General features: G+C 31.0%; 7 protein-coding genes across 10 annotated transcripts; 3 read left to right on the top strand and 4 right to left on the bottom strand.

Annotated features, from left to right (window-relative positions):
* Nucleotides 1-22,327: 22,327 nt before the first annotated feature.
* Nucleotides 22,328-24,971, bottom strand: LOC121118626 (putative gamma-glutamylcyclotransferase CG2811). The gene is made up of 3 exons (XM_040713214.2): nucleotides 24,656-24,971; nucleotides 22,617-22,858; nucleotides 22,328-22,548 (listed from the first exon to the last, which is right to left on the bottom strand). The coding sequence occupies exons 1-3, from the start codon at nucleotides 24,863-24,865 to the stop codon at nucleotides 22,503-22,505; spliced, it is 498 nt and encodes a 165-aa protein (XP_040569148.1). The 5' UTR covers nucleotides 24,866-24,971; the 3' UTR covers nucleotides 22,328-22,502.
* Nucleotides 24,972-25,646: 675 nt separating this feature from the next.
* LOC121117833 (ubiquitin-conjugating enzyme E2 G1) lies at nucleotides 25,647-28,946 on the bottom strand. Its single transcript, XM_040712344.2, has 4 exons — nucleotides 28,750-28,946; nucleotides 26,472-26,733; nucleotides 26,220-26,394; nucleotides 25,647-26,156 (listed from the first exon to the last, which is right to left on the bottom strand). The coding sequence occupies exons 2-4, from the start codon at nucleotides 26,601-26,603 to the stop codon at nucleotides 25,942-25,944; spliced, it is 522 nt and encodes a 173-aa protein (XP_040568278.1). The 5' UTR covers nucleotides 26,604-26,733; nucleotides 28,750-28,946; the 3' UTR covers nucleotides 25,647-25,941.
* Nucleotides 28,947-30,410: 1,464 nt separating this feature from the next.
* Nucleotides 30,411-35,658, top strand: LOC121118513 (sepiapterin reductase). 3 transcript variants are annotated; one of them, XM_071888319.1, is made up of 7 exons: nucleotides 31,711-31,807; nucleotides 32,214-32,400; nucleotides 32,465-32,806; nucleotides 32,872-33,004; nucleotides 33,063-33,954; nucleotides 34,081-34,694; nucleotides 34,761-35,658. In XM_071888319.1, the coding sequence occupies exons 2-5, from the start codon at nucleotides 32,307-32,309 to the stop codon at nucleotides 33,259-33,261; spliced, it is 768 nt and encodes a 255-aa protein (XP_071744420.1). In that variant the 5' UTR covers nucleotides 31,711-31,807; nucleotides 32,214-32,306; the 3' UTR covers nucleotides 33,262-33,954; nucleotides 34,081-34,694; nucleotides 34,761-35,658. The 3 variants fall into 3 exon arrangements, with proteins under 3 accessions (XP_071744421.1, XP_071744420.1, XP_040569030.1); XM_071888320.1 differs by lacking the exon at nucleotides 31,711-31,807 and adding an exon at nucleotides 30,411-30,528 and having other exon boundaries at nucleotides 32,232-32,400; nucleotides 33,063-34,694; XM_040713096.2 differs by having other exon boundaries at nucleotides 33,063-34,694.
* A 1,058-nt stretch (nucleotides 35,659-36,716) lies between these two features.
* On the top strand, nucleotides 36,717-37,878 carry LOC121118814 (sepiapterin reductase). Its single transcript, XM_040713403.2, has 4 exons — nucleotides 36,717-36,919; nucleotides 36,984-37,325; nucleotides 37,391-37,523; nucleotides 37,582-37,878. Exons 1-4 carry the CDS (start codon nucleotides 36,826-36,828, stop codon nucleotides 37,778-37,780), a joined length of 768 nt encoding a protein of 255 aa, XP_040569337.1. The 5' UTR covers nucleotides 36,717-36,825; the 3' UTR covers nucleotides 37,781-37,878.
* Nucleotides 37,805-40,963, bottom strand: LOC121118811 (transposable element P transposase). Of its 2 annotated transcripts, none has more exons than XM_040713400.2 (3): nucleotides 40,816-40,963; nucleotides 40,208-40,544; nucleotides 37,805-40,124 (listed from the first exon to the last, which is right to left on the bottom strand). In XM_040713400.2, exons 1-3 carry the CDS (start codon nucleotides 40,826-40,828, stop codon nucleotides 38,297-38,299), a joined length of 2,178 nt encoding a protein of 725 aa, XP_040569334.1. In that variant the 5' UTR covers nucleotides 40,829-40,963; the 3' UTR covers nucleotides 37,805-38,296. The 2 variants fall into 2 exon arrangements, with proteins under 2 accessions (XP_040569334.1, XP_071744418.1); XM_071888317.1 differs by having other exon boundaries at nucleotides 40,753-40,841.
* Nucleotides 40,964-41,637: 674 nt separating this feature from the next.
* Nucleotides 41,638-43,667, top strand: LOC121118812 (CWF19-like protein 1). The gene is made up of 3 exons (XM_040713401.2): nucleotides 41,638-42,089; nucleotides 42,168-43,133; nucleotides 43,186-43,667. The coding sequence occupies exons 1-3, from the start codon at nucleotides 41,839-41,841 to the stop codon at nucleotides 43,574-43,576; spliced, it is 1,608 nt and encodes a 535-aa protein (XP_040569335.1). The 5' UTR covers nucleotides 41,638-41,838; the 3' UTR covers nucleotides 43,577-43,667.
* LOC121118813 (esterase OVCA2) lies at nucleotides 43,594-45,218 on the bottom strand. Its single transcript, XM_071888318.1, has 3 exons — nucleotides 44,971-45,218; nucleotides 44,206-44,782; nucleotides 43,594-44,147 (listed from the first exon to the last, which is right to left on the bottom strand). The coding sequence occupies exons 1-3, from the start codon at nucleotides 45,096-45,098 to the stop codon at nucleotides 43,677-43,679; spliced, it is 1,176 nt and encodes a 391-aa protein (XP_071744419.1). The 5' UTR covers nucleotides 45,099-45,218; the 3' UTR covers nucleotides 43,594-43,676.
* Nucleotides 45,219-71,478: the final 26,260 nt, after the last annotated feature.

The raw sequence follows: 71,478 nt of genomic DNA, 5'->3' as shown, positions 1-71,478 counted from the left end.
AACAATGATCATGATTATACCTGCATACATTTTTACATAGATATTCAGAGAAAATTATTACTTTTTTTTTCTTTCAACATTCTTTATTTGGTTTATATACTATATAGAACATACATATATAAATAAACCGAGGCAATTTCGTAAAAAGTACATAAGTAAACATTATGGTTTATACTTAATGCTCCGGAGTAGAATTTCAACTAATATTCTATAAATAAATCTTTAAAAAAAATAGGCAGTAAACATATAAATTAACAATTATGATAAATATTTGTTAAAATTTCTTAAAACTCTTTTTTAAAATACTTTGATTATTCTGTGAAGCTCATGGAAGGTACCGTATTTCTTCCCCTGCAAAATTCCATGACTCACGTCCTGACTTAGGAATTTTCATTGTGAGAGAGACATAGTGGGGTGAAGCTGCCAAGATGATACTTCTCAACTCATCCTCCCGAATAGGCTGATAGTTAGTTAGTCGGCTGGCGATGAGGGCTTTAAAGTTAAGAATTGCAAAGTCCAGAGCCCTGTTTACCTCAGAAGTTCACCCCCTTCTTCTTTGAAATTCCAAAAAGAACAAGACCTTTAACATATTTTTCTTCCCCCTTCGTCAGCCCTTTCAGATTTATAGATACAAAATATTTAAGGATATAGATGGTAGGGCAGTCAACAAGCGCATGAAGTGTGTTATTATATAGTTTCCCACAGTCGTTGTCTTTGATTTCTCCTACCTTGACTCATATGGCAAAAAAAGTATTTAGTAAACCTGAACCTTCCTCTGATCATAAATTGATTTGCTTGGAATTACACAGACCTGACAAAACTTCTCAATTAAGGATACCAACATAGTTGGTTGAAGACGATAAATAAAAAACGAAATAAAAAAAAAGAATTACCAGGAGGTTTTAATGACTCTTTTTCATCCAACCAAGCGACTCAAAGGCTCATAAACATAAATCATTCAAGGACTTCACTTTTTCTTTTGGAAAATAGGAAGGAAACGAGGTTATACGCCAGTCAAGTAGATAATGTTCTCAATAATTGGTCAATTTTTGGACGCACGTATTTTGCAGATTCTCTCAATTTTTTTAGAACTGCAGAAATTGCTGATGCCGAAATGAAAGAAAAAGTTGATTTAGAAGGTTCTTGGTGAAGAAGACTTAAGAATTTTTTTTAAGAAAGACAGATTTTCTGCCCCCGGTGTTAAAAAAACTATTTATGAAGGAAAAGTTATAACTAAACCGGTAGATGTGTTAGACTACTTGCATTCCCATTTCCAAAAAGGCCACTTTCCGAAAAGAGAAGTAATTCCACTGTTCAATGGAATTATATCTTCTCCAAAGATATTACATCTAACTTTATAGAAAAGTATTATAAGGATGATAAAGCCTGTGGTCCAGATGGAGTCTCGGGTAAAGTATATTCGAATTTTAGCGATGAAGTCGTTCCGTATCTTTTAAAAATTGGATGTTATATGGAAAAGTTTGGACGACTACCCTTATCAAAAACAAAAGGAAGAATTGCATTGATTCCGAAGAAAGGAGAATGGACAAACTATAGCCATCGGAGACCAATTACGGTTCTCAATTAATCATATAGGATTCTCTCTGGAATATTGACTAAACAGATCCAACCAATTCTCAACAAAAAAATTGGGAATGAACAAAAAGGATTTTTAAAGAATAGGAAAATTTCCAATGTTTTATGCAATATTCAAACTGCAATTGACACAGCGGAAAGTAGGAAGAAGTTCGGAGAAAATTTAATCTCTTAGAAAAAAAATTTAAAAATTGTATTTCAAATACAAAAATTTTTTGGAAAAAAATTTCAAAAATCCAAAGCTATAGACAAAAAATTATTTTTTTTGGAAAACAAATTATAGTAAAAAGCAAACAGTTCTTACTTGGGGGGGGGGGTCTACAGCCTACTCCTTGTGGACGCCCCCTGTATATGTTATATCATTTGAAAGCTGATGGACTAATAAATGCAGTGGTACCAACGGCTTTCTATAACTTTTCATAAATATGAGTTAATTTCAACTTTAATAAAGGGGGAATAAATATGTGCCACACTCTATTAGTATTATTTTACCATCACTTATCAATCGCATTATACTTATTTAATCTGACTTTCCCAACCGTTCTTGACACCGTCTACAAACAATCTTACCCTCTTTCTTGATTGCTTCTTCAATCTATTTAGAAGGTATTAGAAATAGAAGAATTCGTTACAAAACAAAAAACAATTAGCTTAGAAACTCGATGTAAGTGCTCTTACTTGATGATATATTTAAAGGTGGCTTTCCCAAAGAAATACCTTGTTCCAATTTTTTTAGCTCAGACAGCTGGTAAAAATGTAACTTTTCAGCAAGAGAGGAAATTGCAGAAAAAAATATTTTATGAAAATTTAAAAAAACTAAACAAACTGCTAAGTGAAATTGATATATAATTATCTGTAGTTCTGTATTTCTAGAGAGCAATCATGGTTAGCTTTGGTCTTGACCCTCCAAAGATTTGATCTCGTATAGAAGAAAAAAGCTCTGAGTTTTCATTTTCTACAAATGTTTCAATTATAATCTCAACTCCAGGGGCGGTTTTTAGACTTAACCATTCCTCCCAGAATCTTTTAAAGCAATCCGAAGAATTTTAAAGGAAGAAAATTCTTAGACATTATACCTAATTTGTTTTATAACTAAAAAACATCCAGGTTAATATCAAATTCTCAGAAAAATCCAAGTTCCGGTTTACCTACATAATCAACAAATATGGTTGTTTTTGTTAAAATATTAGAATTTGTAAACAAAAATAAATTCGAAATTACAGTTGAAGCTATGACCTTATCAGTCATTCCTGTTGAAAAGAATCCAACTTTCCAGGCTTTTCTACCTCTAACGTTAAGAGAAATAATTATACTGATTCCCAGTTTTTCCTTAAACTCTTCACTCATTTTTAATAGTTGCCGATTACTGATTTATTGTTATTGCCACCACTACAATATTCCTAATTAGGTTTAAAGGGGCTAATAATATTCTAACCAATATTTTAGCAAAATATCTTTGATACTATTTGATTGAGTTGTACCATGTTCCCTTTCCTTCCTTATTGCATGAATTCACCATTTTAATTGAATTAATGGGTACGCCATATTTTCTCTTTCTATCTCAAAATTGGAGACAGCGACAACAGATAGTGAAAATTCAAATATCACAACATTTAATAATAAGGAAATAACTTTGCAAACCGAAGAATAGAATATTACTGAGGAATGAAGCCGAGGAGATCATTTCTCATTAAGTAAAGCACAACGACTTTTTATTGTACATATCTACCAAGAACCCTTACAGTATAATTACAGGATGAATGTAATAGGTATCACAGAGAGGAGCTTCCATGCCATCAAATCCATTAACTCCTGAAAAAGAAAATTACTATTAACATAATATATAAACAGAAATATACCGTACACACTCCAATGATTGTCTGATTCTAAGTGGAAACTTATCAAGGAAATCCTCCTACTCAAACAATATATTCTTAGCTTTGTGAAGATATTTCCTTATTATTAAAAAGTTGCAATGATTGAATTTCAACTATCCGTTGTCGCTTTCTCCAATTTCGAGATAGACGAAGAAAGTATGACGTACGAGCAAACTTTTAAAATGTAGAATAATTAATTAGAAAAAGGGAAGAATAAATTGTATTAATCACGAGGGAATATGGAAAAGTAACGTACGTCGTCTGTGTTATCTCAAAAGAGACACCTTTTGGGAGAAAAAGTTTTCACAAAGCCAAAAAAATCTTCTCAAGCTAACAGGCTCGTTTCGTCACTGGTTTTCTTTTAGTGCCATAGAAATAGTTAAAAATAAAGAGCTTGAATGGTTTGAAGGTTTCATCGTTTGTAAGTTGTTTTTTTTTTTTTCATGGCCTTTCTCTTCTTTTGAATACACCCACGTAGGAATAAATACATGTACATTGTACATTTGCGTCATCGACTTATACCTATATACTTGTGTTGCTTTCTGATTCCATTATGTTGTAATGTACAAGACATAATTTTATATGGTAATTTAAAAAAAATCATGATACGTAAATATACTTAAAAAAAGATCTCCCATCTTTTATAATTATATTTCTGAAAAAAGAAAAAGCATAAAACCATTATTTTTTGGGAGTTTGTATTTATTTTATTTAAGGTGAAGATGGTTTTATCATTCTCTTAATGAAAGAGAAGAATCTACTCTAGTTTTCTGACTTAATTCAGGTTCCTTACGGGATATACTTTACAAATTTCCTAATTAATATATTTCATTTTAAATTTTACTTATCGTTGAAAAGAACACAATGTAAAAAGATTTGATAATTGTAACCTCCCACTCAAATTGAGAATTCGGTTAGTTTGGGTAGATACTAAATTATTGAACGTGTTTCTTCAGAAATCTTATTCTATAATTAATTATAGGGGAGAGGTGAATAAGTTGTCATTTTATTTGCTTTATGTGAGATCAAAGATAGTCCATAACTATAACTATCATTTTAACTTAATATTATGTTTGTATTTATAAAGGTCAAAAGCTCACAGATATACAAACATTATATTTTAATCAAGCTAAGTTTTTCTATACGTATGTCTGAATTGATGAAAAACAGTCACACACATATACATATATATACAATATATAGTGCCCATTGACGTATATCATAAACAAATTGTGGTCTAAGAACTAACAATGCAGTCGTATTAGTGAAATATTCCGTAGGGGTGTGCTCATAGCATAGTGTGTGTATACAGGGTGCATTTTATATAGTGATCCCTGATGTGTATCATATACATATTTCATAATCTCAGAAAACAGCAATGTATTCCTATTAATGAAATATTTTATGTATGTGCATTTAGTATAGAATATGTAGCACTGTTTTTGTTTGCGTTTGTACGCTGGTAAGAATTAATTCTCGAAGGTGTTTTGTATTTTTTTTTCTAAAAACTCTTATTATTATCTATCATTATTTACAAGAGGACACATGGGAATGGATATCATTATTGAGTAGTTACGTTTAAGTGTGCCAATGTAAAACGGAGGGTAAAGCTAATGATTTTTTGCGGAATTATCTTCTATATTATTAGAGTAAAATTTGTCTTTTAGCCAAAATCTAATTACTCCAAGCAATGCCAGATACTACAACCAGTATATATACATATATATTAGGGTTTTACCTATAGCGTCTTCAAGTCACTCAACTAATAATTCACTTGTAAACATAATTAAATATATATAGTAATAATAACCTCTTCACTCGTTCAGTACAGCAACACAACTGGTAAACTCCAGAAAGTTATAGATAAAATAATAATAATTAATAATGATTAAGATGCACCCCATACCAAAATCACAACAGTTGATAATTTGGTATCGCCGGATATTTCTTATTTTGCATTTTGTTCCTTAAAATAACCATTAAACGTCCAAAAAAAATGATAACGTAGAACGAGCATTTATGTCGACATTTATCTTAATTTTTACTTCTCAAATCTCGTTTTTTGATATCAAGGGTCTAATATATTATTACTAAATATACTTTTGTTGTTCATTTATCCCCCTATCGTACCAATTTATAATTTTGGACTACAAAAACTGTTACTTAAACTTTTTAAAATAGGACCTTTTATTTAGTATTCCTTCATTTCTAGTGTTGATTTTATTTTCTTTATGTATATTTTAATATTTATATCTATAAGTTTGATTTTTTTATTCATTATGAATATTTAATTTCTTTCTTTTTTCCTTTAAAACTGATCAGTTGACTTTAAGGAATGACTTCTGTGATAAAAGGCTCAGTGGCGTTGTTCAAATCCTTAATATTAATAATTGAATTATCATCGTGTTTGAGGTTGAGTGAACAGTATGGATTTATACTGATATCTCCGAAATCACTTCCATTTCTCTATGTCTCTTATTTTTGATATCCCGAAAAGTGTATCTTCTTGCTTAGAACTTGATAGTAAATATAGTAGAACATGCTCAGAGTGCAACTAATTGAGAAACTTTTGATTCATAGACTTATTGGAATAGTTTGTGAGCTATACAACAATAAATTACCGCCATGTCACATAAAAACTGAGCTCGGTGGTCCTAAAAATGGATTATCCTCGTTTTCAGGTGTCTTAGATTATATAAATAACATATATCAACTTTATTATGCTTTTATTTATCATAAATATGGAAACTTGGGGGGGGGGGAAATTCTGGTAACATTCACAACTTTGAATTTAATTATAAATTAAGAAAAATAAGCATAAGTTTCCCACTGCATGAAATGTCTGAAAGTGTAGTTGATGATTTGTGTCATGATCAATTTTATACTCATCGCATTACAAAAATGATTATGTTAGGAATTGTAGATGAATAAATTCTTCAAATGAAAATCGTCATTGCTTCACATTCATATGGATCATATCAGCAAGTTGTTTCGTATGACTCTACAACATCTCAAGGGTTGGCTTGGCTAGAGATAAAACAGAAAAGTTATGCATTATAGTTGAGTTCATTGTGAATTTATATTTCAATATTGTGTGATTATACGATCCCCCCCCCTAAAAATAAACCAAGGACAGTTTTACATTCATTGTTTATTGCTTTACAGTTTATATTAGAGAAATATTTCAATTATAATACTATACGACCCGATATTTAAGGTTAATTATTATGAAAATATCCCAATAAATAAAAATCAAGCTATGGTAATTTGTACTCCCTCATTTATAAGAAGGCAATTATTTAAGTGCAAAGAATAAAAAAACTTTAGAAATATTGGCATGAGAAAAACTCAATAACATAAATATAACCATATACTTTTATAATGGGTTCTTATCCATAACCAATTATTGTGAATGCAGGAAAACAAAATACTCTCAAACAAGAATAATCTTCAAAATCCTTATATAGATTATGACTCATATTTTGTAAAAACAAATTTATTGAACTATTTTTGTAATGTTTTTTTATGCAATGTGTGCAATATTTACATTTTTTGATCTTTTTCAAATGTTTAGAGTGCAAATTACATCCACCACATGAAAAGGACTTCCTTTTTATTCATCGTGATTTAAACACATCCTTTTCTGATTCATCTGGAAGTTCTCGATACGGATCAAAGGATGTAGATAAATCCGTATTTGTGCTATCAAAGTTACATGATGTGCCTTATTATAGAAAATAAGTAGATTAGAATCTTAACAATGAGCCAACAGAAAATGATAAGTTATACCTTCTAATAAATGCATAACGTTCAGTTTGGTGATGGCGCAAGTGCTCCTTACTACTTTGATTGATATTTAATGCCCAATCAACCAAAGGATTAGTTTGTAGAGATTCTCTGAACAACAAGCCCAATTCTTGAGAATGATTATCGCTCTGCCTTCCCATTATATCCGATTCGGGACACAGAGATTTCCAATGATGAATGAAAGTTGGTGTACTGCAATATTTATCGTATCCTTGATCCAAACATGATTATTAATATATTTTATATACAACTTCCCTATTCAAATGACTTGGGAAACGTATGCCTTTGAGATCATCATGAGATGCAACTCTTCCCATTCCAAAAATACCATGATCCTTCATTAGGTTTTAATACCTTCTTTTCTTTCATTTTTATTTTTATTGTACAGGTTATTAGATGGATTTCTATCTAAACAGTAGATCTCTCCATAGCCAAAAGGAAAAATAAAGTTGTCAGACAAACTCTCCACCTACTAATTTAGAATCTAATATGTTGATCTTCCTTATCCAGGGCAGTAAAATCTCCTAGCTTCATTACTCAATGGAGAAATAAGACATTTGTGTGCATTGATCTCGTGGATAAAAAACGTCTTCGTGGATAAACCAATTAAAACAAGGATTTTTATTTCCAAAAGTATGGAAAGCTGCCAGAAAACAAGATGAACCATTTTCGAGGAACCTTTTACTTCCTTGTCCTTCTTCCATATCCACATCGCGAAATGCTACATTTCCATGTGTTGAAGGTCGGATCTCAGAGATATCCCTAACATATGAAGATGAAATTGGGGAACTCAAGATAACATTAATATAACTAATCAACAGAATGATTGCGTCAAAGAATTGAACAATATTATAAAGTAAGAACTTCTTTTCAGATAAGCTCGTTAAGAACCTAATCATACCAACACAATAATTATTCTTTCCTATTATACAATTTCATCCTTTGTCATCTTTGAGAGTATACATCGGCTTCATCAATGCATTAACCTTTGTTAAATACCTATTTAAATTCAACTAAAGATTATAAGCAATAATAACATGTCCTTTTTTTGTTAATTTTTTGAGAAAAAGTAGTAAAACTTATGGTTACAAGAATTTCATTTTCTTTCTTGTAAAACAAAAATATCTAGAAAAATAAAAATCTACTCAAAAAATCCTTTCCATCTATTTCTTTTGCATTCTCATTTCTTGTAATCGTTACACATATGTGATCGGAACTCAAAGTAGATACACTTTCAAAAAAAGTAAAAAGTATATTCATGAAAGGTGTGTGGCATTCTCACTCTGAGCATGTTCTACAATCTTTACTATCAATTTCTAAGCAAGAAAATAGACAGCTCATGATATAAAAAATAAAAGACATTATATGAAAGGGATTTGGGAGATATCAGTGTACGGACATACTGTTCACCTAACCTCAATTGAGATGCTACTTCAATTATTAATATCCAGGATTGGAACAACGCAATTATTATTATTGCTTCTAATAATTATAGATTCACAGTTTTTTTTTGAAAGGTTATCGAAAAAAAGGAATTAAATATTTATAATAAATGAATAATATCAAACTTATGTAATATAAAAATAAAAATATGCTTGAATAAAAACAAATCATCAACTAAAAGTTAAGAATTAATAAATAAATTGTCGTATTTTTAAGAGTTTAATTGATAGCCCAAAATTATGAATAGGTAAAATAGGATGTTTTATTTAGCATAAATGAACAACAAAAGTATATTTAGGAATAATATATTAGACACTTGATATAACAAAACGAGGTTTGAGTAGTAAAAATGAAGATAAATGTCTACATAAATACTCGTTATAAGCGGTACCAAAGGATAATATTTATTTATTGGCAGCATGCTTGGAACTAAAATACTCATCCTTTGAGGCAAGTTAGGGAAAGATTGTCGAAATATTGTTACCAAAATATATCTTTCATTTATAATACTTAATAAAATAAAAAACCTGGAACTGGATTGAAATTGATAATTTTAAAGAAATATAATCGGAACCAAATTCCCAACTTTTGTCATTTGGTACACCCTAATATATATATATATAAATATATCTCGTTGTTAACTTTATTTTCTCACGTAAAACCTTCCATTAAAAAACAGAAAAAATGCCCAAAACAGTTTGTAGTAGGCCAATTCCTTTCCGCTATGGAATTAGCCGTCGATAATTGTTGGGAATTCATCTTAGAAGGAGATTATTCTAATTCAACCAATCAGCTTTCATAACACTGATTAGAAAAGAAAGAATTAGAAACAGCTAGCAGAGACAGAATTCTAATTTGAATAATATGGTAGTTGTGTGCTACAATAAAGGTAACAGCGTGATGTATTCCAGGAAATATATCAAAACTTTATGTAATTTAGAAAGATTACCTCTTAGTAAGAAAATAATATAAATCATAGTACAATGAATACTAATATGAATTCTCTATGAACAACAATATATATGTATATATATTTAACAGTAAAGATTGAGATCCAGTAGAATCGTTGATTCTCCTTGGAGAGATCATGATCTTAATCTGTCCTAGGGGATATGCGGCCCTGGGCAAACCTTTCCTCTAGCACATTTACCCTTAAAGTACAATTTCACAAAATAAATGAAAATAACTTATTTATTAAGGGCATAAACAAAGTAACACATCCAATTCAAATAAATACCAATAATAATCAAAACAAAATGTATAATATAATAACATAAATAAAAAAACAGAATCAAATTGAACTGAATTGCAAAAATCATTCATTACACAAATACCATCAAAATACAATCCATTAAATAACATGCAAAGTACTTGATTTTCGTATCGTTCTTGTGAAATAATTGACCGGATATAAGTTTTGATGATCCTTAGCTTTCGTTTTGAGTAACATTGTCCATTGACTGAAATTGAATCGACGTAGCTCATGAAGAACCCGCTCGGAATAAATTATTCTCATGAATCTCAATGTGCATGGCTCGAGTACAGGTGATTCCTAGGGAAAGATATATACTTTATGTTTTTGGACATTACAAAAGGTTTGTAGGTTAGATGGAGTAAATCCAATACTATAATGTTTACTTATACTTAATCAGTGCAACTCCATCTAAACAATTAAAGGAACATTAAAAAAAAAACATTAACTGGAAGAGTAGGACCTATTCTGTAAGCAGTTTATTTATTCTGAAAATATTTGAGAAGCCACCTTTCTTGCACTAATGTCAGCAGCTCAAGCATGGGCATTCTCTTTGAAAGCAAGTCGGACCAGTTCTTCAGCTCCTGTGTAAGGTATCTTCCATCCATATCTGAGTTTCGCTTAAAGTGCAGTGCAGTACTAAGGCTTGCTCTAACTCCTCCTCATCTGTGAAACGTTCAGAAAGTGAAACATAGCATTAGTCTAGGAAAAATATTGTCCAATTATATTAAAATATAGATATTATTATGTTTTATGTCCTTCAACAAAAATTACACCAAAAATAGGCGGGAGTTCATCATTAAGAGAGAGATATTAACACCACGATTATCTATTAAAGAATGAACGAGGAAGAAAAAAGGACAATAGCACTTACCATTTATCTTTTTCTAATCACTAAACTGTATTTTCTCTACTTCTTGCCCGACTCAAAATCTCTTCTTGCGTGTACTCATGGAATACGTAAATTAGGACAGAGTATTTGCTGCAGAGTTATGCGTGTAAGTACTTATTTGACTCAAAGTAAAATTGAGGATGGGTATCGTAATCATTCCTACCTATGTCCTTGCTATATACAGAGTAAGGTTTGTGTTTATTTTCAGGGCATACGTAGGTTAATATTTTATTTTTATTTTTCAGGGGGGGTTTTGTATTTGGAATTTTTTTGAAAAAAAAATCCAAAAAATTATAATTTAAAAGAAAAGTTTCAAAACTTAATTTTCAAATATTAAATTTTTGAAATTTTTTTTTCCAAAAGTAATTGTTTTCGAAACAAATTTCAAAAAGTAATTGTTTTGTAAATTTCAAAAGTAATTGTTTTCGAAACAAATTTCAAAAAGTAATTGTTTTGTAGAAAAAAATTCAAAAAGTAATTGTTTTGGAAAAAAAAATTCAAAAGTTCATACCTATTCTCAAAAAATTAAATTTTATCGAAAATTTTCTCCAAAATCCAAAGTTGTTCACAAAAAATTTAAGATTTTTTAAAAAAAATTCGAATATTAATTTTTTCTTCCAAAATTAACAGTTTTTCACAAAAAATCAAACTTTAAAAAAATCAAAATTAAATTTTTTAGTAAAAAGGAAAAATTCCTTTATTTGGGGGGTCTACATTGTGGACACCCCTGAATTATGTCCTCTCACGGGTGTTTACTATTTATCTAATATAAGCGACATGACAGCTAATCAGCTGTCTCTCCCACACTCTTCAAATTGTCAGGATAATCACGTTAATTTTCGTTTTATTCCATTTTTACATACGGGTAGGTAATATTTTATACAACTCTATCTATAATGTGGTTAAATATATATTTTTTCTAATATTTGCTCGACACATTGTTTTAAATACATGCTGAAAACAATCAAAATGTATCTAATCAACCCTTTTATCTCCTATGGCACTGCTCTTTCCCAAGGCTTTAAGCTCTGATAAAGTTCTATGTATACAAATGGACAACATCTTTAAATAATATGTGAGTTTCCTTTACTTTTGTAATTGATATTTTGCTCTACCTACCCATGTGACTGGAGGCCATGACTCAAATAAATCATATGATTAAATCCCCTAGCAATTATATAACAATAATGGAAAACATTTTTAATGTTCATACGAGTATGAGTATTCCGATATGAAAAATGGTTGTTAATATCCGATTTGTTGAGTAAAAACTCTTTGAAGAGTACCTATTTATATAAGGCATAGTAAAAATAAATCCATTATTTTTTATAGATTTATTAATTATATATTTTTCCATTATTTTATGAACATTTTCGACAATTGGCCTTCCAGACTGTGATACATCTTTGAAAACACAATTACTGGAACGAAATCGACGTTAAAAAATGGCGCGTGTTTGGGAGTTGCAATATTTACTACTAACATTTTTAGCCGCCTGGCTTGTGTTTTCGCTTTCATCGAAGAAGAACTTTAGAATAAGGCATATTTTCTCCTTGTTTGTGTCCATCGGTTCCGGTTCTTGAACCGCTAGAACTGAAACCGACAAAGTCGAACTGAGACTGCGATATATTGCTTATCGGTCCTGGTTTATAAAAAATAAATTTGCTTTAATCAATCAGCCAATTTTCTGAGTTTTTTTTTTTTTGTGCAATTGCAGCATTTTCTAATGATTTTTTTACATCGTCAAGATGATACAGTTGTATCTGAGTGCCAAATTGATAAGGGTTTCTTATGGATCTAGAAAAGAGGTTTTAGCCACCAAGAACGCTGTAAATAAAAGAGGAAAGTGGCAGGGTAGATTATGGATCCAGGTCCGCTTCTATGCTTGTTTGGGCCCTTTATATTGATAATTACAATATTTCTAAGCCAAGATTTTCCAAATTTTACTATGCTAAGGCCCCTACACTAATCAATTTTTAGCTGAGGCCCCCTTTATACGAAACATGTGTACTATGCATCTGTAGACTGAAAGCCATTCTCCATCTTCCAGCAAGCCTCTCCTCACGGCCGCCCCCAGTTTGAAAACCATTGTCTTATAAAATTTTATTTTTCAAGGTCACTCCTGGAACTTGGGGCACTACGCAATCTGCGTATAAGGTAGCTAAGGTCATGTTTGTATCTAATTCCATTTCTTGGGCTCGAATTTTCTAGCGACGCCCCCTGTTTTAAATGCCTGTTTATAAACTTAGCCAGTATTAAAAAGAACTGAGACCGAGGACTGGAATCAATAAATCTAAACCGAAACCGACGCAATGAAATAACAAAGATTTGAATTCATTTAAATACAAAAAGATAAAAGAAAATTGAATAAGGCGGTTAATGTAAATCTAAATTCAATGATCCTAGTGAATCAGAGAAAGAATATATTGAATTATAATTGTAGCAAGAACTATATAACTTTATGCAATATGACAAAGAATATTGCTTAGGGAAGGTTTCATATAGTGCTTTAGTTAATTCATAGAGAAAAGAAAAATATAATAATATTTGTTCTAACTATGTAAAGTAATATAATATCACTTATTAATGATATTGCAAAATATAATTATGTATCCTAATAAATTAAGGATTTAGTTGGAAGTTATTTGCAAATTGAAATATTCAATTTTGAGGAATTCATCATTAATGTGGTTAGATATGGTTAAATGCGTGTAATGTCTAGCAATCGGTTCGATGATTCCTAATAAGCTATATTTTTCACTTTTTAATGCTATGCTAAGGATCTCAATAACGTCACCAGAAAGAGAATGAGTTACATAATAAATCTGTTGTGTTGATTTCGATTTTTTTGTTGCCTAACTTTGCTCTAATAACATTGGTTACCATATTTTTTGCAACATTTTCTCAGGCGTTGGTTTCACACTCACCTCAATTTAGACAATATTACCATCCTTCATAATAATATTCTAGAAGTTTGGAGAAGATACAAAGGGATCCTAGAAATTTTTATTTTTACAAATAAAAATAAATGTTATTGAAGCTGTTTGAGATTCAAAGAAAGACTCGTCGAAGAAAAACTTGGATTTGGGATACTGGAAAGTCTATTAAAAAATATTTTAAGAATATCTCAAGATATTTATTTTTAGTTTTTAATCATGGGCCCTACTACAGCCTGCACAAGTGTTAATGAAACCACAAATATGATTAATTTGAATTACGAATATTCATTTGAGCTTGAATAGCAATTACTTATTTATATATCCTTGGCTTAAAGTCATTATTATTTAGTTAGTATTCAAAAAGAAATAATTTGTTCGTAATTATAATTATCTAGAGGAAAATTGATAGCAGTCGATATCGACATAATCATTTTTTGGACTCAAATGTAACCTTTTTGTCGACATTGGTATATTAATTTACTCATTATAGTATTGACGTAAAAATTAATTATAGCATTTACAAATATACAGGGTAAGGCAGCAAAACGTGGACTCTAGAGATGGATTTAGAAATACATCAATAATTTTAATATTTTCAATAATAGGAAAACAAACAATTTTAACAAAACATGTAGACAAGGTTTTTGCAAAACTTTTTTCACTCAATATGGGCCCTTCATTATCAATCACAGACTTTACACTTCGCCTGAAGACCATGTAGGAGTTGATGACAAACTCCTCTGACATTCCCATGCACACACTATGGAGGACTTCAGTGAGTCTACATTTGGATGTGAGGTCCTGCTGATTCCCCTCTCCAAAGTGTATCTTATAGAAAAGTCAAGTGGTTCCAAATCTGGTGAGGAAGCGGCCCATGTCTCTTTGGACCAGAATTGAGCCATACTATCTGCGCATAACTTTTGGCACTTGTCGGACGTGTGACAGGTGACACCTTACTGAGCTCACACGTAGTTACCCTCCGAGTAGTTGGTCATCAGCCATGGCAAGATTGTGTATCTAAGCACCTTATAGTAGGTCTCATAACCGATTTTCTGTCCAGCCTTGAAAAAGAACAGATACATCTTCTCTCCATCTGAGGCAACAACGACGAGGAACATTGTTTGAAACTGATATTTGGTGTCGTAAACCCCTTTTACCTCTTCCTTTTTTTCTGCAAGCCAGCGGTCGTTCCGGTAGTTGTGGAATTGATCAACTGGGAAATCTTATTGCGCGAGAAATTTTTCACAATTAACCCATTTGCCTTGATCCATGTGAGGATTTTCTTGCACCTCTCGAGACTCCTGTTTTTCATACCTTCTGTGAGATGGTGGGTGGGGTCTTTCTGAAATAAACTAATGCCAAGTTGTGCTTTATAGCCCTCCTGATTGTCCTAAGGACCACAGAGAAGTCGTTGGCGAGGCAATTCATCGACTTAGTGGGATCCTTCTTCATATTATTATCCAAGCTTAACAAGAACTTCGTATCCCTCTTTAAATTATGTCTCCACTTCCTAACATCGTGGAAAAGTCTTTTTCATTTTTTCCATTTGGGCCAACTTAAAAACCAGGGTCAACTCCAGCATCTAGAGGATCTGAGATGCGCTGCCTTTTTCCTTGTTGCTCACTCATGATGATGAAAAGACTAAATGATTAGTATACTTTGTTTATGTAAAAAGGACGGTGGAAACAGAATATCAAAAAATAATCACTAGCCTTTTCATACTAATGAGAAAATAAACATTTATTAACAGTCCACGTTTTGCTACCCTACCCTGTACAAAAAATAATACTCAAAACTTGGATTTTTGAACTTGAGAACCATTTTTTCAGTGTTAATTAACTGATTCCACCTAATACATGATTCAATAAAACTGACATGATTCAGCCCCCCTTTGTCTTCCCTAATAATCATTTTAGAACCTTAAAGATACATTTTTTGAATAGAAAATGCTCCTATTCTTTATTTACGATTAGCAATGACATTACTTTGGTAAAAGATGGGAATACAACATTGATTACTGAAATTACGTGGCAAGAAATCGCAATACTCATGTGCATAATTTAGAACTGCAGGGGGATGCATCGGAACCAAACTATAATCTCTTTTTTCTAGAAATGCATTGAATACTTTCTTTCGAACATATTTTCAAGGAAACTGAGGGAAATAATAGAAGTCTCAGTGATACACTGACACAAATAATATTTATAGGATTGTGGGATATTGCTTACGAGTTAACTGAGTTTGGGGGATTTCCCTTTATCACAGGATTATCCAGTGGAATAGTGAATACAATATTATATTTCTAATTGATATATTGCCTTTAAAAAAGTTCAAAAGTATGGACCAGTGGTTCTCAATCTTTTTTCATTGACGTACTCCCTTCGAAGTATGTTTTCTGGCACGTATTCCCTGCCCAACAGAATAGTTTTTTTGTTTTTTTTTGGTAGAGTTGCATAAAGTATGACCTTTCGCTATGCAAAATAAAAGAACCCGAAAAATGACGAGATAACCCTGATAATTTCAATTAAATTTGGGGTAAGAGCAACTTAGTTGTCAGGACGTTTTCTTTAATTATAAAATATTAAAACTATAAAAATAATAAATTTATGTAGACAGCTTAACTTGGTTTTACCTATTTTAATAAACTCCAACAATAAATATGAGTGTCGTTTGAAAAATCCGTCTAAAGTCTAAGAGATGGTACCACTGGCGCGTATCGAGGTTATTTTCAGTTAGTAGCATCTTTTGGAAGAACAAAAACCAACTTTCAGCCAGATCGATCTATTTCCTTCTGCTTGGCATTCGTTTGAAACAAGGAAGAGGAGTGATATTGTTTGGCACAGAATGCCCCTTGATAACCCCATGTTTAGATTGTTTTGTTTTTTTTTGGTTTCAGGAGTGTAATGATGTATCCATGTTTCATCCACAGTGACGAAACGACGCTTAAAATCCTGCGGATTCTTCTGGAACAGCTGCAATCCGTCCTTATAACACTCCACAAGATTTCGTTTTTGGTCAAGCGTGAACAATCGCAGCACCCATCTTGGGTATAACGTTGTCATGTCCAAATGTTATAATATATAGTCGTTCTTTTGAGGTGGCCACAACCCAAGCAATCTCAAACACCTTTACTCTTCTGCTGTCGTCCATTATCATATCTTGGATTTTATTGCTGATTTCTGGAGTGGTAATCTGAATAGGGCGTCCAGGACGTTAAGCGTCACTTGTGCCCAAATGCCCACTCTTAAAATTTTGAAATTACTTATAAACTGTTATAATCAAGTTGCAGAGTCCCCATAATGTTTATCAAGCTTCTTTTTTGTATCCTGAAGCGTTTTGCTTTTCATAAAGTAATGTTTAAACAACAAACGGATTTTTTTTTTTTTTTTGAAAATCACTCCACTTCCTCGATTCAAACGAATACCAAACAGAAATAAATTGACCGATCTGGTAGAAAGTTGGTCTGTGTTCTTCCATAAGATGTTACTAACTAAACATAACCTCGATACGCGACAGTAGTACCATCTCTCAGACTTTGCACGGATTTTTCAAACGACCCTCGTAAGGTGGGAAAAAGTATAGTGAAATGAGATAATTCTGACTTAACTAGTTCATTCTTTTTTATGTTGTTTTTAAACCCTTTGGATATAGTATTTATATATTTCTTCAAGTATACCCAGCTTGAACAAAGTCTTGTGAATATATTCAAAGCGAAAAAAGAAAGTATAATAAATAAATAATTAAATTTATTATGCTATATCCGAAGGGCGTGTTTTGGATGATATTGCTTTTATAAATCCAGGAAATATCAATCATGCAAGATAGTTAACTACCACCAATCGATTCTACGCCTGTATGTTTCTGAGGAAAACACAAATGATAATTTCCTTTGTCTGGTGAATTTTGTAATATTTATCTCTATCCCTGTGCGGTACATCATAAAGAAGAATTCATATGTAAAAGATGAGGCAAGGCATATATTCCAAGCTTAAATTAATTAAGGAGTAAAAAAAAAGAGATAGAAATTTATATTACCAGTCATACAAGAAAATGTCTATTTTTCGTATCCTAAAAAATGTTCCTCTCAGGATTATTTTTGATGATAGACTTGAGATTCGAAAAACTACATCAGAGATCATTCTTTTGTCTAAGTGACCCTCACTTACACAAATGAACTATTGTTATTCTTCATTTTGGCAAAAAAGTACGAATAATAAGTTTACTTGGATTGATTCTCATGAAAAGGGCTGTCTTCATAGCTGGTTTTACCGTGAGTGGGATATTAATATATAAAAATATATAATGCAGGGCACTATTTTTTAAATAAAACCGCAAAGCCAAAAGCAAATGCCACGGTAAGCCCCTCCCCTAAAACCAGTATTGGCTGTAGTAATTGTTGTTGAAAAAGTACTAACCTGCTGCTTGTCAAAACAAACACGGGTATTACAATATGAAGTCAGAAAAAGATTCATTTTCGGATTAATTCGTACTTAAATCCGATTCTATTTGATATTTACAAAAATAAATAAAAAAAAAATTATCTAGGAATCTACTTATGAATATGATTAGTAATAACTTATAAAAAGATAACTAATCTTTTGTATCGAATATTTTCTAATATAACATAAGTCAGCATTTAAGTAAAATTGAAACATAGGAAAATTCTTCTGTTTTTTTTTTTCAAAACTGAAATTGTACATACTGCTTTTCAATGCTCCTTATCAACTTTTTATTACTAGTCAAAATCAATTTCCAGAAGAAGAAAAAAACTACCCTCCTTAATATACATAGAGATATACATTTTATTTAATAATTTTTTGAAATGGGTAAGATGTGAGCTGTTAAAGGTTCAATGTACTGCTTTTTTTCTTTTCTTTTTTTTGCACTCCTGTCATCCACAAAAAAAGAGCGCGTTCCATAATCATTTGAGTGTTTCCTGGACAAATTATTATTAGTAAGGAATAACTTGTTACTTCGTTTATTTTTCAAAAAGAATAAATTATGAAATAGCCATGGCATATCAAGTAAGATGAGCGAATCGACAGTTGACGATAATATTCATACATTTTTTTGTTAGTCGAAACAGCCATAAACTCAATAGCCTGATTTTTTCCCTTAGGAATTTAATATTTTAATATTATGTCAATAGTACACACCAGCTGCATCAAACTTCTCAAGATCAGAATATTTATTCGCTATCTCCAAACAAAGCCATGTGGCCGAGTAAAAACCCCTTGTCACCTCTTTATTTATTTTTCTCTGTGGTCTCTTCTTGTTTACGTTCTAAAGCCGGATTACCTTGATGTTAACTACAGATATTATTTTTAATAAATAAAATATATCCTTTATTCTGAGATCGTTATTAATTTGTCATAGTAGTATAAAGAAAGCCCAAATCCAGTATTAAATTGTGAGATCAAGTCGAGTCACAGGTCTTCAAATATTGAATAAAACCCAAGTAGAGTCGAAAGTCTTGAGTCCCAAGTCCACATCTCAGTTTCATACACAAAAAATACCCTCAAAATAAATGTCTGTTAAAAAATCGAGGCTGTCTTGCTCCAGGTCTATAACAAACCAACTCTATCCTTCAAATCTTGAAAACTACATTAGATTCTAAGAGCTTATGTATAAAAGAAGATAAATATAGTATGAAACTCAAATCTAATAGTTAATTCATAATCACATATAAGATTTATTTGGATCAATACATTAAATTATATGTAGAAGATTTATTAAAAATCCCCGTCTTGTAAAATACCATAAATAACTCTTCTATCCAGTTAGTATATTTTTTTATCATAATAATTATTCCTACTAGGTGTAAGGTGATAAAAAATTTTCATTTTTAGGCATGATGATAGTCTACCTATAATCTGCATCCCTCAATCATAAGTTGTACTTATAAAAGCCTTCTTTTATACATATTATGTAGATAGATAGGTATCTTTATGAAAAGTCTAGAGCCCATTATTCAATTAGTAGACGTCGTCATATCCTACATTGTATAATGCCACAAGACTCATCAAATGATCCGAAAATGTGAGCACGAATGACACAAACTACCCATTACTGAAGTTGCCATTTTTGTAGGGAAAAAAAGAACACGAGGATAAGGTGGGGAGCGAGACATATGGTACGCCTGAATTAATAACCTTGTGCCTGTTATATGATTCAGGTGTAGAAAATGATTTACTGCTATAAAGAGGAGAATAGTCTACATTTAGAATAGGATTCATGTACTAAAAGTTTCATAATTATATTTATATTATAATGCATTTTTGAACCAATTTATACCTAAAGATAGGCGAGAATACATACTTCAGAGGGAGAAGTTAACACCTCCACGACCGATTAAATAATGAACAAAAAAGAAGAAAGAGTACACACAACAACTGTTTTTCCTTTTCCAATTTCTAAACTCAGCTTTTTCTTTACAAAAATATCAACTATACCCCAATTAATTCATAAGAATCTATAGATAACTGGCCTTTTGGGGATATTTATAAACCACAAGGCAACATAAAGGCAGGAGGATAAGACATAAAATCATATATATACCAGATAAAATCCCTTACACCTTAATAATATGCAAAGGGGGCATAAAGTTGGGTTACCAAATCTATCGAGATTTGGTAAATAAACGTGTATAAGTTTGGAACGAAAAAATAAACTATGTATTTCTAAGGACTTTCCATATTATAATCTTCAAACCTCAACAATTCTTCATTTCAAAGTCAAGAGGTTTTGTGATTTAAAATGAACCTTGTTTGGATGAGTGAAAATGCCAACAAAAATAAATTTTGAAAGTGTATGAGTAACTAAAGTTCTTCCAAAATTATTTTTTTTGTGGCACGTATGTTTACAAAATATCGATAGATGCGGTAACCCGCCTGAAATGACGATATAAAGAACAAGAGGAGGGTAAAAAAAGATGAAGAATCGGCCTTAAACTTATTTCTTTAAAAAAGAGGGGCTTTTCTGAAAAAAAGTTATCTAATAATTAGAAATAAATATATATATTTATTTCACTGTCATTAAATTATATTCTTTCAAAGTCCCAAAAGAAGACCTGAAAAAGTCAGTTTAACAATAAAACATTCTTTACTATTAAAAAAAAGAAACAATGTCAGTGTAAGTCCTTGTTTGGCTCAGAGTAAAATTGAGGACTAGCAATATGTCATTCCCAATAAATTTAATTGTAAATCAATATGTTATGACATCACTTACCTTTAAATATGTGCTTACGTTTTTTTAAATTATTTATAAAAAAATATTTTTGATATCCTCGCATGTTCTATAAGAGATTTGAAAAATATTATAATCATTTTCATGTCAAATAAGTACACTGCAAAACAACGCGTTGCTTTTATATGCCATTTTTGTCCAGCTGCGACTAATATGAATTTATGGTAAACGTTTTGTAGCCCACTATCTTAATTTATTACTCACTCGGGATTATTGTAATCTACATACAAACTATCCTTGATAAATTGCAACCGCATTAAACATTTGCATATGCAAATAAAAGATGAAGAGTAACCCTGAGGATTTGACCAAGAGTAGAAAGGATGATTGAAATCGGAGTAATTCTTGCCTCTGTTCTTGTTTGGTTACTTCTTCCTCTCGTAAAAGCTGCTTATAACTGATTTAATGAAACGTCATGACAGCTTAGCTGCTCTCCTCTAGAACATCCTTGAAATTGTCTGCATTACCATGTTGATTTTCAAATTATATTCTTTAACACGCACAAAGCTGGCTCGTTTTATTGGAATTAGTCATCTGAAGAATTAATTTTCTTTTCCTTAGAAGGTGTCATTATTATTTAATTCCTGAGTAGTGAATACCCTTTCCTAAATAGATTCAATTGTGTTCAAAATCAGATTGAACATTCGTGTGTGCTTATAAAAGACGGAACGTAACCCTGATTCGCTCCTCTGTGACGTCATCAAAATAGCCAGTAAACAAAAGCAAAGAAATTTTTTATTGACGCACCTTACATATAGTCACCTTATCCAAAATATTCTTCAAATTGTCAGGGTTACCATGTTGTTTTTAGGTTTATTTTCTTAACATGGCCATTCTACACTGGATTTTCATCATAAGCCTTCACTGACACTTGAAATAATACTCGAGCTATTCTCTTTTTCTAGTTCCGTCTCACCACGTGATAAGTTATATAATTAATTCATTTACTTATAAAATGATCCATGAAATAATCACGCATGCAGCTTAGCTTGTTTTCCTATTCTTTATTTCCTCATGAAGGATGGAGTAAAAATGAGGTTGACTCATCTTTTCCTTTTTTTCCACTAATCACTCCTTTTATCCTCATGTAGGATACTTCAATCATATAATACTAGAAATTTTCTAGTAACTATCATATACTTGTGTATTCCATGTGTCTATAATTTGATGAATAAACATTCATATCTAACTATAAAAAAAACAAAAAAAGCTCTGAAATACAATTTGAAAAATGTAAAAATTTGCTATAATATTTAATTAGTAAACCAATACCACATTCTCATTAGAATTCAACTTAATTATTATCTTTCTTTTTTAATTACAAAGATATATGTGTAAAAAGTAAAATTAAAAATGTGTAAAATTTAATTGAAAAAATAATCAATTGGTAAAGGGCAATATTAATGGACAATTTCACTTCCATCTAAGAAGATGGACAACATAATTCCCCCTCAATGTAGCTCTTTGATATAATCCAAAGACTCTTCTCGATCCTTTCTATAAATTAATGAAAGACACAATATATATATATCATATTTATCCATTATTATTAGTATATCTGCTACCTTTCTTTGTATGGTAATCCATGATCATCACGGGATGAATACTCTGCTAAATAAGGTAGTTCTAGAATAGAATTTCTAAACTTTGGAAGAAAGTAGAGCCAGGCATTCATTTTTTCAGTATCATTTCCATCTTTCAACAACTCGACAGGAATTGTTTTTCGAATGTAATGACGAGGATGTTCCTCTAATATATCTAAATGAGGCAACATATCTTCAGTTGCCTTATATATTTCCCCAAATACCTGAAAAGTATATTATATTAAGATATAAATTACTTGAAATTATATAAAATCATCAAAATAGTTAAAGAGGAAGCTTGATTTTTAAAGTGAATAACATCCATGACTAGAGTGACCTATGCTGGAGAAAAAATATTTACCAAAATTTGAACAATGACATTAACTAAAAGAACTTTAGTAATCCTTAATTGAATTTGAACATGTTTACCCCTTTATTGGCCTAATTATTAAAACGCTGTTGAAAAAAAATCGACATTTTAAAGATGGAGTCTTGGGGTTTTTAAATGAGATCAAATTGATTTTTTTAAATTTTTAAATATAATTCCATATGACATCATTGGTCGTTAATGCATATATATATTTATATAAAACATATTTTTATCAACCCTATTATCATTTCTGTTTATTCTTAATTTCTCTATATAATTTGTAATGCCTACGATATAAAAGCCATGTATTCCCTTTAGCAATATCCGTCATATACCAAAACATTTTGGTATACAATCGTAGGGTTTTAACTTCAATAACCATTTTTTTATTGTACATTTATACAATTTTCGGGAGTTCTATACTTTTTATTCCCTTAGTAGCTCTGAACCAACGATCTACTTTTCAATTGGATGTACAACAACAAAATTTGAGCCCAGTTGAACAACAATTGTCCTAACATCTCACAATAACTAATCCTCAATTCCCTTTAGTTCTGTAGTTGAACGATCCTCTTTCTTGCTTCTTGAATGGTATAAGGGATTTCAGAAGATACACTTTCAAGCAATTTGCTCTTAAGTGACAATTACTTGTATGCCATTTGAATTTAAATAAAGCAATAACTCAAGGGTGGAAAACCAATTGTCAAAAATACAAATTTGTTATCATTTTTTGGTAAATGGTTACATAACCGAGCAACAGATTGAGAACACAGAGAAAAATAATTATAATCAGAAGTATGTTCTGATTCTTCTCCACAATATATATAAAAATCTTAAATGAAACCAGATATTCAAGTACCTACCATATTCTTACATCCCCATTTGTTATTTTTTGGGGGTTATACTGTTTAGTTCTTGAAGGAATTATTTCCTAATCTATTGAATGAAGTGTTTCGAATTCGACTTTTAAACATTGTGATCTTATAGCCTCGATAACAGGTTATATCTTGAAGGACTTTCCACTTTCATCAATGAAGGAGGAATTATCAAAAAAATGCAGAAATTGACGTAGGAGCTTATATTATTATGCATATAACCATTACCAGCCAATGATTCCATTTGGAGTCATATTGATTTAATTCATCTTTAAACATGTAAATAATATTGCAATCATATAAAAAAGATAATAAAATCTTGTGAAACATATTAAGGTTTTATCTTTAAAAAAATTATTGTCTTATAAAATAAAAATATCGAGTCAGATAGATTTCAAATTAGTACTCACAGTACTCTGCGTCTATTACGATTTCCTACACGTGGCATTTTGAAATACGATGTTATAGTTTGCACAAATACTAATCTGAGTATAATAACTAATCTATATAACTAAAGCATAAAAAACGAATGTAATTTTTGGTTAAACGGATTACATTTCCGGAAAATCCGAAACACAGAAAATGATTCCATATGGAATCAGTGGCCTATAAAGAGTTAAAAATGATTAAACTAACGCAACATTAACACATATTCAGCCACACAACCTCATTTAATTCAATAAACAGGAATTTTAAAAAAAAACATGGTCTGTGGGGATCATGTCTGTTCCAAGATACTTGATACAAGATCTTGGTCTGTTCAACACAAAACTCACTTGATTACCGAATCCTGGTTTGTCCAACACATATGGTATATTAAAAGAGGAAGCTATAACAAATGGGTACTTTTCTTGTGTTCGTCCTCTTCCTAAAAATTGGAATTTATCTCCTTTATCTAATATCCAATGATGATTAGGCTCTGTTCGTTTTAAGGTTCCATAAACGAAAACAACTTGAGTGTATTTCGATACAGATAGTTTACTCATGTTTTTTATCTTCGTCCAGAGGAGAAGATTAAATGGTTATTGTAAAAGTTAAGTGAGCAACTTAATTGTGCACTTGACAAAACAGTGGCGCCACTAGTCAATCTTCTTTTTTATCAAAGGAAAATCGTTATTTGCTTGCTTAGAATGAATTGAGTAAGTGTGTAGACTTTCTTGAATGAACCTATGTCTAGCCATGGAGAAATTCATGATATATATTTGGATTATAAATGAAAACTAATCGATAATTAAAATTAATAAACTTTTTTAAAAGAAAAAAATATATTTTAGGACCTTATACAATCCTTGGTCTTCTTGGTATGAGGACTAAAAAATAATAAATTGTTGTAGGAGCATTGTACAACTCAAAAACCATCAAATCGCCATTACTTTAAAATAATCTATTGTAGAATGTAGAATTTTTCAATCAGAGAATGGCTACTTTATCTTGAAATAAATGGTTGTCAAGACGCTATTGTTATATTTTTAAACAAAATTTGAGATAGGCATGAACTTGTATATTAGTCAGATGGCATTAAAGGTATGATATACATAACGGTCTCAAGAAAAGGTTTCTGAAAGATATATCTACCGAATTTTTGAAACATTATAACTCATGCCCTCAAAAGTTACAACCTAATTAATTTTTTTTTACAATGAACCCCTAGGTAGCTGGTTAGACACTAATTAAAAACTGAAATTTGTTGAGCAATGTTAATAAATTGATAGAATGAATTCAATGCCTGTGCATAAATGGATTAAAACTCAATAAATCTGCAATGCATAAAATTTCCATCTACTTTATGAGTACAATATTATATTACAAGCATCAGAAATAACATTATATGAAAACATTTTTCTCAATAAAAGTTAAAATGAATTTGTATAGGTGAAAAGTCGTATATTTATTTCGCAGAACTTTATTAAAAGAAATGTCGCGCCTCAAAATAGATTTGTCTCCAGAAAGTAGTATGTGATATAATTAATTATATGTAATCCTTAATATTTTTTTAGGAGAAGATTTTGGTAATTTGGATTTATTATTATGTCTTAAATTCTTCAGTCTCTAAAAAAAGATTTTACAGAAATTCTTCTTGTGATCTTCGGACACAGCGAGCAACTTTGCGTTTAAACTCAGGATAGTTCTCTCGCCATTCTTTTGCTGCATCAACATTTGCTGGAGACTCGTCATTAGGATCTGCTAACATTGAAATGACGGATACTAATATGGTTTCTACGGTATGTACTGGTAACCAACGCTCACTAGCTTTTTCATATCCCCAACGGTCATCTCCTACGTCAAGAAAGAGATTAAATATTAAAAATTAAGGAAATCCTGGATTTAAATATAACTTACCGGGTTCGTGCAGAATAGAAATGCAGACATCTCCATTCTTTTCTATATTGGGATGCCATATCTCTGTAATAACTTTGAGCTTGGGAGGTCTCAGTGGGTATTCTTTTGGGAAATAGAGGTGGCATTTAAAGAAACCTCCTTCGTATAAAGTATCTGATGGACCAATAATTAATACCTTATTCCAGAAAAAAAATATTATAATTCGAAAAAAGCTACACTTGAAAATAAATTTGTAGAAAGTACAATCATTACCTCCCATTTGAAAATATCGCTATCATCAATTAAACCAGCAGAAAATCCTTCAACAGGATTTTTGCTCAGTTCAGCAAGTTGTTTTCTGAGCAATAAAGAAGCCTGACAATGAGGTTGATTATCACCAGCCATTGAGAATATGGAATAAGTTATTCCTAAGTATAACTCACAAAGATTGTGAGTTTGTAAAATGGGAGAAAAAAAAAGAAGATTCCTAAATTATCACACCAAATGAATTTTCCTTTTGTAATTGAAATTTGTCCTGAAATGAAAAATAAAATAATTAATCAACATTAAATATATAACTATTTAATAAGATTCACCATATAACGGCATGGTATTTAATTTAATTACAATATATGCTTCAAATATTTATTTTTTGTTCCTTTCATATAACCCAAAATGATGTAATCGTTAAAGAAATAGAAAATAAAAGTATTATTTCATATTGCTTCAAGAAAACACAAAACTTGACACATAACTAGAATAAAACTCATAAGTTTGAAAAACTAAAACTTATGTATTACTCAATTAAATTAAATTTGCCATTAATTATATTACATTAATTAAGACCACCATTATATATATATATATATATAGATTTGTATATGTAAGTTATTTTTTGAACTTGTGCAAGTGGGATGGTGACTAAAGTACTTTAAACATTCCAGTTATTTCTAGTTGGTTATTTAACTGATCCAAATTATGTTTGTAAGATTTGAGGGGGGTTTTATTTAAAATAAAAAATAAACAAACAAAGGAATAAGTAACTCAAAGAAACATTACAATTCTGTAATACTTTGTTATGTAATTATGACAAAGACATAAACAGACAAGTGTAGTTAAAAAAGCCCATTCTGATGTAAGAACTAGTAATATAATATTAATCAATAGAGGTGTTTTAAAAGGGACAAAAGTAGAAATGTGGCCCCTCACGACAAAAGCAAGCTAGAAACATTTTTTTTCAATATTGATTGTGGATCACATTTGTATTCTCCGACGAATTATCCTCAATTCCTATCAACAAATTATTCTAAATAATATTTTAAGAGGACCCGCAAATTGCAATTAAAGTAGCCAAAATTGATAAAGAACGAAAAGACGAAAGATCCTATTTGAAATACCATGTCGGGGCTAATTTAGTTCTCTTAAATCAAATAAAGATTCTAAACTACAGCTAAAATTATTGGGTATATGAACACAGTCCAGTAATTTGAATACAAAGCCTAACATGGACTTAAATATATATACATATATGAAATATTGGACTGAATGTATGTATGAAATAAAGAAAGAAAATTGAAATTTTTTACTTCTAACTCATGTGAATATACATAAATACACAAATTATTATTTATTAATTAATTCATCCCATAATTGATAGGTTAGATAAAAATAATTAATTCATAATATTACATTTGCCTCGTACCTATATAATATTAATTAATTAAAGAAATTTGTTCAAAAATGGAAGTTTTTTGTTTTTACTTGACTACATAAGTCTTGTCAAATATGTATGCCCCATAAAAGGAACATTTACAGTCGCGTCCAGAAAGACAGTGTCCGGTACTTTCAAGGATATTACGTCCTAATATATAAATAAAGTAGGTTTATACATCGTTATTGTTTATTTTCCCTTGAAATTGATGTTCTTTTTGAACATTATAATCAAAATATTGCTATAAAAAGCCTTCAATGATCGTTTTTTGATGGATCCCCAAAAGTTGGATCTCATAGTTTAACTTTTTTTGCTACATATTCCAGTTATTAAATAATGAATAATTTCAAGCTAAAATAAACCTAATCTATTAAGGCGGAATATCCTTGAGGAAAAGGGTCTGCAAAAATTGGGAATGGGTCTCTTTGTCAAGTTTTAAAACAAAATCTATGTAAAGACTCCCTATCAACTGCCATGGAGTTGATGCTATTTTCATCAAGCATGCCAGGCTATGAAGAGTATAATATCCCGAATTATGATGCTCTTAGTGTCTCTGAGATGGGCCAAAGAAGGTGATGGAAAAGACTGAAATAGTCTGTAACACATGCGTAGCGCTAGTTCCCCCTCATCTCTCTGAGGAACAAAGGAAATTCAATAATATGTCCCCAAATAGGCCACAAACTCATTATACGACTTTTATTCCTAGGAGATGTCTGGATAGGCTACGGAAATGCAGAAAACCACAGATTCAAAGAATATTGGAGAATGCCGGAAAAGTGGAAGAAAGAGGGATCAAAGAAACGGAAGTAATATAAGCCCTTAATAAATAAATTCCATTACCCTAAAAAATACCAAAATATCCGAGATTCTTTTAGAATTTATTCCTAAACAGATGCACTAATTATATAAATTAATTTGGAAAAATCTTTTTGACTCTGTAGTTGTTCTCTTTTATTGAAGATCTTTCTTCTTCTTTTTTTTTCCTCGTCTTTCTTCTTTCCTTTTTTATTTTACTGCTGTTGCTGCTCAACCTAGCTAAAGCTTTAAAACGAAGTATCGAAACGCGCCTGTTAGCTTGAGGAGATATATAGTCGTGGAGTTATCTTTTTCTCACGCAAGGTATCGCTTTTTATGATACTACTGATGACGACACATATCATTTTTTGTCATTTTCCTTTATGCCCTATCAAACTTTTTCTTCTCTTTGTAGAATGTTCCTTGTTAATTCATTTTAAAGGGTTGTATAGTTAGTTACTAGTAATATTTAAGTATTCTTGGCGCTCCTAGCGGGGAAAAAAGTGTCACTAGGACACAGATGTTGATCACGTGGTCTTCATTTGGCTACTTTGTTTTAAAGCTTTAATTGGAGAACGAGCTACACTTTTTCTGCTCCTCCTCCTTTTCATTTGCCTCATTTCAGAACATAACTTGTAACTCGCTAAAGTTTATAAACGTTTATTTCAGGGCGTTAACAACCATCTCCTTTCTTATTTATATTATTCTAATATCCATTGGTACTTGGTTCTATAGAACTTGCCCCCAAAATGAATCATATAAACTATTTCTGCCTAAGTCTTCAATTTAACTTGCATTTATTTCTTCAATATATTCTGCTATTAAAAATTATCTATTCCTCTGTCTATAATACATAAACTACCGCATAGCAGTTTAAAATGAAGCTACGTGTAATTGATGTATCCCGCAATATTGCATTTGTAATAACTAAATAGCTTTTTATATAATATTGTGTTTTTGACTTACGATCATAGCTAGGTACGTACGTATAGAGGAGAGTTATGTACTAGTTTAACTCACTTTAACTCCTCTCACAAGGATATTTCAAATAATTTATATTTTTAGCCTCGTTTTGGATCTTTAAAGCATGTTGTTAAGCATCAGGGTTGAATCATCAAGTTATTATTCAATCATATAATAATAGTCAGTTTTGTAGGTTCTGAATGGTTAAAAATTTAAGGGAAAGAATTTAGTTAGTCATTTGACATGAGCTATTATTACATTAGATTTGCCTTTCTATCAGATTTTAACTCTGATTGTAATGACTAATGAATGTCCTCGCTTTATATATATTCGAATTAAATTATAAGAGTCATTGATCTCAAGTAAAAGGAGGACAGTAATTATTCGAGAAATGTAATTTAATGGCCATTAATGTCAAAATGGTCAAAAAAAATCTTTATTTTTGTGTATTATCATCTGTTTCAAAAGTTTATTGATAGCACTATGTATTCATCAATTATTCAAATATAATATCTTAACTCATAGAAACTCAACTTATTTTCTTTATCAATGGAAAAACCTTGATATACTTTTTTTAAAGGAAGGGGGGGGGGGAGGATGGCTTTCTACCAAAAACTTAACCATTGAAATTGACCCAAAATCCTACTTTCTCCAAAATTATTATTCTTCTTCTTAATACTTTCCTCTCGAAGATGTATAAAATAATGGGCCAATTATATTCAAAAGAAAAAAACTTAGACAATAGTCCTTTTTGAACATTCAACAAGTGTTTTCCTATAATAAAACATATTTTAATTTATATAATATATTCTTTTATGAAGTAAATAATAACTCAAGTCGCATAGGCTGTAAATGAAAAAGGTAACTAAAAGCCACTAAAGAATATCCCACAATTAAAATATTTAAAAAATACTTTAATATAGATTAGTATTTCGCTTTTTGTAGCTAGAGTACTTTTTTTTTAATATATATAGTAATTAGCATTCAAATAATAAAAGTTCCTAATAGAACGATATAGGTGTATTATATATTTTACACTGGTCTGAACTAAAATAAATATGAAAGACTACAGAGAATCATTACTCTTCATCCGAGAATAATTTTACATTAGATAGATCCAAAAGAGAATGAGATTATATTTGAAGTAGAGATCATATCAATATACCACTTGAAACTACCTTGTTTAAGAGTGGAGTGGTTACTCATATACTTATGTACAATAAGTACATCAAGTATATACTTATATCTTATAAATATAGCTAGATGACATCGTTTAAAAATAAACATCCAACATTTTGTTGCCTAAATACAATGCTTTATTAATTTAAATTTAAATATAAAAATTTTTACATGTATGAACTTTTGATTATTTAATAGTTCGATCAAATAAAGAGTGTTGGGTAATATTACATCTTCGAGTAATAAGTAACTTATTACGGAGGAATAATATTACTTTACTTTATAGTACGTATTTTTTGATATCCCATTCAGAAAGGAACAATTCTATAATAAATTTGGTGAAATTCTTACATTCAATAATGATTAAGTGAATATTTGTAAATTAATACGTAGTATTACCCTTCAAAACTATTTTCAACTGCATTTTATGTATTATCATATTTTTTTTAAATAACGGATTAAGTATTTTTGGTGCTGGATCTTCTTGATAAAACTAGAAAATATGGTTATTTATAAAATAACAAAGAATTTTTATATGAAGCAGCAGTTTCTAACTTTGCATAGCTGAATTTACTATATTAAATTACTCTTCATTAATACTTCCAAAACTATTTATTCTATGGTTCACAGACACTTTTTAATTTAGTATTTGTAGCCTTCTCTTTAATTTTTTAGCTTAAAGTTTATATATTTAAAAAAAAAACTTAAAAATGTTTCCTTTCGAGCTGAAAATAAAAGTTATCTATAATAATGATCAATGACCTACGTGACTACAAGGGGGGGAGAGGCATAAACTAAAATCTTATTGTCAATAAATGAACGTAATATGTTGTCAAAATTTTGATATTTTTTTTTTTTGGTCACAATTTGAAATTAACAAGTCTCATTGTTGTCAAATATTCTATAAAAATTTGTCTGTTCTGAAACAAGTCATTTGTTGAATTTGTCTCTTCTTAAAAAGGTAATTTAAAAAATATTATATCTAAGTTTTGTCAAAAAGCCCCCTTTCAGCCCCCCCTCCAAAGAAAAGTACAAGTAACGTCCCTGAGCCCTACTGAAACCGATTCTGCAGATGGCCCAATTATTTTATCTAAAATGATGATATATCAATAGATTATATATACTGATTACCCTACATAATTAAACTACTTTTCCTCGGAGTAATATGTAAAAACTAATAAGAAATGTTAAATAATACTGTTTATAACTTATATCAATGATCCTTTGACTTTCACATGGTATTATTGAATTGGTTTTATGTCATGTAATACGGGCATATTGATAAAAATAAGGCAATGATATTTGATGAAATTGACGTGCTGCTTACTTAATGAGCTTTAACTATCTATTTTTAAATTATTTTGCAGTAAATCTTCAAACAATAGTCTAAAAAGTAGTTGATCGACAAGAAGGCGAAAAAATATTTAAAGATTTGTGAAGACAAACATTCTCATGGAAAGATGAAGAACGAAAAGAAGTTTGTTTTAGTGACAGGTGCTAGTAAGGGCTTCGGAAGGAGTATTGCTATAGTCTGGGCAAAGTCTTGTTCTTCAGGTGATTAAATTTGAAGGATTCAAAATGATGATATAATTGAAAATTATTATTTCTTGTTTTGAAGGTTCAAAAATGATCTTAACTGCTAGATCCGAGGAAGGGCTTAATGAGACAGAGAAGGAAATAAAATCCCTCAATTCAGACATAAAGGTCGTGAAATTCATTACTGATCATGGAAATCCTGTAAAAGCTGAATATGAAGCCTTATTTAATAGAGAAATTAAAGATCCTAATGATAAGTATGACTCTGGATTTCTTTTTCATAATGTAGGCGTTGTTGAGCCTCAAGGAGATAACATAAAGGATTACTCAAATCTTGAGGAGATGGAGAACTACTTCAGACTTAATTTATTTTCAGTCATGATTATAAACTCCGTATTTTTTCCCCTCAAACAGTATTTATCAAGTAATCAATACAAAAATTATTATTCTTTATATAAACATTAGCTTTACTTTAAACTTAATACGTAGATCCATTAGTTGTCATTAATATTTCATCACTTGCTTCAATTCAGCCTATTCCATCATGGGGGTACTATTGTATGGGTAAGACAGCAAGACAAATGTATTTTCAGATAATGGCCAAAGAAGAAGATGATGTCCGGTAAGGAATTTCGGTTCGTTTCTGTTCCATATTTATTTTATAACTATCATTTTCTTAGTGTCTTAAATTATTCACCTGGTCCAATGGATACCTCTGCTATAGATCGACTTAAAGAATCGGACAAAACCATCGACTATGTTAAAGGATTTTGGACAAACCTTATTGAACCAACAACGTCCGCAGAGAAAATGGCATTCATCATAGAAAAGAATGAATTTCAATCTGGAGTTCAAATAGATTTCTTTGATGATGTATGATTTGTTTTCAATGAAGTAAGGCTCTTACATTGGGTTTATGTATTTGTCAAAATATATTTATAATATTTAATAAATGGCAATTATGTCACTGTTTCTTGAATAACAATTAATTATAATTATTTATATACATTTGTAATTACGTACATATTTTGCAAAAATGAACAATTGTTCTAGTTCATGAGCCCCCCACCCCTAGTCACGTAGGTCATTGACCATTATTGATAAGTGATAAGTGATAACTTATATTTTCAGCTAGTAAAGAAACACTTTTAAGTTGTTGTTTTTTTAAATATATGTAAACTTTATGTTAAAAAATGTACGAGAAGACTACTATGTTATTATTTTTACAAGTACTAAATTAAAAAGTGTCTGTGAACCAGTTTGGAAGTATTAGGGAAGAGTAATTTAATATTGTAAATTCAACGACGCAAAATTAGAAACTGAGCTTCATATTTACATACTTTATTATTTTTATTTTATAAATACCCATATTTTCTAGTTTTAAGCAGAAGATTCAGTACCAAAAATAATTAATCCATTATTTTTTAAAAATATGATAATACATAAAATGCAGTTGAAATTAGTTTTGAAGGGTAATATTCACTTAATCATTATTCAATGCAAGAATTTCGCCGAATAGATTGTAGAATTGTTCATCTTGCAAGCGGATATAAATAATATGTAACTTTCTAGGTGAGTAGTAGTATTCGTTATTAGTTATTACTCTTGATTCTAATTAATAGGTAATATAATTAAATTACTTTTCCACAGAGTAATATGTAATAATAAATAAGTAATATTAACTAACACTGTTTATAGCTTATATCAATCATCCTTTGACTTCCATATGGAAATATTGTATTGGTTTTATGCTGGGTAATATTGTCTGTGACTGGTAATTTTCCCTCTGACATTTTCGGCGCTGGTAATTTGGCCCAAGGAGATTTTGCCGCATTTTTTATATTATGGGTTCGAACTTTACTGTCTTATTTCCATCAGATTATTAATTATATATTTAGAGAAGAAGAAAATGAAAATACTCAAAATAGTCATGACATAATTAATGAATAATGATAAACCCTTAAAGAAGTCATCTGTAATTGTGAGCTGTTTATACTTTATAAGGAGAAGGAGTAATTGGAAACACGGATCTGGGATGATGAGTCAATACCGAAAGGACTCAATGACTTGTGGCACGTTAATGAATTATAGTCGCTGCCTTAGTTGAGGCTTGAAGAAATGGAAAAAACTTCATCGATAGAAAGAAAGGAATATTATTGATGAATCATAGCTCTGGCCAGAAGATTTATCTTTTCTTTATGATGGGTAGCTTCTGATAAATCTACTTTTACTATCAACGAGATTGAATAGCTCTCGAAGATGCATCTCTTTTCTTGGATTAATCTTGCTTGGCCTTAGTCTTATCTCATTGTGTAATATTATATTTTATTAATATTAGTTATGACGATATTATTACTGATTCTTTCATTCTTTTGTAGACTCCGGCTCGAATTCCCTCTCAAGCTGGAATTCACCAAAGAATATTATCAGAACAAAGTATTTCTATCCCAGAAGGTCAATAAAATCATCATGCAGGACTATCTCTTAATCCAGGGAATACTGAAATTAATTCATTTCAGTGTTCCCTGATTAATCAATGATCTCCTTTTTTTATATTCCCTGAATTTACTTTATCACTCTTCAGAAGTCTATTTTCCCCTCCTGGTACTCTGTTTCTCTCGATCATACTCAATCAAGAGCGTTATCTTGTCAACTTTGTTTGACTTACTAGAAAAAAACATCTGCTGTGGAGGATACCATGTTTTATTTACTCTTACGTTGTGGAGTACGACTTTTTATCTCTTAATACTTAATTTATTACTTTTTTATAAACGTGATTTTGCATTCTTTTATTTATTTACCATCTATTTATATATAGTTTATAGATCAGCTCTGGAGGAGCTGACAGTTTTTTTTATGTCTATATTTTTTGATACTCAAGTCATTAGTTATAACTCATTTAAATTGAATATTTTAATAAGATGATTTATACCCTTCATTTTCTATAATAACGATTATATACATTATTTTTATTATTAAAATAAGTAAACGCATAAAGTACATAATATATAACTGATGGTAAAATTCTAAAATGTGTGGAGAGTCCAGGCAATGCTTACCATATATTTTAATTTTTCCAATGTACTGTAATTTAATACTTGGCGTTGGAGTCTTTCCCTTCCTGAACACCGTGTTTTCAATGCACTGAAGACCCTTATACATGTTTGCTGTGATTTTGCAAAAATATGTATGTTTTTTTTAAAGACAATAGTTAAAATGTTTAAAAATAATATGTTTAAGTATTAATTGAACAAATAAAAATAGTTAGAACATTAACGGTATTCTTCTAAATTTAAATTCCTTATTTATAGGTTCTCTGTTATTTTATTGATTCCTTCTGTTTTATTTTGGACAAGGAAATGCTATTTTGTTATTCAGATTCTTGTGAGGCGAGTATATATTTGAATATCCTTTCTATTATTAGTTGAATTATTATTGGTAACTACAAACTATTCCAAGCAATATGAAAGTGGGAATGCTTTAGAAAATTTGATTTAGCTAGTATTACTAAAATATATATTTCTATAGAGAGAATGGTCAAAATCAAAAGGCAAAAGAGTCTTATTCAATGCATCATCATATTAGGTTATGCTAGCAAAATAGTTACGTTAAATACTATATTTATTATATTCAAGATAAATGACAAATTAAGATCTTATTGTTAGTTTATGTTTTTCACATAAGCATCTCATGTTTAGTGCATAATAATTCATATCCACTTATTTTTAATATATTATAGATTTCTTCGCTATACTCATGGTTTTTTTTATTATAAAAAAATACTTAATATTAAGACAATTATGTATATCCCTATTTATAGAAAATTGTTTTAAAGAAAACTTGACTTATATGCAGTTGTTAAAATTATATATTATCTAAGATTAGTCTCCCCAAATTAATAAATGTAGATACAATAGATAGATGTAATCTTCTTTTTTTTTTTTTTTTTTTTGCTTTTTCATACCTAGAAGGGTATAGTATGAAAAGTCCCCAGGATCGAGATACAACATTAAACTTCGAACCGATAATATAAAAACATAAAAAGGCGGCAAAGATGTAAATCGGCAAAATTACCGGTCACGAGTTATTTCATCACTATTTTCCCTTTGTTCATCTTCTAGCTAGCTATATAATTAATAATCTGATCGAGATAAGACAGTAAAGTTCGAACTGATAATGTAAAAACATAAAAAGGCCGGCAAAAAAATAGAAGGTAAAATTACCGGCGGCGAAAATGTTAAAGACATCATTACTTACAACGAATATGGGCATACTACATAATATAAAACAAATACAGTAATATTTGATTCAATGGACGTGCTCTTCAAAGAACGAGTTTTAGTAGTAATATACAACTTCATACAACAGTATAAAAACTAGTCGAATAACAAGAAGGAGAAAAAATATTTAAAGATTTGTGAAGACGAACATTCTCATGGAAAGATGAAGAACGAAAAGAAGTTTGTTTTAGTGACAGGTGCTAGTAAGGGCTTCGGAAGGAGTATTGCTATAGTCTGGGCAAAGTCTTGTTCTTCAGGTGATTAAATTTGAAGGATTCAAAATGATGATATAATTGAAAATTATTATTTCTTGTTTTGAAGGTTCAAAAATGATCTTAACTGCTAGATCCGAGGAAGGGCTTAATGAGACAGAGAAGGAAATAAAATCCCTCAATTCAGACATAAAGGTCGTGAAATTCATTACTGATCATGGAAATCCTGTAAAAGCTGAATATGAAGCCTTATTTAATAGAGAAATTAAAGATCCTAATGATAAGTATGACTCTGGATTTCTTTTTCATAATGTAGGCGTTGTTGAGCCTCAAGGAGATAACATAAAGGATTACTCAAATCTTGAGGAGATGGAGAACTACTTCAGACTTAATTTATTTTCAGTCATGATTATAAACTCCGTATTTTTTCCCCTCAAACAGTATTTATCAAGTAATCAATACAAAAATTATTATTCTTTATATAAACATTAGCTTTACTTTAAACTTAATACGTAGATCCATTAGTTGTCATTAATATTTCATCACTTGCTTCAATTCAGCCTATTCCATCATGGGGGTACTATTGTATGGGTAAGACAGCAAGACAAATGTATTTTCAGATAATGGCCAAAGAAGAAGATGATGTCCGGTAAGGAATTTCGGTTCGTTTCTGTTCCATATTTATTTTATAACTATCATTTTCTTAGTGTCTTAAATTATTCACCTGGTCCAATGGATACCTCTGCTATAGATCGACTTAAAGAATCGGACAAAACCATCGACTATGTTAAAGGATTTTGGACAAACCTTATTGAACCAACAACGTCCGCAGAGAAAATGGCATTCATCATAGAAAAGAATGAATTTCAATCTGGAGTTCAAATAGATTTCTTTGATGATGTATGATTTGTTTTCAATGAAGTAAGGCTCTTACATTGGGTTTATGTATTTGTCAAAATATATTTATAATATTTAATAAACGGCACTTATGTCATGATACTGCATCTTGAATAACAATTAGTTATAATTATTTATATGTATGTGTAATGAAAATAGATTTGGGCTCATCGATAAAATGTAATAACGTACATATTTTGCGAAAATGAACAATGATTTACTTTAACATAATTGAATTATAAATAAAAACTTTGTATTGATTTTAATTGAGAAAAGAGAAATGATTGGTAGTAATAAACTCAATAGACAGTTATAAATCTATGTGTGATGAAGAATATGAAACATATAACTATGAAAGAGAGGTGAAGTTAGACTAGAGATATTCGACTAAAGAATATGATCTCAGGAGAGAATATGCGATAACAAATCCAACAACAAAGATATGAGAACATACATATTTGTAAAGAATACAAATACATACTGATACATGCACAACAAATTCCAAAAGTTTTATGCAACTGACACTTAATCACTTGTTCCTATACACTCAACAGATGAAGCCAGAATAACATTGACAGACTCTTGAATATCAGATACAGAATCGTCAATACCACTTCGGAGAAATATTCCATCTACTTCAACACCATTTTTAGTATCTTCCTCCTCTTCTCCCTCAGTGGTGTTGTCTTCTCCGACGATTGTGAGTCTTATACGTTTGAGCAATGATAAGGGACTCAAGCCTTTTGTGTCGAAATCTTTAAACTTGGAAAAAATATTTCCAATGCTCTGAAGAGTAAGTTGGGATGTAAGAATGCACTCCAAACTGAATTGTGACTTGAGGTGTTCGTATAATTGTATCAAGGCATGTGAGGTAATAATGATACTAAGTTGACATTGAAGCAAATGCTTCGTGCCTGGCTGTCGTATTCCCCCCATCTTTTTTATAACAGAACGGATAATCCGGAATTGTTCTTTCTCATGCACACCAAAGGCACATTTATACTTATCTGAATCCCAAGATGCTGAAGAATTAAAAATGTTTAACCAATTAGCCATAAGTTCCACGAATACCGATATATTGACTTGATCGGGAAATTGATTCACAATTAATTCAGCAGCTTCATGGGAAAATAATTGAACTTCCGTGGCTTCAAACTGAGAAATCCCTTCATGCTCTTCATCTTCGTCATCTCCTTCCTCCATCTCTTCATCCTCCTCATTTTTCAATTGGAACTGATTTGTGCTGATATCAAAGTTTTGTAGTAAGGGGTGAAACAAGTCTTTTGTTAAAATAGATTTATCAGGAAGTTCAAATCCAGTTTGAAGTATATAATTACTAAACATTTGAACCGAGTGTATGGGATTGGCGAAGACAAAAATTTTACGGGAAGCATCTTTAGAGAATGTGAAATAGGGTTTTTCACTTGAGAACCCCAATTCACACATCAAACGGTGATAGGAAGGGCCCGAACGACAAGTAACTGAAGTGATGATCGCTCCTTTTTCCTCAACTGCATGAATGATCCTCATCACGAGTAATTTTGTAACAGGACATTCAAGATCTAAAAATATAGGGAGTTCCCACTGATGTGAGATTGAGGATATCATGGCCACTTGTAGTTGTTTAAAGGGTCCGAAATTTTTATTTTTAGCATCAAACTTATAGCTATCGAAAATCAAAGAACAAAGATTGAAATTCGGCTTATCAATATTATTTCTAAGAGCAAATGAGAGTTTATTCAGAGAAGCTTTTTGAATACCTAAATTGCATTCAAAATTTTTGATCCATTTGCGTAAAGTAGAACATCCAGGGAGGGCCATGAGTTTATTTTGGTTTAAATAGTTGTATGCTTTGGAAGAAATTCGATGGAGCAAGAAAGAATGAAGAATTTCATTTTCTTCCCAATGTCCAGGTTGACTTGACTTTTTAAAAATAAAGTTGATTTGAGAACGCGGTAAAAAGTCTTTCAAATAGGATTTCACTTGTTTAATTGAACATTGCTTTGAAATGGTTTTTTCTTTTTGCCTCTTGAGTTCTCTACGAAGATGACTTGACTTTCTTTTCAATTGCTTAAACTCATACATTAACTTTTTATATTTTTCTTCATGAGAGTGAAGCTTCCTCGAAAGTACATCGTAGCGCTCCTCACCATTCTGTCTGTCCATGCTGAAAGAACCAGGCGTGTCTTTTAAGACTTGAAAGTATTTGATTTCTTCCATTTGAGCACTTTGATTTGAGGGTATTTCCACCAAACTGATTTTAAGTTTGTCTAAACCTGGTGTACACTCTTTTTTAACTATGCTGGGCGCTATATTGAGCCCCTCTTCGTGGTTCAAGGAACATCCTTCGGGACTGAAAGGTGAAAAAAAGAAGTGAAGTGTATGGTTTTCAATTATGATTGATTATATGGGAGGGCGGGGTGGGATTATATATACCTCTCAATGGACTTGCAATAGTCATGTTCAATCCATACATGGGAGAGGCTCAAACTCTGTGTGGGAACCGCATTCTCTTTCAATTTCATTCGAATGGGTAGTCCCATCAGCTCATTACGCAGATCCCTGCAATAGTCATTTGGAAGGAAATGATATTGACAAATCCGAGCTGTACTCAAACTGATTTTCTTTTTGGAGTTACATGCGCGGATCCAGAGCTCTTGGAGATATAGATCCTTTGGGAAGCGATGATAACACCTAGGCTCCGTGGAGTTACATATAGAGACAGAACAAAAGGGCAGTCGTCTTTTGGGTTTGGATGTTTCTGGTGTAATACCTAAGGGATCATAGAGATACGGATCTTAGATCAATAGTCATTCAAATGTGTGCATTGAGCATGATTTTTGGATAAAATATACAAAAATGAAACTTGTTAATTGAAAGAAGAATTTCTATTAATGGTAAGGCTGTGCAACAAGAATCCTTTTCTTAATGACTCATAGTCACACAAATAATACACGCAAATATGAAACAATGCAATATACACAAAGACAAAAAAATCAAGCAAAGCGATCCCACAAATGACTACTCAAGGTACTCAAAATCACCTCCTTGATCCATGCTGCGCAAGTACGACTCAATTTCTGAATGGAAATGACTCCACTTCAAGGATAATAATATAAACTGTTAAAAAAAATAATAGTCAGGCTGGTCGTATTGACTACTCCAGCTCAAGCAACGCAGCAGAAGAACATGAAATCATAACAAGCTTTGACCAAGCAGAGGCAGAATAAATAATAATATGTTCTATTCATCCTCAAAAACCACAAACAACCCATATATAAGAACACGCAACCTCTTTTTCCTTAGTTGAAAATCAATTCTATAGAACAGAGTTGAATATATATACTTAGGTAGAAATACATAGTAAAACATATCGACAATCGTCCATTATTTGCAGTAAAATTATATGATTTACAACTAATAATGAGTAATGAACGGGTGGTTCCGGAATTCTCCCGAAAAAAAAAGTATTTGTTTGCATTCATTTCCTCTGGTTTTGATTAATTATATTATTAACATTTTAATGAGTGTGTGTGATAGTGGCGTCGCTATATATTTATCATATATATTTGTATAAAATACTTATTTACATAAGTAATTAAGCTAGCTTCTGTATGGATTTAATTAATAATTTATTTTGATGTTTTCTTTCAAATTTACTTAGAGGGGGGGGGCGGAGGTAAGGTTCGCCCAGGTCTAGGACCGCCACTGGTAATGACTACATATACTTTAATTAATGAATAAAGAATAATTCTAGGGTTGATGTCAATTTTTTAGTATGAATGCCTGTAAAATGAAGATCTTATAAAGTTAAAAGATTTTGGAGTGACGTCATAGTGTGAATTTGATGTGCACCAATGATTTTTGTTCTTGAGTTTCCCTCTTTTTAATTCCCCACACAAACAAACATCAAACAAGTTGATCATTCCATGCAGTCTTAAGGAACAACTCGAGTTATTTAAAAGACAACATAACAAACATTAAAGATTGATTGGTTTGATCCATAAGTCATAAGATCATTGGAAATCTAAACATAGAGTAGGGCTGAGTGTTAGACTCTCTGGATCATGAGTGAGAAGCGGATGAAGCTGTTAGCCTCTGGAGATATCAAGGGGAAATGGGGTCCTTTTCTCAAAAGAGTAGAGGCCGTTCATAAGAAGGCCGGACCTTTCGAGCTGGTCTTAGTCTCTGGCTCCGCGTTTGATAAGGAATCTCATCCAGATGAGACTTGGGATTCCATATTAGCAGGAAACACGAAGGTTCCTATTCCTGTTTACATTCTTGGCCCTAATGACAAGGAGGAGAATCGATATTTTGAGTGAGTTAATGCCTAATTATTAATTAATGGGAGTAGAAATGGGTTGAAGGCAAATAAAGTGGTTGAATTTATTTTCAGTTCCCCAAGCGGCTCGGAATTGGCAGAAAACGTTATTTACATAGGTAAAAGTGGCTGCTACACCACGAATGAGGGCCTTAAAATTGCATACCTCTCGGGAACGGAGAACCCAAACGAGCCATTTAGTTTCTCTGAAAAGGAATTTCGACAAATAGAAGCTAAAATCAATTGGGAAGATCCGGGTTTCAAAGGAGTAGACATCTTACTAACTTCGGAATGGCCAAGGGGAGTGACAAATGGAGGGCCTTCTGTGAAAGGGATATACAGCGAAGAAACAGGATCTAAAATCATATCTCGTATTGCAGTTCATTCTATGCCTCGATATCACTTCTCTGCTCTCCTTGGTAAACACTACGAACGACCTCCTTATCGTAACCATAGAGTTCTTGCTGAAAAAACTAAGCATGTGACGCGTTTTGTTTCCTTGGCCCCTGTTGGTAATACTCAGAAGGAGAAATGGCTCTATGCTTTTAATATTATTCCGTTAAGTAAATTAACAAATGAAGAACTGACTCAACAGCCCGAGTATGCCTCAGACATTCCTTACAAAATGTCGCATCTCATTCAAGATGAAGAGAACAATGGCGGATCCCAATTTTTTTTTGACATGAATGCCGCCAAGCAAATGAATGCCAAGTCTGAGCGAAAAAGAAAACAACATGATAACCGAAATTCTTTTGGTACTAAGAATCCTCGTGGAGAGCTCAAGGACTCTTGTTGGTTTTGTTTGTCTGGATCAGAAGTGGAGAAGCATTTGGTTGTTTCTGTAGGTGAGCACTCTTATCTCGCTCTACCAAAGGGAGGCCTGGTCCCTGATCATGTTCTCATTCTGCCTATTGCACATCATGCATCTTCACTGGACTTACCTCAGGAGGTTGGAGATGAAATTCAAAAGTTCAAAAATGCCTTGAAAGAGTACTTTGCTGGTCAAAAGAAAAGTGTTGTTTTTTATGAGAGATTTTTTAGGTAAGTTATCTGACAAATAATTATCCAATTTTATTAAGTTATTATTACTTAGATGTTATCACATGCAACTTCAATGTGTTCCTATCCCTGATAATCTAAATGACAAGGTGATTGATGCATTCCTCGAAGCAAAGGAGATTTGTGGTGTAGAGTTGATGAGGATACCACCCCATGCTACTCTTGCACAAATGGTGGAAAGTGGAAAATCTTTTTTTTATGTAGAAACGTTCAATGGTGAAAGACTATTTCATGGTATTAGAGCAGGGTTCAATCTGAACTTTGGAAGAGATGTTCTTGGTAGTCCTTCTATCTTGGATCTCCCCGAAAGGATAGACTGGAGAAAATGTAAAGTGGAAGTAAAGGAGGAAATTGAACTGGCGAGTAGTTTCCGCAAAAGCTTTTCCAAGTTCGATTTTACATTATTAGACGATGATGAGGATTAAGTATTTTTAACACGATCTAAGAGGCTCGATTGTATTTTTCATGGCTGTGATTTTAAATATATGCATATATTTGATTAAAAGTTAATGTTAATCCCTTGCATTATGAGTGATTTTCAATAAAGTTAAGATAGATTTGTTTATGGGCTGACTTCGCGGGTACGAAATGACCTCCGGAATGAAAGAGAACTCGTGAAGACTCCTTATCAAAGTGCTCAAGTATTTCTTTGCTATTTTCCGGAGATATAACTTTATCACTGTTTCCAACTACGTGCAAGGACGGGATCCCACATATGGGACTATGCGATGAATATTCCAAGCTGCTAGATTTAAAGGCAGCAACAAGTATGATAAATTTAATAGATGTATGTCTAAGCTTCCCTTCCATGGCCATCCAGGATATGAGAGACGCTCCCTGAGAGAAGCATAAAATTCCATCGATATTGTCATTATGAATTCTGTCTAGTATTAGTTGAACACTTTCATTTAGGCCCAAATGAATGGAAGATTCTTCAAATGCCCTATAAGTTTTGTTCTCATTGCTAAACCACCAAGCTCTGGGAGGATCTTCATCCTGAAAATAATATAAAATCAATATTGTAATTATTTCAAAAGTCTAAGAAGAGTCTCACGTCCGTTAATTCCTCACCAATCATGTGAGGAGAATCAACGAAAACAAATTCTACTTTCTTCTTAAAGAGCTTCATGAAAGCCCCTAACTTTAGCTTGAAGGAGTTTGCAGTTTGAAGATATCCATGAATACAGAGTATCCGAGGGACTTGTGATTGATGATTTTTCGGATTGCCAGTAAGAATGCCTTGAATTCTTTGGTTCATTTCTTTGAACGTAGGATATTTTTGGAAGATACCGATATACCATTTATTTATATTGGAATACTTTAAAGGGTCAAACTGCTTGTAGATCAAGGCAGGGGTTAAGTCAATGGCTAATGAAGCATCTGCAATGGTATAGTCTCCTTCTTCCTCTATAAGAAACTCAGAGGACTTTAAGAAAGTATCAAGTCTTTGAAGAGAGCTCTCTAGTTTATCCCCTTTGGAACTCCAAATATAGGGCACAATCTCGAATTTGGAGTAGTCTAGCCACTCTGTAATCTTGTAGTTGAAGTCAGGATCCCATAAGAGACGACCAATGGGGAGTGCTCCAACGAGATGACCGATTTCTTTGGATCGCAAAACGGGTGCTCGAACCCAATTAATTGAGAATGAGGATATTAGTTGAAATAGTACTTTAAGCAGAAACGGGAAGCAACCCCATTCATTAAAATATAGATTATAAATAATTGAATATAACTTTTTGACAAAAAAATAAAAGTCATTTCAAAATAAAAATCCAAAGGGTTGAGGCCCGCTGCTTAAAACTATGAGCGTTAGTCTACTGATTTGTCTTCAACAGAGTCGATCACGGGCTCCGCTTCAGGACGATTCTTCACGAAAAACAGGCATTTCAATGAATCCACCATGTACGGATTGTAACGAAGAACGATGGGGGATTTGGAGGAAAGCATTGCCACGACGAGATCTGATGTGTCAAGATTCAAGAGCTACTACCTTGAGTTAATGTTATTTTATAGAGACACACTCCCAGCTTCTTCACCCATCAAAAATAAATAAAATCACGTGACACACGCAGAGGACTAAAGTGAGGAGGAAAGTCGGGTGCCTATATAAAAATAACTGCTTTACAGAACAATATTATGTAGTACTTTAATAATAATATATAATTTATAAAATTATCGAGCTAGCTAAAGCTGCCAGTATAAAGTATGCTGTCTTCATATCGACAATACTTAATAACTAAATATTACAGTGGATTAGGCGCTTCCTCTATTTTATATTTAGTATATACTCTATCATTTAGCTAATTGTGGCCTCTGGGAAGAATGCAAAAATTTTATGCATTCTTCTAGATTTAAAAAATTGCGAATACTTCTTTTTTTTTAATAGGAAAGTGTCATATCTTATTTATTAGATTTCCTTTATTTTCATAATAGATATTTTAATATAGTTTGACGCCTTTCATCGTATCATGGTCCATGTAGAGGCATTTGTCATTTTTACTTTATTTGTGAACCTTTCAATTATAATTGAAAATTTGGAATTAAATTTTTTTTAAACTAAACAATTCAACTCCTCTTCTTTCTGAGTAATGAACGTTAATTAATATTATTCTACATTCCCTTAATTTATTCCAACATACATATTATGCAATATGCATGTTGAAAAAAGTTACTTAATGCAACTTTACTTTGATTGCAAAATTGACTATTATGATTATGCTATAGAATCATTTTAAAATTGAGACTTATTCGAATCATTGAGGGATATAATAACTTTGAACTCTGCAATTTATGATTAAACCTATAATTACAACCTAATCAACCTGAGGCAGTGCTAAGATTTTTCTTTAGAAAGGGGGAAGGGAATATTTTTTTTAATTTTCCGATTAAAATCTCATTTTTGGACTTACAAATTCATAAAATACGGGCCTTTTCATTTTTTTTCTAAAAATAAAAGGTCTTTCTTAATAAAAATTAGTTCATTTTTGATGAAATGACATTTTAAATTGTAAAAAAATTGTTTTATTATTTTCTATGGAGTCCTTTTTGTAAAAACAGTGAGCATTTTATTTTGAACCCCTGGGTTTATTTATTATACTTTCTTGACTAATAAAAAAATCATTTTTAACAACTTCAATACCAGGGGCCACTGAATACTCTTTGGTATTGGCCCTGTCTTCAACTGTCCATTATATTTTAAATGCCAAGATGATCAATGAAATGAGATAATCAATATATATATAATATGACCCTATTTAATGAAATATCTTCTAAAAGAATACACAGAGGTTTGTAGTGTAATCCCAGTTATTCTTTCTTGTGAAAGGTTCAGAGATAGATAGTAATTATTTACAACTTCCGTTTTGAGACGTATTTTAAAAGTTCTTCATAGTTAGATCATTCATACTGTCATACAATACATACCATACGTGTGAATTGCTCACGCCTTTTATAATTTGACAGAAGTAAGCAGGCCCATTTTAATGACGTAACAAATCTATGGAAAACGCTGGCCCGTACTTGTATTTTACTCTAAGATTACAAGCAGATTCTCTACTTCTAAACTTGGCCTGGCACTATATAAAGAATGAATTATATATTATTTTCATACTATAATCTTGTAGGTACGAAAAATAAAAAAAAAGGTGAATCTACGTTTATAAATATAATACGGTAGAATACTATTACCATTGGCTGCCTTGTAATCTTGAACAACTGCATTTAATCATTTATGAATATTTTTCAATTTTCTATAAATAGGGGATATACACCATTATCTTAATATTAGGTATAGTTTTATAATAAAAAACCCATCAGTATAGTGAAGAAATAAATGATATATTAAAAATAAGTGGATATTATGTACTAAACATGAAATGCTCATGAGAAAAAAATAAACTTGCTAATAGATCTTAATATGTTATTTATGTTGATATAGAGTTTATCATGCTAACAGAACTGAAGATGATGAATTGAATAAGCCTCTGTTGCCTAGTGATTTTTACTTTTCTCTCCAGAAAGAGATATATATTTAAGTAAATATTTGAATAATACTCTCCAAATCAAATTTTCTGAAGATTTCCAAATTTTTTATTGCTTGCAATAATTTGTTATACAGACCAATAATAGTTCTACAATTAATAATAGGAGGGATTTTAAAATTTCTACTCGCCTGATAACAATCACAACAACAAAATAGCATTTGTATGTCCAAAATAAAACCGAATTAATCAATGAGATAAAAAAATAAAATAACGGAGAACTCATAAATAGGGAATGTAAATTTTGAAGAATATCATTGATGCTGTATTATTTTTTCAATCAATAATAAAACAATCGTGTTAGTATTTTGTTACATTTTAACTATTGTTTTCAGTAAAAAAAACCTATAATTAGCTAGTATGGCAAAATTTAATTATTTATTTATTTTCATGGAAATCCTAAATCCTTGCGAGAGTAAAATTCCAATATGGTGACAAGCAATTTGGCTGTTTAGAAAATGATATTTATTTCAAAAATGGAGACAGATACAGCCCTGAGAAATGAATAAAAGTTGTTTAGATTTCTAATTTACGTACTTAGAGCTATGTTTCATTCTGATCAGACCAGATTCCTGGGCTCTGGAGGGCAAGTTTCTTTTTCACGAATAAGTATATTTTTTCATAAAATAAAATCGATTTTCATTTAAAAATTTAAAAAAACCTAAATTATTATACTAATGGAAAAATGAGAATCTATATTCAATATTGAATACATATTAAAAAAGGGATGAGGAAGAGGATTAGCGAGTTTGTCTTATTATGTATCTTCATTGCGGTTGAAGGAGGAACACATTTCAAATTATTCTAATTATAATGGCAAAAGGGACGGAAGACCTTCAAATGTTGTCTATCGACAAGTTTTACTAAATTCTGGAGTTATTTAAAGTATTAATAAAATAATTTGAAATAAAATATATAATACGTGTACGTCCTAGTACAACTATAATATATTATATTATATAGTAGATAGCAAAATAACTTGAATAAACTCAAGGCTAATAGAAATACAAGGATAGGCCATCATGTAATCGGGCTTGCTAGAATTTTCAATCTGATGTATTGTACCGACTGCTGGGTAATACAATATTATATTGGGCTAATTTTGACAAAACACGCAACCACTTATAGTCTATGATATCACTATTGCTAGAATTTTCAATTTAATGTATCGTACCAACTGCTGGGGAAGAAAAACACACCCAACCACTCATCTACTATGACATCAATATTAAAAACGTGGTGGAAGTCAAATATCAGTCGTATACGAGTTATGGTATAACTTTGTATTTCTATTAGCCTTGGAATAAACTAATTGATCATGATATATTTCTTATATAAGATCAATTTTACATATTGGTATGGTATGCTGCGTTTTTATTATTTTCGCTTTGAATCTAAGAAATAAATGAGTTGAGTATTTTACGGATCTCAGATAAATATATATGGCCACAAAATAATTATTATTCTTACCTGTATTTAAGTGATTCTCCTTTATTACGGGTTTCATCCGTTGATGTAGTGATTAAGTATGTTGCTGAGAAATGCAGACTACATAATCATGAATTATTTGTGGGTGTCTAATTTTTTTTATCCCTTGCCATGGTTTTAAGCGATTTGGCCACAATTTTAGCATCTTTAATTGGAAATCGATGAAAAATCACATCATGGTCCTTTAGACTGTTACTGTATCCTCGTTTGAAGCCAGGCGCACAGCATTTGAACTCCATAATTAAATATAAATCTTTAAAGAACAACTTTCACAACATTTTCAAAATATACTTGGCCATCTTTTGTTGACAAAAAGTGCACTCTTTTGTTACATTCATTTCCAGAGAACCATAGAGAAGGAAATACATAGAGGCAGCAAGGTGCCCAAAAGTTTGAGTAATATACTCCAGCTTACAGTGAGGGTACGTTCAAAGAAATGACGTCACTGATGATTTTTAACAATACTTTTATTTTAATGGACTTATATCGGATCCGGTGACATCTTAGGTTAGAGGCATCATGACTTGGACTCATCTTGGAGCATGAGAAATGGACACAGAAGCATGATAATTTCGACTTAAAAAAAATATTTGCTCCGGACATCTATGCAACTGGGAGGAGAAGGATGATTTATTACATGCATTGGAAGGAGTTAATTCGTATGTGAATAGATATTTCATATTTGTATGTATATTAAGTAAATCGGGAGATAATTATAGCCTCAGTGCGTTATCACAGACATATCAGTCTGTTTTTGTGGTTTGAAATTGATGATATGACTATATGGTAAAGTGATATTTGTTTCATTTAGTCTGTAAAGAGATAGAATCGTCTCTAGTATTATTAGGATGTTGGGTACTATATGATTAATCAGACTATCAGACGCAACATGGACAAGATAGCAGGAAGACACGAATGCATGGTAACTTAGAGTAGATTCGACTACAGCACAGGATAATACATTCAAATGAAGGAGTGTTCTGTTAAAAGTGTTTTGGACATCAAAGGATTTATTTGTATGAAGTGAAGAAGAACATCATTATCTTCTCCTCTCTCGTTATATTTTAACAGCGACTTGAGTATTGACGTTAATGAATAACACAAGTTTGAGTTAGGAAGAGTATGAAACTAAAATGATCAAGCGAACAGCTATAATGAAAATTTTATATTTTTATTCATGATATATTTTAATAACAAAAAATTAAATATTTTAAAGATATCAACTATTTATTCAAGAGTTTATTCGGACAATTTCGTTATTCGTCTTTTGCCAGGTGGATCATTGTCTGATCCGTAATTCGTCATGGAGTTCAACACGCTTATCTTCCTATAAAATAAAAGATTGTTGCAATGGCGTGGGAGCAAACTAATAAAAAAAAATTATACTGCTAGATGAAGCGTCATACTCATACTTGAGCCTAGTACATATATTTGAAAGAAAGAAAAACTACGCTGAATTACATTTACATAGGTAATAATTACTAATGCTGCTCAACAGCTAAAATGTCACAAAATCGAAATAGTAGAATTTGATCCCCTAATTCCAAATATGGTCTTAGTTTTAAAATACTTCAATCATCTTCAGGGCCTACAGAAAAGGCTATAAAGTTTTTATTCTGTTTTTGGCTATTTTTAAGATTCAAAGCTTTTTTGCGGAACCCGTCCTTAGCTGAGGACCCTTGGTTGGTCTGAAAATACCCCGATGGCAGTTGGGGAAATGGATAAATGTTTTTATTCTGTTTTTGGCTATTTTTAAGATTCAAAGCTTTTTTAACCCCTTGTTGTTGAAAATATGGATAAATGATATTAATATATTTCAAAGCCTAATGCAAAACAATTTTTAAAATTTATTTATTATTTTTAGAACTTGAGTTATGCTTGTTTAGAGTTGAAAACGGTTTTTTAGAGGCTCATAGCTCCAAAAATGATAAATCCAGAATGTATAAAAATATCTCATTTGATAGCTGAAAGTCTGAACTATAATTCCACAATGCCTCCATTCAAAAAACCCTGTATATTTTTGTAATATTTCGGGATACAGCTTATTTTTGAATTATCTTATAAGATCAATTTATTTAATTATTAAAGGGCCATATCACGTATTAAAAAGTTGAACAAGCAACTTCTTTCCTTTAGTTGACGTTGAAAATAACATTTACATACCTCTGTCATTGAGCTGCAGTTCATTCTTGCGTTTAATGATTTAATTTCTAAAGACTGAAAATTTGAATCTACTACTGCCTTGCTCTACTAAACTGCCAATAAAAATCCCTTGTCGCTTCTATGTATTTATTTCTCTATGTAGATAACTTTAGTATTCTATGAATCATACTAATAAATAGTAGTGATGGGACGAAAAAAAAGTAAAAATATCCATACTGATTCCGATGCAATTCGAGTAAAAATTCCGTATGCCAATTCCTATACCAATGCTAATTTTTTAATATTTAAATAATAGTTAAAAAATACAATTTTGCTATACCTTTCTAAGAATTATAATTGATAAAATAGATTACCATCCCTTATTTAATATAAATATTATTTATATTAAATAATAGAAGGCGATTCCTCTGCACGGCGAGATTTTTCCGAGGCCAATTCTACCTGGGAGAGTAATCCTACGGCAAACTTTTTTTTTTTTTGCAAAGACGAGCTTTATTAGATCCCTTTACAAAAATTATTCCCCTAAAATAACAACATCTGCATCGATTGCATGTATTTAAAACACTTTCATTCACGTTTAGTTGGCGTTTAATTTGTTTTTTCTCAATTTTCGACATAATTTTATCATAAATTATTCTATCAAAATATTCATAATATTAAAGACTCAAGTAAGAAATCTACATGGTCGTTTTTTATGTCTTGACGGATATATTTAATAATTTTTTTTTCATAACTTAGAAAAGTAATTAATACTCAAATACCAGTAATAAATAATAATACATAAGAATCGGGATTGTAAAATAAACATTTTCCAGATGCTGATTCCAGAAAAAACATCAGATTCTACGATTCCGATTAATCGTCCCATCAATAATAAATAGAGATTAAAATCTGGTGTATTTTTTAGCTTGCCATTTTTTTTGGAATTGGTAATCCTAAATAGATTCAATTACATCTATTCAAAATCTGATTGAATATTCGTGTATGCTTATAAAAGACGGAGTGTAACCCCGAGGGTTTGTTGTGGGGTTATAATTGTAAGTCATTGTTGAACTTAGAGTATAATTGGGGATCGATAACGGTGTAATTCTAGGAAATGTCCTTATTTATATCTTTTTCTCCTTCTTCCCTTGTCACAGCTGATTGTAACTGATCTAATGATACGTCATGATTAAAGGGCTCTAGGCAAAGAGTGGACACTCAAGGCTAGGAAGGTAAGATTTAGTAGTTCTCAATTTTGATTGGCTTAAATTAGAAGCTGCTCCATGTTCATCCATGCACGCAATCAGTTTGAACAGGCCGTCTCCTCCCTAGTAAAAAGAGAAGAATCAGGACGACTACGTCACAATAAGAACACGATATTATAGGTCGGTGTTAGGAACATAGTCTTCCTGGTTTTTATATTGAATCGTTTATTTTTCCCTTAACCGCTCTTTCCCTAGAATCCTTTAGTCATGATCATTATTCTTTCTCTTCTCCAAAACATTCTTCAAATTGTCAGGGTTACCATGTTGATTCAAAAGAAGCCTAGTATTAGATAGTAAGATTTGAGCCTTATAATTTTCTTCATATTATGAGGAGTAGCTCAGTTCTCTATTTGTGATTAAAACACAGGCTGTAAATGGAATTTCTAGCTTGTTATTATTATTAATAATAATCCCTTTATTTGGCACGTGTCTACAGATGGTCAATAGTTGATAATTGACGAACAAAACACTAATATATATATATATATAAGTACATATACTAAATAATAATATTAAATAATATGCCCCAATTTTTTTATCTCTTTGTAACCTGTTTCACTTTTTAAATGGAAGCCTCCTAGATACAATCAAAAAGAACATGAAAAGTACATTAGGTCTAGTTATATGACATTTTCTTCCACTTGGTATCTCGGGCTGATTTTTTTTGTTCATATTACATTATTTGTATATAGCCTTATTCGGAATTCATGAACCTCTTTGTTTAGTTTTTTTCCTTGTGTAAAAAGATGTATCCCCGTTATGTAGAGCAAGTAATTATGACGCATGTATTGTTTTATTTTGGGATTTAAATATAGCATGTACTTTAACTTTTAATAAATTATCATAGAGATAAAAAAACATAGAGTACTGATGTGAAGAAGAAGTTGACGACGTCGTAGTTGACCAAAACATTCAAATTCTAATTATGTTAATAACATAGAGGGTCTCTTCAAATATATTTTATATCTTATTATGTTTTTCATTATGGAACTCTTCAGTTTTATAGAAGTATAGGATGGTTCCATAGAGGATCTGGAGTGATTGATGTATAAATAACTATATTTTACATTGTTTTGGTGTACTAACTTTTGGCTTAAACTAATTTATTTGCTTTTGCTTAGTATAAGCACTCTACATATATATTTTATCTATATGGCCAAAATAGTGTAAATGAAGTTGTAGGGAAAATGTGACAAAATTCTTTAAATTAAATATGGAACAATTAAGGATCACACATCCTTTTATAAAAAAATAAAGATAAAAAAGGCCCAAAATCAGTTGGTAGCTATCTAATTCCGGGCCAAATTTTCACAACTATAGAATTATTATTCAACAATTATTGGGAAGTGTTCCCAGCTTAATAAAAGCTCATTATAATTCAACCAATCAATAACAAGAAAATAAAAAAAATGATGCAATATGCTGTTATAACCAGGGTTGCGGAGTCGGTACATAAAATGCCCGATTCCGACTCCTGTATTTTGAATGTAACCGATCCCGACTCTAACTCCAACAAACCTTGTTATTTTTTAATAACACTGTCCAACCAGCAAAAAGGGCACAAAAAAAGATATTCTCTATTTGATAGAGTTTTGATCCCCTGATTCCAAATATGGCCTTATTTTTTCTCTCATAGGATTAAGAAAAAAACCATACATTTTTTTAAAGGGTGTTTTAAGCCCTCGGTGTTGAAGATGCAGATAAATTATGTTAATATATTTTAAAGCCAAATGTTAAAAAAATTTAAAACCACTTTTAAAATGTATACATCATGAAGGCCACGAGGCCATGAGAGAAAAAATAATCTCATATTTGGAATCAGCGGATCAAACTATACTAAGTTGAGCATATGCTGTTCTTGTGCATAAAAAAGTGTGATTTTGTTGGATGGTGTAATATGTTTTATAGACTATATAAGTACTATTGAGTCATTTGAGTCTAAAGACTATAAATATAGATTTAATTTATAGCTATAAGTAGTTATTAGTTATATGTAGTAAATAATTGTGCCAGGTATAAAGAAAATATTTGGAATATAAGATATTGAACAAGAAATGAAATGGATCAAAATCTATCTATTGTTAATACATTCATAAGTTTCTGTGCATAGTTTATGTACTCGTAACCGAGGAACGACAATACAACAACATATCACGGCAATGTTGCACTTTTCTCTAATGCCATTGACTATTATTACAAGACTAAGTAACAAACTAGCATTGCTATTGGCTATGCTCTACCCAACATAATAATTTGGACTTCAGAGATGTTCGGGAATTATGATTAAATAAACCATAGAGCACATTTGAAATTTTTGAAGTAAACTGTCAAATGAGTTAACTTTCAAGTTTAATAAATTAATAGTCCTTAATACCTCTAATTTATAACCATTTAGAAAAAACTCTATGAACGCTCAATGTAAGCCTTAGATTATAAATTAGTTTTATTTACATAGATTATAATAATTTTTCTAGGTATAGTCGTAGTCAGTACGGATTTTCTACCTCCAACTCCGCAACTTGGTTTTAACTTACGTCACCGATTTCATCATAAACCCAAGTGATGTCATCTAGATCCGATATATTTTATATTTAATAAATCAAAGATACTTTATCAAATGGCTTTAAAAAAAAGGATTAAAACTGTACTGAATACAGCTATTTGATGCCAAAGAAAATGAGTGTTATTTGAGTTAAATAAAATTAAAAGGTTCATACTGAAAATCCTTATAAAAAGGTTAGATTTTGACAATTTTGTTTTTGGTTCGATTAATTACGTACAAGAAAAATAAGATAAGTGGTGAAAAATATCTGACAAGTCTAATAGTTAATTTATCGTCTATGCCGGTGGTCCTCAAACTGTGGCAAGCGAATTCGTCTTTAGTGATACGTGGAGTCTTGATTAAGGGTGGAAAGTCAACATTTAAAAAAAAAAGATGATGCAAAATTTTGCAACATGTCGGATTTAAAAATGGTGCAATTTGAGATCTTGATATTTTCCCTCATATTACGCATGTAATAAGATTTAGAACAACTAATCTACACCATGTAAATAAGAATGTATAATGATGAAGTAATATATTTTTAATACAATGTTATATATCAGAATTCAGACTCTAATCTTCCATATTAGGGTCTGAATTCTGATATTTTATATGTTAAACCCATTTTGACCTTGAATACACGCTAGTAATTCAGAATTTTTATTTACTTTAATGAAAATTTGATTGTTCAGACCCTAAAATGACCGATATCAACAAAGCTGATGATGCATCGATAAAACATAATTTCAAATGAAATGAAAAAAAAGTTCTTTGACTTGTTGAATTATCAGTTCGCTCAGATTCGTTCGTTGTTTGTAATCTAGCTATTACTTTGGATTATATTCCACTATAAATCTTTCATTTCTCATACCAAAATGAGTTCAGAAGTCTCCTTCCATTATTTCTTGGTTTCGGGAAAGAGGGAATTTTCCAAAACACTACCAAACACATCCTTTTTGACCAGACTAAACATATTCTGAAAACGACTCTGGTAGTTATGTCTCAAAGTTGTAAATTGTATTGATGAATCGTAGGAGGGAGTTTAACGTATTTTTTTATTTTACTTTGGACCATAAAAATAAGTATATTAGCATTATTGAAGTGGAAAATGTCCCTTCTGTCCAAGCAGTGCGACCAAGGAGTGGCTAAGGCCACTCCTTTAAATGTGTTGGCCATCACTGACATAATTAATAACAGGTATTAATCGTTACCCAACCAAAAAGGCACCATGATTAGTTCAAAGGACTCGTAATCCGAGTGACACAATCTCAAGAGACTTATCTGTGATCTGATTGGAATCATTTCAGTATGATCCTCAATAGAGTTTATGTGCGAACTTTCCGTGTTCAAATAAAGCTCTGCCAATGGAAAAGGCAATTCAATACAGTTTCCATGCGCTCAATTAGCTTTGATTTTCTTTCTTTGTGCTGTTACTTCTTCATCCTCTGAGTCATCCACATCATCCCTTTAAATGTGCGAATTTATGGTGATGGCAGTAATAGAAGTAACAAAGACTGCTATTATTCGCAAACTCAAAGAAAGAATAGCCTTGAAATACAAATGGAGTTTTAAAAAGAACAGGTGGCCCTTTGCTCCTCGCTCTCTGGGTCTTCTAGATAAGTTGTAATTTTTATGCCTAAATGAATTATTGTAAAGAAAGAAGTGGAGGAAAAATGGCAATAATAATAATAATAATAACAATACATTAAATACTTATTATTCGCAAAAAAAAACTGCGTGGAAAAATAGAAAGTATGATTGCTACTACGCATCTGTTCCTTAGTGGTGATCCATTGTGCAACTTTTTTTTTTGCAAATATTACTTGCTTATTATACATATAGTATACACGTAATCCGTTTTGATGCAAGAGATTTCATAATATACATATTAAATATATGTTGTTCCATGAATTAAGAGTCGAATACAATCCGACAATGATTTTACTCAATTTTTTTTCTTTTTTTTTTCATTTATCATTTCTTAAATAGAGTGTTTTCACTGATTGCAAACTAAACCAGAGAGTTGGCTGCATGGCTGTTGATATACTTAGTTTTTAAATTAAATTGAAAAATTTCCAAAGCAAATCTGTAGGAAATTAAATGCAATGGTTTTAATGATAAAACTGAATAGATGTGTACAAAAAAACATTTTCTGTGACGTCAATTAAAACGCTTTATATCCAAGAAAGTAAATAAAATGGACAAATTTACATTTAATCTTGAAGAAATTTCATTAAATGCCTTTAAAATACAAAAAAACTGCATGGTTGACATTATTATTCTTCTATGGGGGGGAGGGGGGTTAAAAACTTTTTTTTAATACCAGAAATGCTTTTAGATAATAAAAACATTTCAAACATCAAACTTCCCAAATGACATCGCATTTTTTTCAACTGTAATATTCATAGAATGGGTTGCAACACTCCCTCCCGTGACAAAAGCTCTAAACATCTATTGAATATTGAAAAGAAAAACAGTTATTATCGAATTAAATCAAATTTTACCTAGTCCCGAAATGTCAGTTTGATTGATAGATTTGACATTTTATTCTTGAGTTTCCGAAAAATGATTGTTTTAATTACCTAATGTTATTTTAAATTGGATCAAACAAGAAAATTCGATTCTGGATTTTCCATGGAATTACCCATAATAAAGCTAGATTTACATATTTGTATAAATGGTAAAGGTTTTAATCCTTTTATTTGTCAGCTTCATTTTGATACCCGAATACACAGTAGTGGTTTACCAAAATATTTTGTTATTATAAAGTAGTATTTTTTGTTCTCTATGATGTCCGATATAAACAATGCACCCCTTAGCAAGACTAAAATCTTTTGAAATATGTCGAAAAGAATGTATGATGTCAAAATTTGTAGAATATCCATTGCAGTCTTTCCAAATTTATGTATTTCTAAAAAAAATGTCATAATTCTGAAAATCCCCCCCCCCTCCCAGAAAAAAAAAATCTAGTAACGGACATAGAAAGGAGATAAATGACAAAAAGGAAAAGATTTTTCTAAATAAATAATAATTAATTAATACAAAGAATTTTCTTAAATAAAAAGGAGCATGTGTTATTAGTTTAAAAAAAATTGGTTGCTTATGCAGAAGCGTCTACAGGGATGGGCTGGAGGAGCTTAATTACCCCTAATTAAGAAATTTTACATTTTTATTAGATAATTAGAAACTTTTTTCCAAAAAAAAGCTGTTTTTTTGAAAAAAATTAATTTTTTCTAAGAAATGTAGGATTTGAAATTTTTTCGAAGATGGTTATTTTTTTTTTTTTTTTTGAATTTAATATTTAATTTAAAAAAAAATTAATAATATATGGTGGACGCCCCTTTAATATTCATAAGAAATGCCAACCTCTAGAGAGATTATGTCATGTCAATAAGAAATTGCTCTATATACGTACGTACAATGTACATACTTGAATATCGAACCACATTCTCTCAATTACGTAATGTATTATATTAGTTACAAAAAAATAATATAGAGGTCGTTTCTCTAAAAAACTATATACTCTTTTGTTTATACTCGGCAACTTCTGCTTCCATGCGTATATTTCATCTATAAATTGAGTCATTGTGTATGGAATGGGTGATTTTCTATCTCAAGTGACCTGTCAACACAAAAGCAAGCAAGAAAGATTTTTCTCAAAATTGATTGTGGATTATAGTTTTATTCTTTGAGAAGAAAAGAGATAGAAACAAAGATAGAGAAAAAGAAAGGATTTGTTCCGAGGACCATCTTGAATGTCCGTTTTTTAGAATCCTTCACTCACTACGGTTATGCAACTAGCCCTCTTGTGTCCATGAAGCTTGAAAGAATTTATTTATACAGTTTGAGACATGAGGCTAAATTTTATAACAAATTGTATCTTTTTGTACTTTTTCTCTTGTAGCTGGGGCATACGAATACTTATGGATTTTTATAATGAGATCAATTCAAAAATGAGTTTTTCCCTTGAAATATTGTCGTGGCCTTATCTTAAATTGACAGCGATATAGAGCGTTTTTGGAGAGGCTCATTTAAAAAAAATCAAAGTTCATACTTTCAGCTATCCATTGAGATTCTTTTAAACATTTTGAATCTATTCGTCTTGAAGCTATGTGCCTCTGAATAAAAATCACCTATTTTCCACTCCATTTCTATAACAACTTTTTTTCATTCACCCTTTGGAGGACTTTCAAATTGCACTTAAAGTTTAACAAAATTGATTGTCGCAATAAAAGCATGATAAATTAAAACATTTTATTTATTTAAAGGAACCATATCCAGGCCAATCTAAGTGTCTTAGCTCAAATAAAAGTTTTAAACTATAGTCCAAATTCTGTGGTATCTTAAATCATACCATCAATTTGAAAACAATGCCTACAATTGACTCTAATATGTGCATGAAATATTGGAGCAGTATATTGTATACATATATTAAGAAGTACACAAGTATATTTGAATTTTCTTTTTTTATATTTTCGTTCAAGATTGTTTTTGTATTGACTCACCAAATAGACTTATTAATACTGCCTCAAATATGAGATAATTTTTAGTTATTTTTTCTTTAAAAAATGATGTAAATATCTTATTCTTTTTCTCGAACTTTTAAGAAATTCCAAAGAGCAAATCTGGTGCTCCTTCTATCTAGTGAGAAAATATTCTTACTCCCGTTTCTTTTAAGTTAGTATGTTATGTTAGTAGTAGTCGAGAATCAATTTTTTTTTGTGTAGGGAAAAGATAAAGAAATTCCCGAAATACCTATGTGAAAATTAAAAATAACATCGTTTAAGGATGTTAAGCTTCAGGGGTTTCTCTTTCATAATATATAGGTATAATCTATATTTATTTAATTTTTGGGTTTGCTTTTTTTGAAATATCACTTCAAATTACTTAATCCTCCCTCCCAACTTCTCAACAATGATAATATATTTCATCCATTACATAAATATAAGGAATGTATCTAAGACACAATCATTGAATATACTCGCGTCAAGGGCGTCTCGAGGGGGTGGGCTGGAGAGGCTGTAGCCCCCCCCAAATGAAATAATTTTTGTTCTTAACTAGAATTTTTTTTTTGTCAGGATGAAAACATTTTACTCAAAATGCTGATAATTTTTTTTTGGAAATATTTCTTTTCTTAAAAAGGCGATTTTTATGCAGCAGAGTAAAAAAATGAATTTAAGTTTTTTTTTTCAAAAAAAAAAAGAAGAAATTTTTGGTGAATAGCAATGGTTTTTTGAATTTTTTTTCCAAATTTTTTTAAAAACCAACCCATCCCCAAAATATAATCCTTCTGAGGCCCAAGAGTATAGACTTAGTCGTTCGTTGCATGATTCAATTACTTCCAAGTGTTCATTATTTGCTGAATCTCCAAGCCTGCTTTGACCACAATTACTTGGCAAATTTATTATTTATTCTTCAAATTACTCCCTGAATTTCACCATTTTCTGACGCCATACATTTAAACCAATAAGAAAGTGTGTGCAAACAGATTTGACACCATTTAATTGGCGATAGTTTGAAGAGTTAATTAATTAAACAAAGGGGTCTTATTTAACGACTTGTCACATAATAGATTTTGCCAAGGATATGGGGCTTTATATCATTTCAATAGGTTCATTTTAAGCTTTCATTGTGTTTTTGAGGGCTTCTCAATTGAATCAATCCTCACAAACTCAAAGGACCCTCCACGATTCATTCAATAATCAAAGAAAGTGTCGTTTTACTTACTTATTTGTGTCGGAGAATTTCAAAAAAAGGGATATCATACCAGCAGCATTTCGTTAAAGGATTTTCCCCTCATTATTATTTTCCTTCTTCCTTGATCTATTGACGGAAATAGATTTCTTTTATTCTAGAGAAGGGATTTATTGGTCTTTTATGGTTGTCATATAATTGACAAATTTGTTAGATTCCTGTGTGTATTTATTTAAATATGTATCTTTTGTGGACAATATATAATATTGTACAAGTTATAAACTCTATAGTAAAGAGGAAATAGGCCTGCACTTATATTGTTAAATATAAAACCCAAATTTGAAATCTGTCAAAAAAGTTATTTCTTTGATTTTTATTCATTGTATATATGTAAATAATAAATATTTATAAATTATTCAATATATCCACCTTACTTTTGAATTACAGCCTCCAAACAGTTCATCAGAGCATTGCAGGAGTCACGAATATATATTTAAGGAATTTCGTTCCATTTTCCACACAATAACACGTTCTAAAGAGCTGGATTGATTAACCTTCTTCAGTAAATATCTCTATGTATAATAATCCATAGGATTTAAATCTGGTGAATAAGGTGGGGAATTTTTTTTGGACAAAGTTGTATATTCGATGCCGACGAATGTTTTTTTTTTTTTTTTTGAGGGATGACTGGGTACAGAATGTTGTGTTTTCTACTTACAAATGCATCACAACCGGCTCCAGGGTGGTGTCTATGTAGGTTTGGAAATTTATTTTTACTCCTTGATAGAGAAAAATCATTGAAAGTATCTTCCCTTTGGATGAAATTGCTGCCTAGACTACGGCATATAGAGGTTTAATACATCTAGTGATTATTTTCTAGAACCTTAGAGATATCTTTGGCTAGGACTCTATGTACATGACTATTTTTATTAGCTTCCATAGTGAAAAGCTTTTCGTCACAGAAAACGAAATGCCCACACCATGTGACTTTTTTGAAGAAGGTTTGGAACTCTTTCTATTATTTTCCTTCTGAAATTGTCAGACAGTTGATGTTGGTGTCTGGGCCAGTAGCAGTTCATCTTAAGATCCTTTTGACAATTCTCCACACTGTTGTAACACTCAGTCCCATTGAATGAGCAATCCTAATCCTTTACTCAACACAGTTTCGATAGATTCCCATTCTCACGGATTTAAATACTTCAGGTGTCCTCACAAGGCGAATATTTAAAAAATAGGAAATTCACTAACCAAGTAAGGCCTAAACCCACGTTTATCCTTGTTTTAAACCACATAAATCTGAATTCTATGCCAAGATGGGATAAATGACGTCATAGAGATAGGGGTACAAAAATTTGAAAAAATAAAAGAAAGAATTTAGTCATTTTAGACATATAACTAAATATTAGTCTTCCAAAAACAACGGCAATGTATCAAATTCTTTTCAAAAAGACCACAAGAAGGCCTCTAAAAAAGTTCAGCAAAAAAAAAAAAAAATCAAACATTCCTTTGGAAAAAAATCCGTTTTAGGGATGGGGGGAAATTAAAAAAAAAATTGTTTTAGAGGCGGGTGAAAATGTTGACAGTGGTATATGGTGAAACCGTTCTGAGTAAAAATACGTTTACAAGGGGTAAAAATTCTCCCAAGATGGCTGGGAAGATGCCAATGACGGGCCTCGTTGAGGACGCTCAAGCACCTCAACAACAGAAGAAAATTTTGAAGCAGTGAAGAAAATTGTTTTTTTGAAAACCGTCGAATCACTATCAGAGAAGCACAAATCCCACTCCGTATATAGCAAGGATATATAAGGTGGAATTACTCCAATGTCAATTTTGAATTCTATTCCGAGTCCAGCAGTACCTTTGTAAACATATAAGTATAAAGTATTTACTCGTGCGCAAGAGAAAGAGAGTAACAATTAGTGTTTGTTATGGAGTTATAAGTGTAAGTGTTTGTTGGACTCGGAGTAGAATTGAGGATCGACATCATAGTAATTATGTTTAAAAAAAAAAAATGAAATGATGGTATCAATTCATAGCTGTTGATTAAAATGATGGAAATTATAATACATAAAAGTTATATTTATGAAGGTAAAACAAGATACATATTATAGTAATGCCTTCACATGTGGGTTTCAGATCGTAAGTCAAAACAATTCATCCCATACAGGACTAGCAAAATTTCAAAATTACTAGTAGCCCTTAGATGAGCAAAAAAAGAAATGTTAAAGAAAATATCATAAAGAATATGGTAACTTTGAGAGACAACATATCTGCTGACAGAAATGATTATAAACTATTGTCAGTGATAAAAATTCTGTGTAGAATATGCATGTTAAAAAAAAAAAGAAACGAATATTCAACATGGTAACTGAAAATTGAAGAATGTTTTCTGGGAGAGAAAGAATAATGCTCATGGCGTTTCATTACATCAGCTACAATCAGCTATGACAAGAGAGGAAGGAGAAAAGGATATAAACAAGGACATTTACTAGAATTACACCGATGTCCATCCCCAGTACTACTCTGAGTCCAACAAGGAATTGCAATTATAACTCCGGAACAAATCCTCAGGGTTACACTCCGTCTTTTATGAGTACACATGAATGTTCAATCAGGTTTTGAACATAATTAAATCTAATTAGGAAAGGATGTTCCCTACACAGGAATTAAATAATAATGACACCTGCTAAGGAAAATGGGCAGGCTAAAAAATACACCGGATTTTCATCACTGACTATAGTGCTCCACGTTTGCAGATACGTTAGAATGTTTAAATTAGGGAGGATTAATTCATAAGAGCAGTTATATACTGCCACATTTTTTAGACTAAGGCTAACATTTTTATATCAAAATAGTAAGATTGCACGACTGGGGTGCAATTCCTATACAATTTGCCCGTTCCCACTTTTAATTACATTCTGACGCCACTGCGTCTTATCCCCAGCATGCCAGCTAAGATATCTGGTACATTTTAAAGTGATCCTGTTGTGAATGAATTGTAAAATTTTAGTAGTCTGAGAGAAAAAGTATTTAGCCCACGAGGTCAGGCTAGTGATTTTGCAATATGAAATGAAAGTATTTAAAAAAGATTAAACTTGCGGCTCTTGTGTCCCGTCGCCAACTTTCCACCAGCTCATAACTCAATAAAACTCCTAAGTCAAATAATTTTTTTCCAGAGAATATAGCTCGTATCTAAAAAAAGTCGTATGTTGGGGGCATTCTTATCTAAGGATATTGCTGTAATTATTATTTCTAAATTTTAAATATCATACTTTATTATTTTTGTATAATAACTTTCAATTTTTTGTAAAATCTATTTGTGTCTATAGCTATTCTCAAAAAATTATTTTTTTTTTCGAAAAAAAAATCCAAAACACACATTTTTTTAAAATAAATTTTAAATATTTTGAAAAAAAAGTTCAAAAGTTCACAGTTGTTCACAAAAAGTTAAATTTTTTGGAAAAAAATTAAATTTTAATCATAAAACTTTTTAAGAAAAAATTTCAAATATGAAATTTTTTTCCAAAAAATTTAAAAAATTCGTAGCTATATACATTAAGTTAAATTTTTCGGAAAACAATTTGAAAAGTTGTTTTATTTGGAAAAAAATTTGGAAAATGAAATTCAATTGCAAATATTAAATTTTCTGAAAAAAAAAAAAAAAAAAAAATCCAAGTATTAAATTTTTTATTAGAAAGGAATAATATACACTCCCATTACCTCCAAAGTTTACTAAATTATGGAGTAATTTACCCCTGTTCCCCGACAACTGGTCTAATGTATACTTACATAATATCAAAGAATACGTACTATTCTGTTTATTTAATTATGTACTAATACCTACATATAACAAATTGCGCTTTTCTTATTTGACAACAAACCTTAAACAATTAATTTCACACTTTTGTTTTACTAACTCACTTATCATCATCGTCTTTTTTCAATTATTTATACATTAATGTTCGTATTGTTCCCAGCAGAAAAGGTCTTTGTGCTGGAAAAGAAAAATATTAAGCCAAAAATGAGACAATCTAATGTACATACATGACATAATATTATTTTATCCAATTTCATTTTTTTTTTGGTAAAGGAATACTAATAACAACAAATGAGTAATTGCAGGAATTTGAACAAATATTTTAGATTGTTTATTTAAGTAGAACAGTGTACAAATTATATACAGCTGCCTTTTCTAAGAGAGAAAGAATTAGAGAAGTAAAATAAATAAAAAAGAATCAGGACATTTTTTTCTTTTTCATTTTAAATAAGATATTTTTCTACGAAAAAGATGTAATCTACATAAAATATTTATTTAGGAAAAAAAGGAAGATGTTTTCCTTCATTTAAATAAAGAAAAAAAATGAAGAATGATAACTTGGTAACACGGAAGAGAAGAGAAGAGAAGGAAACTAACTTGAACGTTAATTGGGTGAATTAATATTGACTCTTGTTAAGCTCTGAATAATAATCAACAATTGCTAATTCATTAATTGGGAAGAATGGATGAACTACTGCCAATTTATTTTGTGCCTTTTTTCAGGGTTCTTTTCGAAGGAGAGGGTTGTGTGATACAATACATGCAGCAACGTGATTTACAAGGTATAAGCCAGGCGGCGAACGAAGACCACGTGATTAATATTTGTACAAAGTATGTAGTGGTTATAGCCAGTGGCGTTTAGTATGCATGAATATTTTGCTCTAAAACTAACTACGTAGCTTCCATGAATGCAACCTTTTAACTAAATTAAATAGGTGATTTCTGCAAAGGGATGAAAAGGTTGCATACGTCATGAGCAAAAAGTGAAAAAGTGACGTATTCTCTGGTATCATAAAAACCGACATCTTGCGTGGAAACAAATTTATGAGTAGGACAAGAAATCTACTCAAGCTAATAGGCAGATTTCGCTACTTTCTTATAAAGCTTTAGGTATTACACTTTAGAGTTGTATGTCCTTAATATGAAAGTTAAAAATTAGCCGTGTTCTTCCTTGTTAAAAAATACATTAATTTTTGGAGTACTGTTTCAAACAGTGATCCGCCAACTTTTTATACTGAGGTGCATTTTCTTGCAATATTTGGACAGACATTTGGGTCCAGACTGAGATCTAAAATCGAAGTTCGAAATTTAAATTTTTTTCAAACCGTGGACTCATTTTTACAGTCCTTTGTAATAATACCTAATTACATACCGATTTTTTTTGGTCTTAATCTATGGACTGATTGTCTCCGAATCTTGATTTAGGAGTAGTGCAAATTTGATTTATTCAACACATTTAATTTCATATGACGTTATTGTGCCGATGTTCACACATCAACAATTCAATTTTAAATGAGACCGATCGAGATAGATTTTTTTGTAAGACTGATCCAGACCGTTTTTTTATATTCTGGGACCGATATAAACAAAAAAAATTCTTTGAGGCCACTAAAAACTGAATTTCTTTAAAGGAACCAATTAGTTCAGTCCACCGAAAATCTATAACGGTCTCAGACTGATCAATGATTGTCAGATCGAAACCCAACACATTGATTTATATACAATGACGTCATTTAACAAATATTTCTATGTGGGATAGCTTTTACGTACTATTCGATTGCGTCTTTAATATTTGGGACGGAAACAAATAAAACGTCAAACCGCCTGAACTCTCACTTTATGGGAGATTGCGGGAGTAATTTAATTCTTTTAAATGCTTGTCTATGGATAAACATAATAGAGATCTTAGGATCGCTATGAGAGAATGGATCTGTTGTTTCCTCAAGATGTTTCATGCTTTGAACTATGTACCACTTAAAGAATATTTTTTTGTTACTCTTCTAAATGACCCATTTATGAAACTTACAGACAATTACTGTTTTCAATATTACGTATATTATGAACAACTCAAAATACATCCGTATAATTTATGACTCTTTTGCATGGGAGAAGAGAAACAGGAGGTTGATAGCCATCAAAACATTCAGAAACACTGCGGAACGCTGAAGGATTTTTTTTTCTCTCTCTCCAATAGTAATTATTCATAGATCAATCGGAAGTGTTCCCAAAAGTATTTACATTGGGAAACAAAGATGCTTCGAAATCTATAGGATCTCGGAAGGAATTTTATGGTATATCTGTATTATCTAAGTTTCATATTCAATATACTTTGACAATTGACAACGTGAGATTCAAATAATACGCGGGGCTACGTTATATAATTAGGCCGTGAGAATAGGGGCATTGATCGACAAAAAATACAAATATACCCACTCTTTTTAGCTCAAATATTAAAATTGTATGCTATATAAGCTCATTTACGAAGGAAGCTAGCCCTTTGAATTAGTGATGGAACGATACAAAGAAATCCACAGATGTTCACAAAAAATTAAATTTGTTGGAAAAAAATTCAAAAATCCACCACAGGTTTTCACAAAAATTAATTCAGATTAATTTTGAAACCTTTTGAAGACATTTTTATGTATTTACATATATACAAAGCCCATCAATTCTTATAAAAAAGTAGGATATAAAAGTTATTAGTGACATATCTTTTCTTCTGTTATTTTCTAGCTCAAAGGCTTCCTTAGGGCGAAAAAGATTCGAAACTCCTTATGAAAGATATGACAGCTATAAATTTTATCGGATCCGGGTCCATTTGAATCTTTAAAATAAAATATTCGTGTACATCTTAAATCGATATCTGTAACCAAAATGAAATTGTATCGAATTTTATGAATATTTAACACAAAATTCAAATCTTAATAAAATAGGATCTAGGTACGGTTACATTTTTACTGATTCCGAGATAATGTTCATTATTATTGGAACATAATTATTAGTCATGATTAAAGTTATAGTTATAATAATATTGGACACGTCGTTACCTATATTGTATCTCGCAACGTTTCATCCGGGAAAAAACAGAAAAAAGTACCCAAAAAAGGTTCTTAGTTAAGCAATATTTCCCGGCCATGGAATTATTATTCGATAATAGTTGCTAATTGTTCACAGCTTAATAAAAACTAATTCCAACTTATCAATATTAAGAACAGGGTTTAGAAGAAAAGAAGAAAAACATCGACAGCTGACAACCAAACACAATATATACTTTTGTCTTAGTGAGGTAGCACCATTTGGAATAACTGCGAGCTCCAGATCAGGGTCCACAACTATCTCTTCTCAAAATTAGAAAGGTTTCCAACAAAGGCTCTTTAATACAAAGGATCTTCCCATGATATATTTCCTTTTAAACGTAGGAAATCATTGACTAGAATATACATGTGCTATCTTCAATACAGAGATGTCTCTGATATCCCCAATTACCAAAATATAGTCTAAACTTAGGAACTTTTTGGTATTATAAGATTCAATGAGGCTTTTAACTTCATTATGGTGAAAAAAAACTAACATAAAAGCAAGTAGAATGATTTTTCTCAGTTTTGGATTAAATTTTTTTAATGCTCCTTTAATTGGTTATGAATCTTGGGTGAAGTCCAGATACATACATAATGTACATATATTTCTTTCTCTAGGAATAACCAGGGCTTGAACCTACGCACATTGAGTTCAAGAGAATAATCTTTCCCAAGTGTGTTGTCCATGAGCTACGTCGATTCCTTTACGTTTATGTTTTTTTTGACAAATTATTCTCAATTTCTATTAACAAATGATTCTTATTACTCATTTGGGTGAAATGCAAATTTCACATAAAGTAGGCAACATTGATCGTCACAATAAAATAATGATTAATTGATGGATATTATTTGAAAGTTTATATTTGGGCCAATATAAGTCATTTAAAGCGAGTTAAGGTTTTAAACTACACCTAAAACTATTGGATACATGAAATCATTCTACAAATTTGAATAATAAGTATATAATTGACTCAAATATGTCTATGAAATATGGGCGCAGTATTTAGATATTAAGTAAAAAAATATAAATTGGGATTTGCTTATTTTCTTGAATTTTGTTTACAATTGTTTTTATGTTGAAACACCACAAATATAATATTTAATGTGCGGAAAAAATGTGCCTACACATGCTTTAAAGTCCTCGGAACTTTCACTCCTTCTTCAGGTAAGTGTTCTTTAAATATTATGCACGTATGGGTACTTATATATATTTATTTTTTTGCAAATAGGTAAAAAGGAAGTACTTACATCCTTCCACTCCCTCCTCCTCCTGAAAAAAAAAACCCCTCATTAAAACAAAGAATTCTGCAAACACACAGATCAAATGATCAACCTTGGATCTACTTCATAATAAAATGATAGACATATAAGATATACATATGGAATCCGGGTTACCAAAAATTAGCAATTTATTTTGTAGGTATGTACATTTTCAGGGGTGTACACAGGATTATACTTTGAGGACGCCTGGTTTCCAGAATTTGTTTGAAAAAAAAAAATGAAAAATTAAAATTTGTTTGGAAATTTTTTTCAAAAATCTAAAAAAAAAACAAATTAAAAAATTAAAAATTAAAATTTGTTTGGAAAAAAAAACCAAATCAAATAATGAAAAATTAAATTCCAAATATTAACTTTTTTTGAAAAAAATTTCTTAAAATAAATTTCATTTATTGAATTTTTGGGATTTTTTTTTATTCTCAACAAATTAAATTCAAATTTGTTAATAAAAAATTTCAGAAATTAAAATTCAAACATAAAATTTATGAAAAAAATATTCAAATATAAAAATTTTGGAATTTTTTTTTCAAATATTAAATTTCCTAGTAGGAAGGGAAAAATCCTTAATTTGGGGAGGGCGAAACCACCCCCCTGCAGACGCCCCTGATTGTACATTGAGTCATTTGTCGTTGAACACTTAGGACTCCATCAGAAAATGAACCATATGCAAAAAATACTAATTGTTACAGACAATTTATTTTGCACAACAATAGGACATACACCTATTATAAATATTTTATTTCGAATTATAATATTAATGCTTTAAACAACTCTCGAATTTAGTAAAACTTGTCGATGGACAAAATTTGAAATTCTTCTATCCCTTTAGGTATTATAGTTAAAATTGTTCCTACTTCAACCATAATAATACTAACTCGCTAATCCTCTTCTTTTCCTTTTTTAATTCTAATTTAATATACGTTCTCCCTTTTCCCGTATGTGCAATAATTCATTTTATGAATTTTTATGTTGCATACTCGAATGGACAACGCATACCTTATAAAAAACTTTGAGACACGGTGACTCGTTCTTGTTTTATGAAAAATAAAATTAACTTATTAGCGAAAAAACAAACTTGCCCTCCAGAGCCCAGGAATCTGGTTCGATCACAATGAAAGATAGCTTCACATACGTAACTTGGTATTCTGAACAACTTTTATTTTATGCCTAAAGTGTGTGTTTGTCTTCGTTTTTGAAATAAGTGCTATGCGTTTTTATTCGGGGACACACATACACCTATAATATTATATTACCGTAGATAATTATTAATGGGAATACGTTTTATATTTTATTTAAAAAAAACTCCTTCCAGAGCCTTGATGCATTCTCTACTCTTTTGTGGAAGGCCTTGAAAGATTTCTCAATCTCAGACTCCTTCATTCTGGTTTATGCCTTCTCCGTAGATCTTTTCAGGCTTGAGATTTTATTGTGTCATTTCTTACATGCCTCTTCTTCAGTTCTTGTCCATACGTATGTAGTAGTCGAGCTGGTGTAGGTTAGCAAATGAGAGTGGTCACATCTCCTTCTTCCAAAATCTGCTGGATCCTAACTTTTTGCTGATATAAGCTTGGGTTGTGTCAGACGCATGGGAGGGGTACCGTCTTGAGTGAGTGTATATTTCATTGCCAAATTGGTTATCAAGGACAAGGAACACTATACGACCTTGTAACAGTGGCTCTGGTAAAACAAATCATGGTTTCCCAGGTATTAGATTTCCGTTCACGTTGCCACACTCATTATACATCTTCTGGATGTTTTAAACGGTACCACAAACGATAAAAAAATGGCTGGTAATGTCAACAGGTCAGAATGTGAAATTAGTATTTTGTATTAATACCACATAACCTCTCATTCTCCTATAAAGGCATAACTTAAGATGTGAAAAGTCTTCTAACGTATATATTAATATGATATTTGGAAACATCATAAGCATGGGAACATGGAAACATGGGAAAAACTATAAACTTAAATATCGAAAAGATTATCGATCAATTATATAAAAAATATTTCATTTGAAATTTGCAAGCAAACAAAGTAATTTATATAAAATGAAAGCTCCACACCATACTACTTCTATGTATCTCAAACCATCTCACAAATTATAATATGAGGGCCTTATGTGACTGAAAAAATCAATAAAATAAGGGGCAATTTTTTTTAAAGAAGTAAAATAATAAATTGGGAATTACTCCTTTTCTTACTTAATTTTAGTTCAAGATTGATTTCGTGTTAACACACCCCATTTATAGTGGAAATCTTCATAAAGTTGTATTGTGAAGGTAACAAAATGTATGGATGAGGAACCTAAAAGTAAAAAAAAAAAAAAAAAAAAGATTTTACAGGGCCACCCTAGTGGGTGATTGGGAGTGGAATCTTTAACAAATATTGAGTCATGACTTTAAATATACTTACACACACCTTCCTTCCTCCCATGAGAATCTCAACGCTCCCCATATTATATGTAATTGCTCAAAGAAATCCTTCCATGCCCGAAATTCTCCACATATTTTCCCCTTTAGTCCAACAAATTTCTTTGATAAAGGGGGTTATCTACAAAATGTGATGTAAGATGACTTGAGGGCAGTGTAAATGTAATGTAAAAATTATTTTCTGTAAAAAAATTATAATTTAATAGAAAGAAAGGCACCACAAGATTTATCTTTGCATTGACTGCGCTCATGGTAGACCCAGGCCTGCTCAACAATAGAATGGTGATTGAATTTTTGTAGTGTGTCAGTTTTGCTGTTTTTGGCAACCTGAAAAGTACTTTTATTTTCTAAAGCTGCTATCATTATTCTTTCATTCTTGAGGAGAGAATTTCTAAGTATAAAGTCAAACAATGAGTATGTGTGCTGATGGATGGCAGAGAGTAGCGCTGAGGTATTATACGTATATGTCCTTGTTGGACTCAGACTAGAATGACGATACACAATGAAGCTATTCCTGCCTATATTATTGATCGATACGGAGTGGAATTTCAG

The sequence above is a fragment of the Lepeophtheirus salmonis genome, chromosome 5, assembly GCF_016086655.4.
Source record: "Lepeophtheirus salmonis chromosome 5, UVic_Lsal_1.4, whole genome shotgun sequence".
Lineage (NCBI taxonomy): Eukaryota > Metazoa > Arthropoda > Copepoda > Siphonostomatoida > Caligidae > Lepeophtheirus > Lepeophtheirus salmonis.
This window is presented reverse-complemented; position numbering and strand designations above follow the sequence as displayed.

What these genes read in the sequence shown, in the direction of transcription:
- LOC121118626 (XM_040713214.2), bottom strand. Translation starts at nt 24,865, where the DNA reads ATGAGTAAACTATCTGTATCGAAATACACTCAAGTTGTTTTCGTTTAT. An exon ending in AACCAGGATTCGGTAATCAA is followed by an intron (nt 22,859 to 24,655) that starts GTGAGTTTTGTG and finishes TATACTTTTCAG; the next exon opens with GTATTTGGGGAAATATATAA. An exon ending in GGATTACCATACAAAGAAAG is followed by an intron (nt 22,549 to 22,616) that starts GTAGCAGATATA and finishes ATTAATTTATAG; the next exon opens with AAAGGATCGAGAAGAGTCTT.
- LOC121117833 (XM_040712344.2), bottom strand. Translation starts at nt 26,603, where the DNA reads ATGGCTGGTGATAATCAACCTCATTGTCAGGCTTCTTTATTGCTCAGA. An exon ending in GCGATATTTTCAAATGGGAG is followed by an intron (nt 26,395 to 26,471) that starts GTAATGATTGTA and finishes TTCTGGAATAAG; the next exon opens with GTATTAATTATTGGTCCATC. An exon ending in TTCTATTCTGCACGAACCCG is followed by an intron (nt 26,157 to 26,219) that starts GTAAGTTATATT and finishes TTCTTGACGTAG; the next exon opens with GAGATGACCGTTGGGGATAT.
- LOC121118513 (XM_071888320.1), top strand. Translation starts at nt 32,307, where the DNA reads ATGAAGAACGAAAAGAAGTTTGTTTTAGTGACAGGTGCTAGTAAGGGC. An exon ending in GGCAAAGTCTTGTTCTTCAG is followed by an intron (nt 32,401 to 32,464) that starts GTGATTAAATTT and finishes CTTGTTTTGAAG; the next exon opens with GTTCAAAAATGATCTTAACT. An exon ending in CCTCAAACAGTATTTATCAA is followed by an intron (nt 32,807 to 32,871) that starts GTAATCAATACA and finishes CTTAATACGTAG; the next exon opens with ATCCATTAGTTGTCATTAAT.
- LOC121118814 (XM_040713403.2), top strand. Translation starts at nt 36,826, where the DNA reads ATGAAGAACGAAAAGAAGTTTGTTTTAGTGACAGGTGCTAGTAAGGGC. An exon ending in CCTCAAACAGTATTTATCAA is followed by an intron (nt 37,326 to 37,390) that starts GTAATCAATACA and finishes CTTAATACGTAG; the next exon opens with ATCCATTAGTTGTCATTAAT. An exon ending in AAAGAAGAAGATGATGTCCG is followed by an intron (nt 37,524 to 37,581) that starts GTAAGGAATTTC and finishes TCATTTTCTTAG; the next exon opens with TGTCTTAAATTATTCACCTG.
- LOC121118811 (XM_040713400.2), bottom strand. An exon ending in TATTGCAAGTCCATTGAGAG is followed by an intron (nt 40,125 to 40,207) that starts GTATATATAATC and finishes TTCACCTTTCAG; the next exon opens with TCCCGAAGGATGTTCCTTGA.
- LOC121118812 (XM_040713401.2), top strand. Translation starts at nt 41,839, where the DNA reads ATGAGTGAGAAGCGGATGAAGCTGTTAGCCTCTGGAGATATCAAGGGG. An exon ending in GAGGAGAATCGATATTTTGA is followed by an intron (nt 42,090 to 42,167) that starts GTGAGTTAATGC and finishes ATTTATTTTCAG; the next exon opens with TTCCCCAAGCGGCTCGGAAT. An exon ending in TTTTATGAGAGATTTTTTAG is followed by an intron (nt 43,134 to 43,185) that starts GTAAGTTATCTG and finishes ATTATTACTTAG; the next exon opens with ATGTTATCACATGCAACTTC.
- LOC121118813 (XM_071888318.1), bottom strand. Translation starts at nt 45,098, where the DNA reads ATGCTTTCCTCCAAATCCCCCATCGTTCTTCGTTACAATCCGTACATG. An exon ending in GACTCTGTTGAAGACAAATC is followed by an intron (nt 44,783 to 44,970) that starts AGTAGACTAACG and finishes CTCAATTAATTG; the next exon opens with GGTTCGAGCACCCGTTTTGC. An exon ending in TTGGTGAGGAATTAACGGAC is followed by an intron (nt 44,148 to 44,205) that starts GTGAGACTCTTC and finishes TATTATTTTCAG; the next exon opens with GATGAAGATCCTCCCAGAGC.